Consider the following 72089-nt stretch of genomic DNA (forward strand, 5'->3'; position numbering starts at 1 on the left):
GTAGATTAATTAGTGAAATAGTTGAAGTAGGCACCTCTAGGTGCTGTCTTCTATATATCTATATTTTAGGCTCAAATGAAAAATTATAATGGACCATTTATGATATTATTCCTTCTTTTAGTTGAGAGTAAGAGTTTCTATGCTTTAGACTAAAAGTGAAATAATATCACAAATAGTCCCTCACAAATTATCAAATTTTCAATATAAATTCTTTTAGAAAAGAATAAATTAATAAAATAAATGACATATTTACTTGTTCTCACCAAATTGTTGGCTTGAAACCTATTAATATTGTATTTTAAACTGAAAAAAAAAAAGTTGAAACTAACTAGAATTAATTATTATGAAAGTTTGATAAGATATGGGGACTATTTATGATATTTGCCCTTTTTTCGTTTGAGCTCAAGAGATATACATAGAAGATGGCCCCTGAAGGTGCCTACTTTTAACCATTTCACTAATTAATCTACAACCCCATCTATTTTGCTAATTAATCTTTTTATTTCATATAAATGGGGAATATAGCCTGAGACCAAGCTACCTACGCCTCCTCTCTTCTCCGTCTACCTCAAGCCACATCTTCGCCTTCCCTCCTTCCTTCCTATTACTCCGACTGCTCTATTGGCAACTCTCCACCCTGTCCTAAACAGAGTGAACCACTCATCTCTACCATCTATCTATTCTTGTATCAACAACTAATATAAAGTCATTTAAATATTTTTTGTCTTCGAAAACTGGGCCATCAAGCCCATTTTCAATCAAATTGGTAAAAATAGATTCATAATATGATTATGTTTCTAGGATATGAACATGCTTAAAAAAAAAAAAAAAAGAAGAAGAAGAAAAGAAATCCAAAACATTATGAATTGGATAAACAAACAATCATTCATTTGCTACAATGATCTGTTTACTTTTTCCTGACATCTATATGTATGGAGTGAATTGTGTGAAGACAAGAAAGGATCATCGATACATTGGCCTTTAAACTGGGTTGTTGAGGAGCTAAAAGTACAATTTGTCCCAGTTCGAGACTTGGGTAGCACCATGGCCAGCATCATCTGTTTGAGAAAGATGATCGCTCATAGCTTGACCGTGGTCCAGCGCTGCTTCTCATAGTTCTGCCTTCAGCCAGAGATAGAGCCATAGCCAGCATCATCTGCTCCTCATAACTTTCGGGAACAATGGATTCAGAGACATTATAAAAACCGTCCCTTATTTCATCTTCTTGTGGTGGTATCATAGAGATCCCAGAAGCATCTGCCGGAACATCAGAGCTTGCATAGCTAGTCCCTGCTTTGGCTACTTCTGGTCCAAGATCTACGCCCCATTCCCCTTCATCTCTTGCTGGTGTCATCCCACCATCGGCTGACATGTCAACCGGACTTTGTGCAGAAGGATAGTTCTCAGCAACTTGGTCCAACCTATTACAACAAAACCTGCTGCTGCTGGGAAGCATATGGAATGCTGGCAAATTTACATTATAATTGGGAGAAGATTCTCCAGTCATCTGCTGCCACTCAGTTAGGCCAGCTACCGCACAAACATGACCAGCAGAAGCAGATGATGATGAACCAGCCACTGTTGTCATAGCAGGAGAGATATAACGATATCCTGAAACATGTTGGACTAAAGAAGCAGCATCTCTGCAGCTAGAATTTCTGTGTCCACAGTTCTCCTATACCAGTTCGGTTCAAAGAATCAACAGTCAGATGGGACCAAATTTATGAAAATGAAATCAAGTCTGTAATATGGTCCGGTAAAATGGACATGCTATACAAAAAACAAGATTAAACATTTTTATGAGTTATTACAAGCTTTTTTCACTTTTCTTTTCCCGTTAACTCAAATTCACATGAATTTCTCACCATTGAATGCATGCTAGTACCATAGACACTTAGGTGCTATCAAAATAACAAAGTTCTACCATTGTCTTAAACTGAAATCAGTGCCTAACTTAATAAATACAGACAATATATTATGGATGACAGAGATTTGTAACTTATTTAGAACTGCAAAATAAAAATACTGAAGAACAAAGACGGAACAGAAATTCAAAGAAGGCAATATATAAAAGCACATTTTCAATGCAATCTTTCAACCTCCTCTTCCTTTAACAACTAAAAGTAACTTTCCATGAAAGAAAAGCAATACACAAATGCACACTTTGTTTAAACTAACAAGTATGGGTTTTCTTACAGCCGCTAAATGCTTGAATTCTGCAATTAGTTTCATACATATAACTTACCAAGTTCAAAAAATATACCTGAATTGACTGCCAAATTGCTTCCGTGACCATTATGTCCTCAAGATCTATGTCAAACTCATCCCTGAAATTTTAGGATTTGACACAAGATAGTCATAAAAGATTCAATCAGATTCTTCCCGGAACATAAGTTCAACAAAGAACAAACTTTTTTAGGCCCGAGAGAGAGTGTGTGGTACTTGTGCATTGTTAAACAACATAATGTCTTATCGTTTTTGTTCAAAAGCAAATAAGACAAGTTTGCCACAATGGAATGTACCCAGCATCATATCAGTTCTTAATACCTTTCACTTTTTGCCACAAACCTTTCATAGAAACCAAGATTGTAATAACAAACTTTGAAACTACGAAAATATGAATTGTTGGCTTCATTCTTTTTACACCAACAGAAAATTTCGGTGCATTCAAAAAACAAATGAAGAGATTTACTGCTATGTACAGTAATTATTTTTGTAGATAATAGAACTTTCAGTTACCAACTAAGATGGATTTACTTCTTTGCACCAGGTTCGAGTAACAAAGTTCAGTGCATCCATTGACTACTTTGCACTGTCTAAGATAGATGAGCAGATTTCCTCCCCACAAAAGAAATAGGTACAACAGAAAAAATAAATACGTCATATTTTTCTCAGCACATAGAGTTAGTACTCTAATATGGACGAGATCCTCACTCAGTAATCTAAGTAAAATTAATTTCTTTTATAGTTTTCACCCATATCCTCTTTGAAATTCTTCTCATGACAATAATATCTTCCATTATTATCAATCACAAGTTCACATGAAGGCAATTCTAGGACTCCTCTTTATCTGTCAAAAGGTCATTTAATCTGTTCCCAACAGGTCTAACCCTCATCCTTTAAACACTCATTCATACTCTCTTCTTTCCTTGTATGCCATGCATATAATGTAATAATTTGATCTCAAAACCACTGGTGAATGGTGCGGATATTTTTCATTTGACCTAAACCATGTTTTAAACAAGAGACAGGATTGGTGAAGGACTGGAATCTACTAGAAATCATTGAAAGTTGAAACATATGTCTCATTTCAACACTAAAGATTTGACCTCCAAATCCACTTTCAGATTAGCTCCTTCAGCTCTTTTTTTACCATGGCCTTGCAACTCCAGAAAGAAAAACAGTAATAGCTGAGTAAGGAGTACAATTTTACTCTTTGAAGAAATCTAAGCAAAAACATACATTATACTCTCGCCTCAATAAAACTTGAAAGAGAAACACTAAGAACAATCTTTCTACACGAGTTCCATAATTTGATTATAAAGTAAATAAACTAATGCGGACATGAATTAACAACTATACTCTATGCCCCCCCCCCCCTTTTTCATAAGCATGAACAGTGAATTCTATGTAAGGAAGGAAAGCTATAAAAATACTCTAACTACCTGTTTGACCTAGGATTTGAAGGTTGTTTAATCATCAAGGCAGGTTGTGAATCTTGAAAAGAAACTACTTCCTCCGCACCAGATGAACGAGCTGCAAATAAGAAGAAAAATAAAGGGAAAAAATCCAAGATAGTACAATGCTAGAAGGAATGAAGAATCAATATAAGTGGAAAACAGAACCACAATATAACGATACCTGCAACCGAACTGTTTTGAACTTCTCCTGGTGCAACACCAGTTGAAGTACTCGATTCTCGTCTTTTCTGCATTCTTTCTTCTTCATCCTGAAGTTCCTGCTGCCTCATTCTAAGTTGTGCTTCTAATACACGTTGTTCTTCCTGCTCAATTCAAACAAAAAATAATAAATCCATTTTCTATCTAATGAAAACCATAGGAGGATTTTACACCTTTCTTTGTTTGTTTGGGAGAGAGAAGGTGGTCTTACAATTTGCTCCATGCCTTTTTCTTCTTTTGTTTTCACACCTCTATACTCCACAGCATAGTTTGGGGTTTTGCAGAATGGACACCTCAAAAGTCAAAGAACGCAAACATCGGTATACAAGTACATAGACAACTAATCAAATTGAAATGTTTTGTAGTCAATGTCATTAATGTGAAGGATACTGTGTAGGACGAGCTGAATTAGGATTCTTCATCTGCAGAAAACATTCTGGTTCAAACAAAATGTGTCAAAATTTCAATCAGCAGTATCACTAAGTATCGATCAGAAAAATCACCGATGGTTTACCTGTACAAATACTTTTCCTGCAACATCTTGATCTGTTGAGACTCGGATAATACTGCAATGAATGGAAAAAAAATCATATGCAGTCACTAATAAAGCAAAAGGATGAAAGATTATAAAATTTATGATATGAGAGGAACAGAAAGCCAATGACATAAATGCATACCAAAAAGCAAATTGGGCATTCTTCAAGATCAGAACAACACTCTTCATCCCCGGGATAACACGGAGCGAGCTTTGAATCAAGAATCAGCTTTCTCAGCTTCTTAATATCTACATCTATATCGATATCCAACCCTTGCGGCCGTGTATACCTCTCGTCCACCACTTGCCTCTTCCTTCCCAATTTATTGCCCATCAATAATATATATATAACTCGTGTTCCAAAAATTGTTCTCTTCCCTTGTTCTCCTTTTACTTATTATTATTAGATTTACTCTTAAAGTTCTCCTGAATCAAAGCCAACCAAATAACAGCACATTTTTGTTTTGATTATTTGGTACGCTCAAAATATCAAACACTTTATGAACAAATAATCAAAATTGATAATAGTTCACTGCTTAATATTATGCCACAAAGGATCCTGCAAATGCAGCTAAATAATGCTTAAAAATTAAACATAGAAACAAATTAATAATTTCTAAAACAAAATGATTCCAAAATGTGAATTCACTAAGGGAGAGAACCCTAGTTATTGGATTACTAAAAGAAATTAACTTAACAAGTTCAGTTCTCACAAAATGAATTAGCCACAGCGTATTCATTTCAGAAACACTGACATACTCCCCAAAATAACAACAATAATAATAAGACTAAAACTTCAAAATAAACCCATTTCGAGAGACAGATAATTTCAATAACAAAAAAAAAAAATTGTACAAAGCAAACAAAAAAAAATATCGAAGAAAAAAAGAGACAAACTTCACTAAATTAATCGAGAGATGAGCGAAACTGACCTTCAAATCCTGAAAATGGAGTCCATGAATAGAAATTAGAGACTAAAAATAAGAAAAAGGAAAGGAAGAGAGAATAACGAGAGACTCTGCAATGCTAATGAAAAATTAAATCAGGAATTTTTCTCTATATATTCTTAGTGGTCTTTTTCATAATAATTTCTTTTTAACAATAAAATGTTTTAAATAAACTACATTTATAAATAATTAAAATATTAATTAATTGTTTAAAAGAGGTGAAATTAAATTTAGAAGATAATGCAAAACGATGAAAAATAATTAATTAAAAGAAACAGAGAAGAAGAGTAGTATGGGAAGAAAGGGATTAAGAGGAAAGGGGGCGGAGTAATAAACAAGAAAAAGAATCAATCTTGTTCATATATCCTTATACTTCGCCAAGTATTCTTTTCTTGCGGGAGAGGTCCGGTCCTCTATTTCATTACATATATTATCTATAGATGTTTGAGATAGACAAGTTGAATCGTGAATTGGTGGGTTCGATTTAGACAGACACATCATATTAGTTGACTCATAAATTAGTATAGATTAATTGAATCAGGAAAAAAATTCATCGAACCATCAGTTAAATTATTTTTTTATTTTTTTATGATACTTTAATGATATATTTAATGGAATCATACAAATTAACCATTTCAACCCTTTATCGGATTTTAAACTCCTTAATATTATCCCTTCCTTTTAAGGAGTTTAAGGATTATAAATAGTATTATTCAATGATTAAGTTATTTGTCCAAACCTAAAAGTTTCTCAAATTTTGGAATGGTTTAGGGCCTTGAATAAAATATTTTATCTAAAAAATGAGTTTGGGTAAAATTAGGTTTATTGCCTCTCTTTTTCATTTTCCTTCTCATGCCAAAACCCTTAGCCGCTCCCCTTTCCTTCTTCCTCTGCCTTGTTGATGGCGACACCAACCTTCGAGCTGGCAGTTGGCTAGTGGCTACTCCCCTCCTTCCTTTCTCCTCCCTTTTTTTCTCTCACTCTCTTCCCTTTCCCTATCATTTTTTCCTCCTCCTACCATTGATACTGTCTCTTTCCCCTTGTCTCTCCACCTACACCATTCTGATGCCACTCATTGCCTTCATTGTTCCTGCCTTCCCCCCCTCACTTTTTTTAATTGGCTTATGATATTTATGGTCTCCCCCATGATGGGGCTTGTGCTAAGCTTGTTATAACTCATGTACGAGCCTTTGACGGCTCGTTTCTCTTGAGGGGTATTATTATCTTTTTCGGCCTCTAGACCACCATGTAACCATTATTTTTATTGCATTGAAATCTTCATATGAAATTATATTTTTATAATATTTATCCTAAATTCATTACCTCATTATGATAAAAATGCCCTAAGGCCATTACTCAAATATCAACACAAACCCATAGCCCATTATGCAGGTACTAAACCCATTACCCAAATATTGACTAAGAGCCTATTTAGATGAATGTTTATCATTATTGCAATGTGTTTAGCTTTCTTCCTGTCTCACATTACAATATCATAATAATATTTAAGTTTATTCTAATTTTGCTATTTTAATTTGACAATATTGTGCTCGCTTTCAACATTAGTATGATATTGTGATGTGAATTGCATTAATATAAAGTATAATAATCAACTTTTAAATAGAAAAATTCTGGGTGGCCCATGATTTGCATTAGTATGACATTGTGATGTGGTTTGCTATTGACCAGACATCAAAATAGGTATGCACACCTAAAAGAATCAATCAGATTTTGTAGAATAAAACCCAACAATTCCCAACTCATTAAACAAAACAAAGAAAGAATCAAACCCAATGAGGGGTGCCACAGCACCATAGGCTGTTTTTTGCTTCGCCCCAATTAAATGGAAGCATTTAATTATAAATGTATCGGCCACAAACTTGAAAATATATGATATATCTGATTCTGAAACCAACTGATATATCATAATTTTTAATGTTTTATATAAAATTTTATCAAAACTATTCACAAAAGGTAAGATAAAACATTTTAAAGAAATTTAGACTATTACACCCCACCATTTAGATAAAAAATTGTAAAATAAAAATAAATGAGAGTTTAATTGAATTGGTAAAATTAAATTTTTAAAAATTATGATGATTTATATTTAAATTACATCATGTGTTGATTTAAATTTATTTTTACAGTCAATAGAGTCTTAGCTTGATTTTCATCGGCATTATTTTCAGTACAGGAGGACATAGGTTTGAATGTATTAAAGCGCATTATAACAACCCGTGCGGCAAAGACTCGATATCAAGTTACTGTTTAGCATATAAGTTGGTTAAGCCGAGTAGAACTGAGTAAGTAAAGTATTTGTTTTGACTGAGTGACGCACTCTATGAGATTCGCCGTTTGGCGAACTCCAAGTTTTGGCGAACTCTGGGGTTTAGCGAACTCTTCTGTCAAGTATCCGCCCACCCCAGATGTTTTGGGTGAACTCATTAAGTTCGCGGTTTTAATCGATTTATTTCTATATTAGCGCATATTATGATGACTTAGTTAATCATGTTGAGGTTTAGTTGAGACCTAGTTAAAACTGAACTAGAATACTATAGATGATTAGACTTAAAACTTGTTAAGTGTGTTTAATCACGAGAATCAAGGGTGTTAGTGGGATTATCTAAATTTCCCACTAAACCTTGTCTTTTTTGCATGAGTATATAAGGATATTGTTAGCTATCATGAGTCACCTTTACGTCTTCTTCTTTCCAGAATTATTCTATAAGTTTCTAAAAAACCTTAGTGTAGAAAGCTTCAGCGAAGAGGGTTCTCAGTGTTTAGTGAGCACTTACATTTGCACCAACTTACTGGTAATTTATAGTAAACCTTTAGGTTTTTATCGAAGAGGTTCATGTGTTTATAGTATTGCATGCATAGACCTTAAAATTGTTCGTGAGGAAGGAAATTTCCTAATTCTAGGTTGTTTGATATTGATCCTTACATACATGTTAAATTCTGATAGTTTAATGGTTTGATAGGGATATTTATCTTTCTTTTAGCTCAAGAAGCTAACGAAGTCCCAACAATAAGGGCAAAGAACTTGCTAAGTAGATCATTGTGCTAGATTTTTTGGTGAGTTCCTTCTTACTTTTATGAGCTATATATTCCATTGTTGTATATATTGTGTAAGGTAAGTAATCTCTCTCAATAACTTATAATTAATGTTTGTATTGTTGGTAGTTATCCAACGTCATCAAAATGAGTATGGTCTGTCTACGTTACAAAGTAACTACCCTCATTACTACACGAGCCAGTACCATCGATATGTGATATGTGAATTGAGATGTTGGAGAAGGGGGTTATGTTTGTGATGCCTCTGGTAGGGCAACAATATTGCAAATCGGACTGACAGATTATGAGAAAACATATTTGGCTGATCATAAATGACATAAGGAGTTAAGGGGGTATATATATATGAATATGACTAGCTGATATGCTTCTAAATCTGAATTTTGGGTACAAGGCTAACATAAGGATGAGTTGAGTATTTGTTATGGTTAAGCTGGCGGATAATGACCGGCCCTATGTTGTACTAAGTGGATATATCGAGTCTGTCTATATACTGTGAACGCCAGTGGTCATATTATGATTTAAACCCTTCTGAAAGGTTTGATATCATCTCATGCATTAGTTATATATGATTTATATGTGCTTTCTTTTTCATTGGAATTCATTAAATTTGTTTGAACTTACTCTATTATACATTTTCCTTCTCAGGAGTGTTGATTGAAGGAAGAGAATTTTGAAGGGATTACATTAGAGCATTGTTGATTGTGAGCCTTTTGTTAATTTTTGTATCATGCATGTCGTGGGCAAGGTAACGTGTGTAAACGTTTTGAATTACCTCTTACAGTTTTTGTTAAACTTTGTTTTATGAAATCTTTTGTAAACCCCAACAGTATATATATATACACATGTGTGTGTGTGTTTGATCCAATGAGCTATGGTTTGTGAGATAATATTTTAGGCATGTACGCCAACTTGTTTTGAATGATAGTTAACTGCCAACGATGCACTTGAAACTTTTGTAAAGAGAATAACTCTATTGACTTTTATAAGGCTTTCGCTAAATGTTTTGTCTAAAATACTTTTCTTGGTGTATAATTAAATTGATTGTTTTGTCCTTGTCGTATTGAGGATTACGCCAGTATCTTAAGTTTTTATAAATTTCAAATACTTTTACTAAAATCGTATGATTTTAAGTTGTGGCATACCATACTCGAATCCAATTATCAAGTCTGGTAAGGTGTATTACACGTATTATCCTCCTATTTAAGGGTTGGAAAATGACTATAAATAATTTTAAGTGTAGTAGGCCAAATTTGCCCGACCCATATAAAAACAAAAAACAAACCAAAAATAAAAATAAATAAAATTATAACAGTCCATTAAATGTTTAAAGTCCAATTACACAACCAATACCCAATCCTCAAATTAACCCGAGACCCAAAATCACATTGGCCCAAATGGCCCAGAAATTTTAGAACCCTAGGGTTCTTTCCCATGCGCCACAACCAGCCAAGCCTCAGCGCCTCCGTACGCTCCAGTCTCCAGCAACCACGCCTACAGAGCCCCGTACGCCTCACGCCAAGGCCCAGCGCACGCCCGTACTCTACCTGCAAGAAGAACAATCCACACAGCAGTAAACACGAACAAAATAGCATAACAGCAAATGAAAATGGGATTTTTAATTTATTTTCCTTTTTTCTTTTTTCCTTCGGCTATAAAGCCATAGTTCTTAGTCTATGTAAAGGTTACGAACACATATTCAGATATCGAGAGAAAATACAAAGAATCAAGGTGTTTCCTTCTGTCTGCTTCTTTCATTTCCTTTGCAAGTCTGGTCTTGAGTATAATACACACACATATATATATATATTCAAAAAAACAAAAGGGGAGGGGAGAGGATTTTCTTACTGATTCGGTGTCGATTTATTCCACCGTTGCCTCTCCGGTCAAAGGCTCATCAGATCCTTGGGGATCCGATTATAATCGCGTCGGTGGTGGAGGCGTTTTAATCGCCGGTGAAACCCAAGAGTCGGCCAAAGGGAAGAGGTTAAGGTCGGCCATAATGATGGGGTTAAAAAGGGATTAGGGTTTTGAAAATCGCAGAATAGGTGCATGTTGATTTCGGCTGATTTTAGCTATTTAAGCGGATGAGGAACGGCGCCGTTTTGACCAAATTTGATGGTTCAAAAACGACGCCGTGTGATAGCGGAAACCCGATGACCCGACCCATGTACGATCAGACCCGCGCGTTTTGGTTATTAAGGGTTATTTCGCAAATGGTCCTTCCCCTTTTGCGCTAACATTTGATTAAGTCCTATTCACATTTCTATGTTCTTAGATTTGCCCATGTAATTTGTGTTTTGTTTCAAATAAATCCGCGTTTAAATACTGAGCTCTAGGATTTGGGACATTTTCGTTTTGAATCCTCGTTTGTTTGAGCGCGTTTTATTCTAGTCCTAAATTCTATTTTAATAATCCGATTTATTTATAATTTACCCCTCTGATATTGTTTTTATTCCAATTAAGTTTCTTAGCTTATGTTTTTTTTGTATTTTTATGAATTATTCTTCATTGATTCTTCGGCATATTATCTTAGCATTGTCTTGAATTATTTTATTGATTTTATTGTTAATCTCATTGTTTATATATTATTTTTCGTTTTGTTTTATTATACAACCAACCTATTTTTAAAATTCTTTTTATGAATATTCTTTGCTTCAAATATTATATTATTATTACATGCATTATTTATATTAAGCTATTTGTATCTTAGGAGTTTTGTTCATTCGTATATACATACATACATATATAATTATTTTGTATATCATTTATACCATTTTATATACATATACGTATAGATATATTTTAAACCTATTTGTATATAATTTATTGTTTTCAAAATTTTATTTTACTATATATATACATATCTATATTTTTTTTCACTTTCATCTATTGTTATTTTTATTTAGTTTTCATCTATATATTTCAATAAACATTTTTCCTTATGTGTACTTCTATGGTATTTTTATTAATAACCCTTTCAAAGTTTATTTATATACATATATATATATATATACGACTTACAAATCTATTATGTTTTAAAAATTATATTTTTGTTATACATATTATTAATATTTTCTATCTCATACATAATCTAAAATTTTCGTATTACGTGTAAATTGTCAATGTAAAACCAATATTCTTTAATGTTCGGTATATTGCTCGATCAAAATATTCATCTCACTTCATATATTTTAACAAACAAGTATATATCTTTAATTTTCTTATTTTATCCATTCATGTATTATACATTGCGTGTTTATTATTACTTCAAACTAGTTGTGTACCACATTTTCTTTAATATTATCTTATTTCGTATGCCTTGTATTGAGCATATCATATATATATATATTTTTTTACATTATTATGGCACACTTTCGTGTATTGTTTTACTTTGTTTCGTGCGATGCATTGTCATTATAATTGTTGTTTTGATATTGTTATGTCAATTAGTATCTCATACGTGCTTGTGATCGGATTATATGTTTTAGGTTAGATATACTTAAATTTTAGTTCGTTAATTGATTGTATCTCGCATGTACATATTACCCCATTCATTGTTTTCCTTTCGATTTTTGAAATGTGATGCTAAAACCCAAGTTTTATGATTAACTTCGCCTTAGTTCAAATCGAATTAATACGTTTTAAACTAGCTTTATAATCATTCATTCAAAAATTCTTCAAATCGAAGGCGGGATTCGATGTTTGGCAATTCGCAGAATCGTGCCCTAACGTGTTGGGTTGCAATTCCGCGTTTGCTCGAAATAATCGAATATCACTTCAAAATTTCATTCATATCTTCTAAAAATTATTTGGCGTTTGACACTTCGAGAATCATGCCCTATCGTGCTGGGTTGTGATTCCTCGTTTGCTCAAAACGATCGAACATTCCTTTATATTTTCACTCATGTTTATAAAATTTTTTCTTAAAAACGAAGACGATGTTCAATGTTTGGCGATTCGAGAATCGAGCCCTATCGTGTTGAGTTGCGCTTTTTTATTTCTCCAAAATAATCGAACATCTCTTCGGAATTTCATTCATATTTGCTAAGGTGAGGCAATGTTCGATGTTCGGAAATTCGAGGAATCGTGCCCTATCGTGCTGGGCTTCGGTTTTTCGTTAGACCAAATAGTTGGGCATCCTTTTGTAAATTTCGAATTACAGACGTCAAAAAGATTTTGGTAATCAACTCAGGTTATCCAAAGGTTATTAACAAGAACCACATTTCAAAAACATGTTTTAATTTTAGACATAAGGACCGTATTTAATCGATTTGGTACCAATTTTGGGCGTAATGAGGGTGCTAATCCTTCCTCATACGTAACCGACTCCCGAGTCCGTTTTCTCATATTTTCGTAGACCAGAATCGTTGTTTTAGTAAACCAAAATAGTTTTATTAAAATAATCAAATTCTTAGGTGATCCGATCACACCAAAACAAAAGGATCGGTGGCGACTCCATGCATTTGTTTTCAAAAGTCGATTTCCCCTTTTTCTTAAATTTAAATTTTTTTTTAAAATCGAGGGATGGTTTCGACATTAAGCATTGTATCAAAAAGAGCAGATATGATAAGAACCTACCTATAAGGAGATTAATGTTCAAAAAATTAGTTTTTATAAATTTTATATAAAAATGTAAGGAATAATATTTAGTATTTAGTGAAGTTTTTAGTTCTATAAACAATGTTAGAGGCTGACAGGCGTGTTAGTATAGTGTAATATTGAAAAAAAAAGTATTTTAAAAATGCATGACAATTTTTAAAACTATTTATAAAATAAAAAATTGTACACGGTCTATGTACCAAATTGTAAAAAATTAAAAACATAATGTTTTATTAATCCATAAAAGAAGACAATTTATTGAACTCAAATGCCCATATATACGCAAAATGCTTTACTCAGTGTCTATATACTAGCATTCCTGAACATTCGAACACTAAAAAGTTTCAGTTTTGATCCTCTTCATGCCTGAAAAATGACCGGTGAACGAGGAAAAAGACGGGAGCACCAGGGGAGGGGAGAGGTTGACGACCAGCTGCGGCTTGGTCGGAAGAGGTTCCCGACGCCGGCTTCAGAATCCAAACGGTGTGGTAAGGAAAAATCATTGTAAGGGAGGCTATGAACAAGAAACGGCAACAATCCAAACGACTGGTTATTGTCTATATCAGAGCTATACAAGTATGAAATAAAGGCGAAGGCTATGTACATTCAGACAAGCAACACGAGTGCTTAAACTAGCCCATGCACCCACTTAATCACTATCATGCTTCATGCATGGGCAAAGTACTATCGAAATTAAATTGTATAATTTTATAACAGTAAAAATATAATTTTATTATTTTAATAATATTTATCTTTATAATTTTAAATATTTAATTAAATTTTATCATTTTTAAAATTAAAATACACTTTTATCATTACTAATTAAAATTTTACTAAACTTTATATAGATTCGCGGCTCGCTTCATGTCATCTACTTGTTTATGTTTAACAGTATATGCTCAAAGGAAAGAAAATAGAATTATACTTGGGATATATATAGCATAAAAAATAATGAATGAATAATACAAGGAATAACTAAATTAATCCATAATTAGAATGGCTTGCTGCTGTCCCTGCAATTATTAGTATAAAAACACACCACTGCAGCAGCAGCAGCCATTCTAGCTATAGATCAAAATAATTTAGCCTTCCCTCCTACCTGAAAACTATGGGTTATAAAATTCGTGCAACATCAATCCATATTCCACCATAAATCATCCCCCGGAGGCATCTCTTTTAACAACCTTTCCAACTCCTTGAACGACAAATTTTTCATCAAAATCGAATCCCCCGGTCTAGAAGAAGTACTACTTCCGACCCCTGCAGCTGTCTGAACCCCGGCCTGTTCTTTCTTCTTCACTTGTTCCTCGTAAAACCGGCTTCTCGGCCTCGGCGAGTTGGTCGCAACCTTCGAATCTCTGCCGGTCAGCTCTTGTACGACGGACTTAAAGCTGGTGGCATCCGTCTTCACGTACTTGGTGTTGATGATCACGACTTTCATTGGCTGTCGACCATTTTCCATATCAAATGATAAAAAGGGTTTAAACAGGAAACGAAAATATAGGATTACTTTAAAGGGGTAGTGTTGGATCGCCGTGTGATTTTGGGGGTATATATAGAAGGTGATATTCAGAAGCAACTGAAACTTATACGGACGTAGTAGTTCGAACTTGAAATCCAATGGCTATTAAAAGGATTCCGAAGCTAAAGCACATTAAGAGAGATGAGACCATTTGACCGCTATGTCTCTAAAGCAGTCTAGAAGGACCAAAAATTAAATATAAAATAGACAAAAAGAAATTTTTGATTGGGTCAAACGTATTTATTAATAAGGTCTATTTGTGCTCCTAATCCTTATACTTTATTGTATTTGAAATTTAATCCCAAGGAACTCAGTCTGTCTAGTCTTTTGTCCAATTGAGTTCTGTTAAATTGGTTATATGGCATTTTAAAATTAAACAAATTACTCATGTGATAATTTTACACGCATAAAAATCAAATCAATAAATAAAAATGTTGAATTTGGGATTATAAATTTCTTCGATACTGTTTAAGTATTTTTTAAAGTGAGTATTTTTATTTAAAATTTTAAAATATTTAAATTAATAAAGATAAAATTGTATTTTACCTTTCTAAAATGATAAAATTTAATTTAATCTTTTAAAATTATAAATATATATATATAAAATAATGAAATTATACTTTTACTATTGTAAAATATACAATTTAATTACAACCCTAAAAAATTTCTAAATTCACTCCTGACTGATGAATAATTTTATTTATTGGATTTCAATTATTAGAGAAATTGAATTATTGGAATTAAAAAAAACTAAATTTGGAATATGTAAAGAGAATGGGACCTAGAGCTATTAATAATGGGTATAAAAATTCAACGGCACATGACAGGAAATTGCACGTTGATATGCATTGTATATGTACCGTACGTATGGATACGAAAAGTCAGTCAAAGGCCACATGCAAACCATTGTGGACCTGTTTTAGCCCATTGTTATTGTGCGATGATATAGTCTATTTGGGTTAATATATTATTTAGTACTTGAAATTGGTTTCAATGTATAATTTAGTACCTTGTGCTTTTTTTTCCAATTAGATACTTGTGCTTTTTTTGTTCCAGTACCTGAGTTTGGCTTCATCATTTAATTTGGTACCTAAACTATTTTTTACCCCAATTAAGTACTTATATTTCTTTTACTAGAGCACAGATGTCTTTAAGCCACATGATGTCATTTGGTCTTAATACCAATTTAAATATTGAAATTAAACTCAAGTACTTAAGTAGGAGCGTAGCTAGGGAGTGGCAGAGGTCCTGGTCTCCCTTAAAATTGTACTTTAGCCTCTTAAAAATAATAAAATTTGATTTAATCATTTAAAAATTATAAATATGTAAACTATTAAAATAGTGAAATTACATTTTGATTATCATAAAAATTTTCTTACTTTATTCCTGAACATAAGATACAAAAACTCATGCACGTAATTGACTGTTGAAGCGAAATTAAAACATGATGTATTAATCCCATATAATTTAACCATCAATTCTGTGGCTGATGAAGGAAGAAAGAAATTGGACGCAGTAATGGTTGATCACGTCACGTAAATATGGTTGAAATGAACTATTGCAAAAAAGATTAATCATTGTTGATGGTCTAATTAGATTTTTCTTCAATAACTTCGTAATTTTTTTGTCGTGATTAATTTTGAGGTGACAAATTTTATTTTTTGTGATTATGATTGACTATTATCAGTAAAGAAATTACGAGATTTAAAGACAAATGTAAAAGTAAAAATAAAGTCTTTCACTGTCTAAATCGAGAAGAAATCCATGCTATTGGTTTATTATTTTATTTTTTTGGTACAAGAAGGATAAAATTATATTAGACTAATCAAGGCTAAATTATTCCAACACAATTATTATATAGCTTTTGAAAAATTTTATTCAAGGTTGCATGTAAATACATCTTCTTTAAGGTCTTGAAAACGTAATTATTATTATATCATCATTAACTCGATTAGTTTCTCTAAAAATATATATAATTTGAATCATTTAAAATACTAAACAAAATTTCTAAATTTAATATCAAGTAATTCACTAAATTTAACATGCATGAAAGAGTGTATTATTATTATTATTATTATTATTATTATTATGGTGGTTGATATTCTACTTATGTGTATAAGAATATATGGTCAAAATCTTTTACTTTTTGTTTTTCATTCTTAAGAATTCAAAATTTTAGAAAATAAAGGGTCAAGAATCTTAATATATATATATATATTAAGTGTGAGATGGTTGCAACCCATTATAAAGATTTCTTTGAAAAGAAAATAATATCCAACATTGCTGTACAACCTAACCTATATTATTCGTATGATCAACATTGGAAATGGAAATATAATAAATAAATTATGTCAGTCTGACTATAAATCTTGAAAGCTGCTTATGACATCATGGGTTAGAAAACTTCGGATATGAAAAGGTCTTTTTTGGCTCTAATTAGCTTTTAAGCTTAAATTGTGTATATATGTATGGTTTTTTAACGGATTAAATAAGTCGTTTTTTTAATATTTAAGAAAATAAGTCAATTTTTTAGAGAATGTGTAAAAACGTGTTCAGCTGAACGAACTTTTGTTGACATGTTAGGAAAAACGCCTCTAACTAGATGCGTTTTCTAAAAATTCCAAAGAAATCACGTCCAGTTGGACGCGCTTTCCCTCACATGCCAGTAAGAGCTCATCCAACTGAACAAGCGCTTCTGAAAACTGTGTAGAAAGCTTGCCCAGCTGTACGAGCTTTTCTACCAACTATACAGAAAGCGCGTACAGCTGGATGCGTTTTTCATACTCTCTTTAAAATCGATCTATTTCTTTAAATCTTAAAAAAATGTCTATTTGACCCATTTAAAAAAATGACAGATATGGCTAATTTAGCCAATTTTAACCATATCTTTTATTTTCCCTTTAATTTTTATAAAATTACAAATTTATTCCATGTTCTCTTGAAGAATAATTTGCCAACAAGCTAGTGGCAATCATTAGGTTTTAAATTTGTTGGCATTTCCTTGTAAAATTTATTATTTTAATTAAAAATATGTAATTTTAACTAAAAAACCAAGATATTTTGTTTATTAATTTTTAATATGCAATTCACAATATTTTGTTTCTTAATTATTAATATGCAATTCACCCTTCTTTTATTTTTGTTAAATTAATTTTGCTTACGTCAACAAGGGCAAGGCCAGAAAAAAAATTTAAGGGGCTGAAATGAAATTTTAATTTTAATATTCTATGTCTTTATAATTTTTATAGAATTAAATTAAATTTTCAAATTTTAATGAGTCAAAGTACAATTTTATCTTTATTAATTTAAAATTTTAAAATTTTCTAAAGAACTAAAACAACAATGTTTCATTATGGGAGGACCAGGACCCCTGCCAACCCCTTTGAAATTCACCTTTGTATATCAACAACTCAACTGTCAAACCTAAAACATGAAAATTTTTTAGTAACCAATGAAGATGGGATATGGCTTCTCTCTCTCTATATATAAGATTTTACTCAAATTCTACGGGACACTAATCATTTAAGGCTAAAATATTAATAAGTTTTCAAGCATATTCTCATAAAGGAAAGCTTTAGATGGAGTTGTTCACATATAATAAAAAAAAGGTTTAGTGATAAATTTTACCTATAGCGATTACATGTTTTGTTAAAATAATCCTAATTATATTTTGTGTCTTTTTGACCATCAACTTTTATTCTTTTTTTAAATTGTTTTTTAACAAATTTAATAAAAATAATAATGAGATGTAATCTATTATCCAGTAACTCAATAAAATAATTACATGTGAAAATGATAAAATAAATAAATCGTACATGTAATTAAAAAATAACTCTTAATTTTAAAAATAAATGTAATTATCTAAAAAAGTTTCAAATGAACGCACATATTTAGTATTTTTTGGAAACCTCCGATAAACAAACATACGCATTCATTTGAAACATTTTTTAGATAATTAAGTTTATTTAATTTAATTTAAGAGTTATTTTATATTTATTTAATTTGGACTTCAATTTTTCAAAAGAATCTCCTTTTATTGGTTAGATAATTTCAATGGTATTTGGTATGGTTGGTCCCAATTCTAGAGTGAATAATTTCAATGATTTTATTTAATAAAATTATTCCTGGGATTAAAAACGATTTACAGTCAAAGGATAATTGATTTGGATTAATTTTTTAAATTTGATTCCATGACTCAAGCTCTTAAAAAAAAAAAAATTTCTTGGGGGAAGTTCAGCTTGTAATTAAAGGAAAAACAATAGATTTCCTTGAATCATTAATGGGTTTTCTACATGTAAGGGAAAAGGAAAGGAAGAAAATTGATAATTGCCAAGGTTGACCGCTGTTGGGACAACGACAACCTCTAACTTTTTGGGTTTTCGAATGGGTCATCCATCATTTTTATTACATACATTCATATAATAATATATAACAAGGATGAAGCAAAAAAAAAAAAAACCATTTTGGTTGGAGGGGCTAAGATAAAATATAATTTGGTTGAGGGTTCAACCAAAAGAATCTATGATAATAAGGCTAAATTGAATTGGTAAATTTTAAGGGGGCTAATATTGCAATATAATCATTTTAACCATGTGGCCAAGATCCCTCCTTACCTCTTTTGGATTGTTTACATTAGTTAACTTTCACATCCATCTTAGGGGTGATTTAATAAATAGTACAAGTTTAAGGGCCAAAAATATTAAATTGATGATTAAAATAATTTTCTTTTTAAAGTTAGAGGATGAAATAAATGCCTAGTATTTAATACACTAATAGAATTTTTTTTATTTTACAAGTAAAATTAAAAACAATGTAATGTGTTTCATTTAGATATATATATATATATATATATATATATATATATATATATATATAGATATATATAATTATCAATTAAAGAGATTAATTGGTAAACTTTTAATCCTAATCTTATTTGTAAAATTAAAAAAAACTGTTTAAGATTTGGTTTGGCCTATTGAATTTGAAAAAAAACACATTTTCCCATTTAAAAATATAAATTATTAAAATTATCTTTTCAGGTAAGCATCTTTTATATCTATTTTAGGAGATTAAATTTTTAGGAATTTATGGCTATTAATATTGTTGTTCTATATGTTCAAAATTTAAATTCTTTTGTTGGGAGTATTACGTATTTTACTACTACATTCAACATATATTAATTTATTAAAATATTATTTTTATATTTAGTATTTATATTTAGTATTTATATAAATTTTAATTCTACATTGTATTGATAACATATTTGAAATTTATTTTGGTAAAAAAGTTGAAGTCTAAAAAGGTTATATATATATATCTTGAGTTTTAACTTTCAACTTATTAATTTTTATTTTTTTACATTCATTATTAATGCAACTGTCATAAACACAAATGAAATTTTTTTTTTGTTTAGGTCAAAATTTTACATCTTGCATGTTAAAGTAATTTGGTTGCATGTCATTCTAGTTGAGAATTGTAGGCATTTATTTGATGGGAATCTTCATGAGTGAATAGAGCCTAATCTACACAATCCTTCTAAATCAATTATTGGCGAGATGGATTGGTCGAGTTTGTTTGGGTTGCTTGTCTGGCAAATATGGAAGAATTGAAACTTTTTCCTCTTTCAGGGGGTTTCTTAGAGTGCAAGTGAGACAATTAGAATCTCGTTCATTTGGGCAAAACAGTTCACTTCCTTGCATAGGAGGGACTTGCCTAGTCAATAGGAACCAAGGTCAACAACCCCAATGCCAGACTGATGGATCCAGTTATGTACCGATGGTGCAATTCAAGTAGACTCAAGAAATTGCAACTGGGGGTGTATTAAGGCATGGGAACGAGGAGTGGATTATGGGATACAACAGATTCTTGTGTGAATGTTTTCTTGACGGGTTGGCTCTCATCCAAGATAGGCGATATGCTGGAGTGATGATTCAAACGGACAATATAGAGGTGATCAAGGCCATACAAGACTCTTCCTCAACGATTTCAAACCCTACCTTAATTAGGCAAATTCATCAACTATTGACGAATGTAGAACTTTGGGTTCTACAACACATTCCTAAGGAGATTAATAAAATTACTGATTGTATTGCTAAAATGGTCTTTAATACAAGACAAGGTTTGAAGGTGTTTAAGGAAATCCCAAAGAAGGTGCTAATAAGCTCTTCCGATGCTAAGGCAAGTGACAATGTTGCTCAAGAAATTATTGTATAATTAGTTTGTTTCAATCTTTCGTCTTTTCAGAAAAGAAATGAAATGAAAAGAAATGTGTGTAGAAAAATTAAATTAAAGTTTTTAAGGTATTTTATTGGATTCATGCATGTGGCAATAATTCAAAATCAGAAAAGAATCATGCGTATATTATTAATCAACAATGAATGAATCATTTGGTAATAAAAAAAAAAACATTGTTATTTAAGGCAATATTTGTACCAATTGACAAAAAAATCAATCAGTCATTGAGAAATGTTATGAATGCAAAGTTACCTTATCAATCATAATAACAATTATATAAAACAATCTTTGGCTATTATTTTTTACAAATATATAAACTTAATATTGCACCAAGAATTAGCAAAAAAAAAAAAGAAAAGGAAATTATGATGAGAAATAAGGTATAAAAAAGTAACCATAAAAAGACGTTTTCAATCCCATTAATTAAGATAAAAATTTACTTCTCATATAAAAATTGGAAAGAAAATCACTGAAATTTTCAGCCAAAATCACTTAAAAAACCCTTATAAGTAATGAAAAATTTTCCAACACATTAAACACAGGCAGCAATTTTGCTGGCAATGGCTCACAAAAATATTTTTCCATGTATTTTCTTTTCAATTTTATTTTGTGTATCTTTTACCGTAGCTCAAGGTGCAAGAACTTTCAACATAAAATCTTACGGTGCTATTGCCGATGGCCGAACAGACAATCGAAAGGTATTAATACGGTAACAATATTCTATTTCTGAAATGTACATTTTTTTTTATCATTTGTATCTCTCTCAATTAATTTATATATAACATTACACATTTTAGGCTTTTCTTCGAGCATGGATGGACGCTTGTGATCAGAAGGGAGTTTCCATAGTTTATATACCTAAAGGAGTTTACATGTTGGGATCAGTTGAATTTGCAGGTCCATGTAGAGGAGTTACAATGTTTTTTATGAAGGGAGATTTAAGGGCTCCAAGAGGAGCATTTTTGAATGTTGAGACATGGTTAGGGTTTCGATATGTTGATAATTTGATAATGAAAGGTGGTGGAACATTTGATGGTCAAGGACAATCTGCTTGGCCTTTCAATCAATGTCACAAGAACAATAATTGCCAGACTCTCCCAATTGTAAGTATAATCTTTAATTTTTTTATTTGTGGGGTTTTTTCTTGCTGATTTTCTTATTTTCACTGTTTTTTTTGGTATTGATTCAAAAATTTTGAAAAATTTCCCCCATAATATTTTTAAAATTGTTTTTAAAATTGTTAAATTGTATGGCTTTATCAAAGTAATCATACATTTAGTATACTACAATATAATTTCAACCAAAATGAAAACTTTTAATCTCTTTTAGAAATAAATTACTTAAATATTTTTGTTATACTTGGATGGTATTAGAGGTGTCCATAGCTTGTGCCTTAACAAAATTTTGGGTTTGTTTAATAGGTTTGGGCCTAACTTGATTCGAAAAACAGACCTAAGATAAGGAATGTATCCATACTTACTTCGAGTTATCAATACCTTGGGGAGGGTATCAATGCTTAGGTAATTATTCTTTAATTTTCAAAATATTGAACTTTAAAATGGTATCAATATCAGGCATGATATCGATACTTTTGTGAAAGGTATCAATACTTTGTTAAGGGTATCGATACATTTGAGTCAGATCGGGCTTGGGCTAAAAAATCTTGTTTGAGGTTCGGCTTGTTTTCTAAATGGACCTTTCTTAGCTCAAACCTATTTTTTGGCCTATATATTTGGGTAACCCTCCCATTTTCTTGACTGATATTTGAGTTGAACTGGGTGACCCGACCTATGGACAGGTCTAGATAGTATTCGCAATGGATATGAATCCCTTAAATTATTTTTGGGTTAGTGTTTTTTTTTTTGTATCTAACAATATATATTTCTATTTCAGTCTGTCAAATTTGATTTTGTGACAAATTCAAGGATTAAATCCATAAGATCAATCCACAGCAAGAATGCTCATTTCTCATTTTTTGGATGCACCAATATAAATATTTCAAATGTTGAATTATTAGCACCAGATTACAGCCCCAACACAGATGGAATCAAGATGGGGAGTTCATCCAACATTCGGATTTCCTATTCTAAAATAAGCACCGGAGATGACTGCATAGCCATCCTCTCCGATACTTCCAACATCGATATCTCCAACGTTTACTGTGGCCCCGGACACGGTATTAGTATCGGAAGCCTAGGCAAGTACACAAATGAGAAGAACGTTAATGGCGTCTCCGTTAGAAAGTGTACATTGAATGGAACAGACAATGGTATTCGAATTAAATCATGGGAATCTCCCATTTCAATCACTGCTTCAAATTTTTTATTTCAAGATATTTTTATGTACAATGTTCGAAACCCGATCATTATTGACCAGACATATTGCCCTCATCCTCCATGCAATCGACAGGTAAATAAATATATATATATATATATATATTGTACCAAATTTCATTAATATTGAATGAATTAACCTTTTTTTTGTGTTTTTTTTTCAGACAGCCTCTCATGTTCAAATTCGAGATGTTACGTATAGGAATATATTTGGAACTTCGAGTTCTGAGATTGCAGTTTCCATGCAATGTAGCAAAAAATTCCCATGCAAAAACATAGTGATGACAGACATCAAATTTGGTCATCATGGAACTAAAAAGTCTTTGAAATCTTATTGTTCATATGTTAATGGTCGATTCTTTGGACGACAATATCCTCCTCCTTGCTTTTAGTTTGATTTTTTACGATCTTTGATGCAAAATTTAATTTCTGGTCCTACTCTTTGCTGCAAAATTTTAGTAAATATGGCATCTACCTTTCTTGTTCCAACTTTTTTTTTATAATAAAAGAAGTTTATTTGTGATTATCATTTGGTTTTTAGTTGATTTTTTAATCATTAAATAGATTGTTATGAATTTATTAATATAATAAAATTATATATATATATATATTTCAACAAAAATTAAAGCAAATTATACCGACCCTAAACCCACGTAAGTTTATAAAGTGGAAACTGCCTGAGGATGGTTGGATGAAGGTGAATATAAATGGTACTATGTGTTAGAATTCTAAGATTGTTGTTGCAGGTGGAGTCGAATGTGACCATGAATATTGGGTGTTGCTCAGCGACAATGACGAAGCTGTGGGGTATTTTGGATGGGCTTCAAATTGCATGAAGGAAATGATTATTGAGACAAATAGAAATTTAAGTAACTGGAAAAAAGTAGGATTGCTTGATAATGGTCTGCACCATTAAGGACCTACTTCAGCAAAATTAGACGATACAATTAACACGTGTTCAGAGAAGGCAATAAAATAGCTGATGAATCTCAAGATCGTTAGGTAAAAAAATATTCAAATAACTACCGAATGAAATCCTTGAAGTACTACATGATAATTTTCCTGATACAATGTAATTTAATATAAAATTACTTTGATTTATTCTTTCTTTGTACCGAAAAAAAGTTAAAAGAAATTAAATTATAAAACGCATACATAATAATTTTAGAATTATCATATTTGAAACAATCTAGTTAATATGGTAAACCATTAATTTCATTTATTCAATTTACAATTTTGGTACAATCTTCTCTAATATTTTATGTATATTCTAATTTGAGTATTAAAGGCATTACTTTTTTTGGTAAGAGTAAAATAGATAAAATAATTTAACTGCACAATAATACTCCGAGCAGAGCTATCACTTGCTTGGACTATAAGAGAAAATGTTAATACTTCTCTCGAAATCTCTATTAAAGGCATTATTTCAGCCACCATTAAAATCTCAAACTTATTTATATTAATCTTAAAACATAAAGAGATTTCAAAAGATATAACAAAATAAATGAGATATTATTAATTTTTTTCATTTTCATTAACGCCTACCTTTAAGCTAATCTCTTCATAATCTATGATATTTTCAAAGCAATCTTTAACTCGAATTCTCATACACCTCAAACATTTGTACTTTTTAAATTCATATGGCATACCTGATCAGTAAATAGGATTACCAAATATACAATATTTTTTTTAAAAAAGTTAAGCATATTCATGTCAGTCATTACGACGACTTGATACGTTAAGCTTAATTTTAGTTAGGTTTGAATTTGCATTTTGATTTGTTTCGGTTTGAATTCAATTTAAATAATAATAAAATATTATTTAAATTTAATTATAAAATTATATAAAATATCAATTAAAAATATTTTTAATTTTTAAATGATAAAACGAGCTTTTGAACAAACGAACTGATCTAAAAATAGGCTTGAGCTTGAAAATTTTTTTAAAACTGAACCTCAACCTGTGGCCCATAAACACCTTTAGTCACCACCCTACCCAACATTGCAATCCGGGTACAAAATCTTTGGTTCCACATCTAGTTAGAGCATACTTAAAACAAATTCCACTCAAATCCGAAAATTTATTCAAAATATAAGATGATTTGAAAAAAAAAAAACCCCTAAAAGTATGCTTAAGCAAAATTTAAAGTTTGATTTTATTTGAATTAAGCCTTGAAAAAAAAAAATTTGACCATGGCCTAACCTGAAATTTATATATTTATCGTGTATATTTAAATATAATCATTTTTTAAAAGAGAATGGGCGAAAATACCTTATTTAGGTCCAACAAGAATTTATCTCGACCCGACCCAACCCAACCAATGAATAGAAAAACTACAGCAAACTAGCTCGAGATGACGTTGTCAAAACAAAACGATGGAATAAGATTAAGTGAAAAAAATTCTCAAGGTCAAACTTCAAACCGAAGCATAATCACAATATATTCTGTCAAAAACAAAAATGCAACAGTCGCGAATGGAAAAAGATGGAAATGATAAAAGAAGGGAAAGTTTTTTTTTTTACTATCCCTAAACACAACAAAGGGAAATCATCCAGTTCCATCCATGGATCTCAAAAAAACTTGGTTAATCGATTAAACCAATGTCGGACGGGCAACTCGCGGCCTCACGGGTGTCTTCGAAGGACTTACCCTAAAAATCAAGAGTATAAACATTGTAACATTAGCTTTATAGATGACAATAATGGAATTTAGAGTAACAAGTCTGGAGACATTACCTGATAGGCTGGGTTCCTAGCACCATTCCACTACAATTCAGTGCGACTATGGCACTTTCCGCCTATTCGTAAGAGCGGAAAATTAATCAGTCTCGGATAAATCGCAAATCATAATGCCAAGAAGTTATTAATTGGGAAACAAATATTAGAACCGGGTTCCAAGCACCATATATGTAAATATGGTGGCACAAATATACCATTTCATGCTGGTTATTCTATCACATAAATATACAGATGAATGATAGTTACATATCCATTGCAAAACCAAGGTGTGATATACAGATGAATGATAGTTTGGTCATGCAACATTTTGCTATAAAATCTATAAAGATGCTGCAATATTTTAATTAATTGCAATAGAAGTCATTTAACTCTTACGACAAGCAAAAAGGAAGAAAACGCTTACTGGAATGTTATATATGTCAATCAAAGGTGTAGAGTTGTCCACAACTGCTTAGTAACTTCTATTGAGAAACTAACGACTAACATTCCAAAAACGACAAACGACATAAAACGGAAGGAAAATCAGGATAGAAACTTCTCTGTTTAGATGAGCCGGGGCAAAGCCAAAGAGTTCCAAGAAAAGAATTAATTGAATAAACCTAAAATTACATACTTCAGAAGTGAGATGGAGAATACGCGCCTAAAACCTAAATTATATATAAAGAATGCTCGGTACATAACTACATCTTCACCACTCTAATTAGTCAAAAGTGGTGCAATGCATGACATGAGTTGCTCAAAATCCACAAAAATCCTCTCTATGAAAACAGAAGTTACTGGATTTAAACCCAAAGACAAATAAAATAATTGAATTGTCAAAAGTCATATGATTCTATTCAATAAAGCAAAACAGAAACTATAAAACATCAATGTTAACTGTAATATAACTATTCCTGCTACTCTATCCAAGAATAATTTTCAATTGACTTGTTAGGAAGGACATGTCGACATGTAACAAAACTTCAAGCAAAGGCTACAGCATAACATGCTCAAACTCAGGATAATGTAGCACACTCTTTTTTGTTATCCGGTAAATAATAGATAACAGTTCCCGGAGATCAGCAACTAATTTCAGAGAATTTGATGGCTGAGGTCAAGATTATTGCTTCTTAAAGACACGGCCCAAAAACTAACACCACATTGGCAAACTCATAGGCTAAAAATGTGAAATTTTTTGAAAAGGTCATGAAAGATCATATGGTCAATAGCCTCAACATAATTAACTGGCATAATTTCAGGTAATTTGCTAATGCTATTATTAAGTGGCTGTAACAAATCTGGATATAGATAAAAGGCTTGTTCCAAGAAGAACTCATTGATTTAATCTACTAAACAATTCTATTTTAATGTAAATATCTTGAAGATATGAAGGGAAGTTTCACCCAAAGAGGCTCACAAATAGCAGTAATATTTTGCACGAGTACGCATAATATGGCGGCAGATGTTTTTATGTTTTAATAAGGGAGAGAAAGAGGAGTAAAGTTGAAAAAGGAAACTATGAAGCAAAGCAAATATATATTCAAAGTTCAGAAAGAAAGCTGATTACATATTACTTCTTTTCAAGCATATAAGGAGAAACTAGCATGGCTACATTTGCGCAAATAGTTTACGATGAGATACAGATGACATATTAGAAATAAAATTAACAACATAGGATAGCCTTCAAAGTAACATGAACTTACCATGGCAAATTCAACAAAAGCAATTCGGGTTGAATGAACATTATCACCTAAAAGCCTCAATCGAGTTACCTGAGAATTAAAAGAAAATTGGTGTCAACCTCCAAAAGTTCTCCCTTTAGTCTTCCAGTAAAAAATAGAAAGAAAAGACGCACGCATGGTATCGATTCAATACTAACCTCACCACAGGCTGATTCGAAGAAATTCTTCACTTCAGCTTGGGAAACCTTCAAACAAAGTAAGAATACTCCACGGGATTAGTTAAACTATGTTACACGAATAATGTAAATGCTTGTGATAAAGGTCCAGAACATGGGGGTTACCTTCTTGTCAATATTTGTACAATAAACCGTCCTGGTACACATTTCCCTTTCATCTTCTGACTGCAATTGTAGTTAATCAACAGTGAGTCTAGAAAGAAAACTATAGATAAACTCCAATAGCTAACAGTGATATGTTACTGGATAAATGAAGCTGTACGCAAAACTGAGATGACTAAGAGCCAGAAATTTAATCATCCATACCCTAGGTAGAAATGTGGGGTTCACGGGAAGGATGGCAGTTTTCGAAGGCAAGACCCTAACTGGATAAAACCCTAGCATTATCCCATTGAGGTTCAAAGCAGCTCGTGCACCTTCTGTGAAAACAAATTATATATAAAACATAACATGTAAATAAATGTACATTGATTTATAAAACAAAAGGTTCATATTCAGTTGATAAAAGCTACTGACCTTCATCTGCGAATTCCACAAATGCAAACCGAAGAACTGAATGTGGATCACCACAAACTCGGCAATCAACAACCTTCAATGATGATTTCCAAACCACTTCAGAAGTGTCGTCCCATAAGTTATCAAATAGAAAGTAATCCTATCAAGCATCAACCAAAGCCACAACATCTTTTTTCTTTTTTCCAAGGAGATACTCAACCCTCAAAATCAATTTTTATCGTTCTTTTGGCATTTTAATTAGGCTATAAATGAAGAACCATGCCTAAATAAGATAAAAAAAATGGGAAACACGGAATCTTGAAAATAGCACAGAGAGATCTCTATAGATCATCAAATCATCGAGATGATAAAGCAACATTATAACAAAAACTTTAAAGCCCGCATTCTAACTTACTTGTCCACAATTACTAAATAAGCCAGCAAGTTGCTCTTCAGTAACCTGAAAGAAATGAATTTCACAAGTGACTTTGCCAAATCATAATGAGACCGAGAAAAAAAAAATAAAGAGAATCACCTTTAAAACTTACATTCTGATCAATATCAGAAACATATACTGTTTGCCTAATACTATCATCTCGTTGAGCTCGAAAAGCTTTACCATTAAGCCTTCTCCTACCTTGGTTGGAGTTATTTCTCCTCTGAAAAACACAACTATAACCATTTACCAAATGTAACCAAGGGAAACTAAAGAACAAATGCAATACAATTACATGTCAATATTGAGTTTAACTTAATCCCCAGATATGACAAGCAGAGGAAGAAAAACTAACTCTAATTGCATCAAAGTTCCAACAAAGTCAATCAAATTAACAAATTAAACAATAATAAATGTTAGCAAAACAAAACAACATCAATCCAAAGGGGAAAAATAATCAAAAACCAGTTCAAAATGAAGAATTGGATAAGCAAAGACAGGAATCAGACAACAAGTTTAAACCAATTTGGATTAGCTATGCAATCAAAATCATATCAAACCCAAAACCCTGGTAGAAAAAGATGGACATTACCAAAAAACAACAAATCAAAATGAGCGAACACCCATAATTCAGAACATAGAATTAAGCAAAAAATTGCAATTCAATTGAAGGAAAAAGAATACCCTTCTGTTGGAGAAATTCTCATTTCCAACTGATTTGTTACCAACAGGCACCTGATTAAATTTGCCATCATTTTTGGTCTGATTTTGTTGATAAGAAGATGGGAAAAATTCTTTGGCCAAAGGATTCAACTTTGTGAACATATCAACCAGGTTTTGGACATTGAATTCCTTTGATTCTGATTTGGGTGTTTCCACCACCAAACTGTTCTTCTTGTCATTAGCAGCTGCGGCTACTAGCGCTGCCTCACCTGACTTGTCAGCAACTGCAGCCATAGAATGAAAACCCCAACCCCACAAGGAAAAAGAAAAAAGAAAACAATCAGAGGAAAATGGCAATTTGATTTTGTAAAATTATTCCCTTTATATCTTCCTTCTTTCTTACTACAGAGCAAAAAGAAGTTGAGAGCTTTAGAGAATAACAATTAAGATGGTTGATGCCTAATAATAGATACCCATTGGACTAGAAATGTAAATAAAGAGAGAAAATGCAGATTTTTTTTTTCTTTTTTTGTGATTTAATTAAATTGATAAATATTTCAAATTAAAAAAAATCGAGAGAAAGGGAAAAAAATTAGGGTTTTTGGTGGAAATGGTGGAAATGATATCCATGATCAAACAAAAACGGAAAACATAGAGAAAAGAACAGACCATTCTTTTTTAATATTTTTCAGTTAGTTTATATATTATCTTTATTCTTAGAACCAGATTGTTTTATTTATTTATTTATTTTAAATATAATTAATTATTTTAAAAATAGATTTTAAAATTTGAAACTATGTAAAAGTTAAAAAAATTTAAAATTTTAAATTTAATTAATTATCAACTTATTTACAAATTTTATGACGAATTTTTTATGATCATATTCAACTCCTACTTTTCTGGGTAGTTAAGATTACATATTTTTCATTTTAAAAGTTCAATATTTTAAAATATTTTAACTTTGAAAAATTTTTCCAACAAAATCAAACAAAAATCTTTTATTTTTTATTTATGTTAATTAATTAGCTTAGTTTTTACATTTGAATTAAATATTTAATATTTTTTCTCTCATTTATTCTTTTTAAATTAATTATTTGTAACTTTATGATTATCTTTACTTAAACAAACCAAAAATGTATTTGTCATGTGCACATTTTAATTTTACCAAGGTGCGGTACTAAACTCGAATAAAAACAACTCTGAAAATACTAGAGATTTTAACTTTGCCAATGTATGATATTAAACTCGAGGATTAACAACAATGAGAACGATAAAAATATATTACTAAAGCATGCAATATTATACAAATGAGCATAATTGTTACATATATTGGTGCAACTTTAGACATATGACCTTAGACTCGGGTCTTATGTTAACATATGTTTAACCTTTTTATCCAACTCGAAACCAAGAAAGCTAGTAATAACATAATAGACCTGTGCTAGAAGTGTTATTGCTCAAGTATGCATGTTGTACAAATAAGTTGTACAAATAAGAGAGAGGTGACTCCTATTTATAGGTTAAGCCCCTTCGATTCTACAATTAAGAATTATTTACAATTGGTAACCTAGATCATATCTGTAGAATGTTGTACAATTATATACATATTTATGATAACCTGGATTATTTTAAAGCTTTCGGAATGTTTTACTCGATTCCAATCATTTCCTCAGACTTCCAGACTTTTCTAAGACTTTTAAGCTCTTCCAACTCATTTTAGAATCACCAACCACATTTTGGGAACATTTGGACTCTTCTCTCTCGAGTAGGCCATGTTTCGGATTTGTCATGCTTAAGGGGGGCCTCCCTAAGCACCTAATAGCTTCCATTTGCACTTGAGAAGGCCTCTATATGCATTTGGATCGGCTTATTTTGCACTGTTATCTGCATTGCTTATAAGCTAATTGTGACGCAATTGTCATGTGTGGGTCTTTAGTCCCATCACCATACAAAATTATCATGTGTGCGCTTAATTCAATGACTAGATTTTATTTAACTTATTTCAATTATTCGTTCATCTATACGTTGCAGTGATTTGACTCTACTTCATTATTGCCCGAGCATGTAATTACACCTATGGTTATACTTATGGTTGTACTATAATTAGACCCTACTTGTATTTACATTGTAGTTGTACCCGTAAGTAATGACTAGAAAAAGCATTTCACCTACAATTTTTTTTGTTCAACCCACTTTATTAATTTTATTCAAATTTCATTTTAGTATAAATCCACAATGCATAAATCTCATCTAAATATATTTTAACTTAAATAAAAATATTATTTCAACTATTAATCCGACGATATTATTTTCTATGTTTGTATGCATTATTTTGATAGTGAAATAAATAACTTTTTCGCCATATATATATATATATATATATATATATGATATTAATGTTATTTACAAATTTATTTTCCAACATGATAAAAATATTTTCGAGTTTAATATTTGTAGCGACGTAAAAAAAATTCTCTTTCGGTCGCTAATTATGGTTATTTATTAAACATTTGAAAACTAACTTTCGATTTTATTAACAAAGGGAGTCGCCACCGATCTTTTTTCCAGGTGTGACCGGACACCTAATAAATCATCCTTTTTTAGAAAAGAAAACTTATTCTTGCACAAAAATGAAGGCCGAATTTAGGTCTACGTCAAAAGCCAAAGTAAAGTTGGGTTCGGGAGTCGGTTACGCTCGAGGAAGGTATTAGCACCCTCGCGACGCCCAAAATTGGTATCTTATTAAACAAGTATTGTCTTAATTTTCAAAATTGCAAGTTCAAAGTAACATTGAATCGTGATCCGATCAAAACACGAGAAATTTCAAGTTTCGTTTTCTTTTGAGAAGGACCTACCGTTTTAACACGAGTCGATTGATATTCACCCAACATAGCGATGAAATCGATGACTTAATATTAAATCGGCATGTTGCCTTATTTATTGAAATTAAAAATTATGAGTAAAACATTATTTAAAATAAGAATTCGTAAATAATACAAAACAACGATGCAATTAATAATGAAATGTTAAAACTGAGAATATTAAAACAACAATATTAATATTTACAAAAAAATAGAAATGATGTACTACCAATATAATAAGAAAAATATATATTCATAATGACAATAGAAAATAACAATATATACATAAAACATACATATACATATATATATATACATGACATACCAAAATGAAAATATACAACATATATTAGAAATATTAATAACAGAAAAATATATTTTATATATATATATGCTAACGACACTACATGAATATGTACTTATATGTATTAAAATATCTACATATATAATGGACATGTACTAATAATGATAATAAGAGTAATAATAAAAGACGATATATACCAAATAATACATAATAATTTAAAACAAAATAGTAAGTAACAATAGAGAAAAATGATAAGTATAATAATAAATATAACGATATATGAAAATAATACTATATAAAGAAAAGAATATATATACTCCTATAATAAAATATGTGTACTAATATTAATAATAAATATAATAGGATAAAATAAATATAATAATATATACATGATATGGTATTAAAAATACGTATATATATAATAGTATTTGAGTATGTACATGAGACAATATAAAGTATATACATGGAAATATACAAGAAGTATACAACTAATAACATTAAGAATATATATAATATAAATATAATATATAAAATATACACATATGATAAAAACTATTAATATGTACATGTATATCTACATACACATTAAGTAAAAGTACTAATGCTAACAATATTAATAATAAATATAATAATAGATATATATGCATATAATAGTAAGAAACGGAACATAAAGAAAATATATATATATATATAGCTAAATATAATATAATAATAACAATATATAAAAATAATAGTGATAACAATATTACATATATAACATGATTAATATTTAAAGCTAAATTAAATAACAAAATAATATGAAATCTATGGTAAATACGAAAAATAAATGAAAAAAGAAGAGAGAGGGAAGAGAGAAGGGAGGGAATCGGCGGGGGCAGTCAATGGCCGACAAATCGTCGTCAAATCAGTATATATATTATGATGTATATATATAAATTAATAGATTCAAAAAAGGAAAAAATAAAAATAAAAATAAGAGTAAAATAATAAAGAAGATAAAATCACCTTTAGGTATTTTTGAAGATAAATTCTTTGTATTGATCAAAATTCCTCCTCTTTTTACATGATTTTTGAATGGCTTTTATAGCCATCTTTTACATGATTTTTCTATTATTTTTTCTATTTTGTAGGTGGTGGTGGTAGACAATGGGAGGAAAAATGGGGCAAGTGGGAAAGTGGTTAGGTGGCTAGGTTTTTTTTTTTTGGGGTTAGGTTTTTTTTCTTCTTTTTTTTGGGTTAGGTTTTTCTTTTTCTTTTTCTTTTTTTGGGGGTTAGGTTTTTTGGGGGCTTAATGGGCTTTTGAATTGGGTTTAATGTTTAGGTTTTGTAATGGGTTTGGGTAGATGTAAATGGGTCATGAGTTAAGGGTTTTAGTGGGTTTAGAGGTTTGGTTGGGTTTTGATGAAATCGGGCCCGGGCAATTTGGGCTTCTACAGCTGCCCCTCTTTGCTCATTGTCATGCAACAGGAATAGAGCAAAGACTTTCAAGGAAGACCAAATTTGCCCAGTCTTGCTAGGTCTTGACTTGCTTTAGAACTCTTCTTGTTTAGTTAGTCCCTTTTCAGTCCACCGCATCTTGTATCTTTGGTTCACTCCACTGCATCTTATGATATACGCCTTGTAGCTTCAATCTATTCCAATGTAACTTCAAGGATATGAAATTTATGGCTTTGATCTACTTCACTGTAACTTCAGAAAGGTGAGATCTACAACTTCAATCTTCTCTTCTATCGCTTCAGTGAGATAAGGTTTGTGGTCTTTTCTTCTGCGACTTCAGAAAGGCAAGATCTTATATCCTCGATCAGCTTCACTGCAACTTCAGGGAGACCAGACTTGCAGCTTTGACCTGCTTCACTGCACTTCAGGGTATCTAAATCTGGTGTCTTCCATCAGCTCCAATCTTTATTCTTTGCTTGGCATGTGCTCCTGAGCTCAACTCATTTTCGCAATATGAATTGACTCTCTAAAAATAGACATTGAAAATAGCTCAGTGCGTGAGCCAAGGCTCAACTCACCTCTCGCAATATGAGTTGATTTTTGAAACTTAACTTGAAAAGCAAATTTTGAAAATACCTCAATATGTGACTCAAGGCTCAACTCACCTCTCGCAATATGAGTTGATTTTTGAAAAATATAAATTGAAAAAAAAACACCTCAGTGTGTGATCTGAAGTTCAACTCATTTTCGCAATATGAATTGACTCTCTAAAAATAGACATTAAAAACAGAAATTGAAAATAGCTCAGCGCGTAAGCCAATGCTCAACTCACCTCTCGCAATAAGAGTTGATTTTTGAAACTTAACTTGAAAAACAGATTTTGAAAATACCTCGATATGTAACTCAAGGCTCAACTTACCTCTCGCAATATGAGTTGAAATTAAAACACAAAAATTGAAAATACCTCAGCGTGACCTGAGGCTCGACTCACCTCTAGCAATATGAGTTAATTTTAAAAAACAAAAATAAAAAGGCTTAACTCACCTCTCGCAATATGAGTCAATTTAAAACTAAAAATACGTCAGCGTGCCCCGAGGCTCAACTCACTTCTCGCAATATGAGTTGATTTTGAAAAAGTAGAAATTAAAAGGTTCAACCCACCTCTCGCAATATGAGTTGATTCTTGACTTTCTCTTCAGGCCCTGTACCCGTCCTCTAGCTTCACGAGTAATCTGCGTTTCTCAGTTATCGCTCTCTTGCCCCTGGTTGAACTTTGTCCTTGCGTTGAGGCTCTTGTACTTATCAAATTCTCATCCGGGTAATGCTCAACATTTCTTTTGTTTGGAACATGTCATTTCAAAATACTCTAGATCTTCAACGCATGAACTCTTCCACATTTCTTAATCAAGAATCTTTTTGAGTATGTCTTTTTGCGTATAAATTTTTGAGCTGCTGAAAATCTTTCAAATACTGTAGTCTTGATGCTTGACTCACTTCTTGAATCTTTTTACTCATTGGGCCCAAACCTGCTTCATTAGGACGCCCTTTCGGGTTTTCATCCTAATTTTTGTTTATCAAGATGCCCTTTTCAGGTTTTCATCTCAATCTTCTTCTTTTTTTAAGGCGTCATCACTCATTGCCCATCGTGGCTCTATTCTCGACGTAATCGCTGCCCTAATGCTCGGTTGGTATTTTGACCCAAAATCCGAAGAAATAATCGCGTTTTGCTCAACCAGTTTGCCCCACCGTAACTTCAGGGTCCATTCCACTGTAATTTAGGGACACAAGGTTGGCACTATCCTTAAACCATTTCACTGCAATTCCTGGCTATAAGATCTGTATCCTACTGTAACTCAAGGGTGTATGATCTGTAACTTGTTCCATCGACTGATTTTTTTTGACAGAAAATCTGAGGAGATAAACTCAATTTGAGCTCAAATATTTCCAACCCTTACACTTGGTAAGCTCTTGAACAACCGACTGGTTTCAGGTTCCTGTACTATTTAGAAGCTTTCAGAGTAATATGCAAAATTCTTTTTATAAAAGTATGATTAGTCCATTAATCATTATTTCAATGCGAATGATTAGTCTATTAATCATTATTTCAATGCGAAATGCTTGAAAAGGATCGAACTGATGGACAAGAAAAAAATCGGTTAAGAGCATAGCTCGAAACAAACAAGTTGAACAATGAGAGTAAATGCAAGTTTATTGGAAACTTATTTTGAAAAGAATAAGATAATCAAAGATAAATTTAGAAATGGGTAAAATGGAAAGCTAAGTGCCCCAAATATCGCCGCCTGAGCTTCTCTGTACAAACTCCTTTTGAGACAATTTTGAGTTCAACATGTGTTTAGGGGATTCAGATTACTTTGTCAATGCCCCAAGACGTAGCATACTTCTCCACTGTCAATTCAAGTATAGCAAGACTACCATATGCCCCACCTTTGAACAAGATTTGAGCTGCCTTTTCGGGTTTTCAACTCAAAACCCTTTGGTCTCAAGGTGCCCTTTGGGTTTTCACCTTGACCTCTCCATTTTCTTTTCTTTTTCTTTTTTGCTTTTGAATGAATGAAGGTCACAAGGCGCCCTTTGCGGGTTTTCACCTTGGCCAATCCTTTTCAAGTATTTCTGGACTGAATCCGAATTTAGGATTAGATCAGTATTCTTTCGGGGAAAGCCTCCTTTACCTCATAAAGTTCTTAAGCATCCATTTCCTTTGAAATCCTTTCCGATAGAAAGGATCTTCTGCAATACCAAGTTCCTACTATGAAATTCCTTTGGGTGAACCATTTCCGTCATAACTCAAGGATCATACGCGTTTGACCTTCAAACCCTTTTCTGCAGTCAAGTTTAATGAAGACATTTTACTTCATCCAATTCTTGATTCAATCAAAGTTTGGAGAAAAAGAATCTTAATTTCCATGCAAAGAACCACCTCTAATACCCCAGTGAAGGTCCTGGTCAACTTTAATAAGCACAAAGAGTAAAAGGTAGCTTCTTATGCCAATATTTACAAGTCTCGGTCACCTTCTATAACTTTTCTTGATTTTTGTATCTTTCTTTTGGCAGCCTTTGTTGCATTGTGATATGACATTGTACAGTTACGCATTAAAACATGATTCTTTCTGGCATTTGATTTCTTTTTTTTTTCTTGTCCTTTTTTTTCTTTTTGTTTTTTTTTGTTTTTTTTTTCTTTTCATGACTGTCAACTTTATAATATTGGCATATGAAGCTACATTCATCTTCTTAGTGAAGCAATTGACGGCCACGACGATGATGTCGACTGGAAGCTTTTGACGAGATCATCCCCAGAACATCTATGCCCCACATATTGAAAAGTTTGTGAAGAGATGAAAGAAGCACGTGAGTCTGGACGTCATAACTGATGCTATTCCCTTCCCATGGTGGACCAACAACATCCGATCCTCATTGATTAGCTTGGCTATTGCAGAACCATTGTCATGTGTTCTCTAGACACCCTTATGGACCTCTTTCCAAATGTTCCTAAATGCGTCTTAATATGATCGTGCAAAAACATCCTTAAATTCTTAGAAATAACTCAATAGTCTTGCCTTATTTTTGCGGTGAGCTAGGTTTCGATCTTCATCACTTTCCCAAGCTCACAATGTCAGCTGACCCTTTGTAAGTTAGGGTCTGTTTTTCATCTCATTCCGTTATCCTTCACGAATCAGAAGATGGACATAGTCTCTGTTATCTTCGAAGTCCTGAGATTCCTCTAGACACACATCTTGCTCCAAAGGGAGTTAGTAACAGCGTCGCTCGTGACATTGATATCTGGGGACCTACTGTGGGTATGAAGGAAAATTCTAAAGAATAAATGATTCTAAGGATGATTATTTGTATAGGATGATCATGAATGTAAAATAAAAGAATGAAAGTCCAAATAATAAAAGAATCTATAGAAGAAAATTTACTCAGAAAGATGCATTTCATTGAAATAAAAATCTTGGACCGAAACCTATTTCTCAAAAGAAATCTTATCACCTCTAGGTATTAAGGCAATAAGTATGTTTTGAATATTACTCTAGATTAGCTTTAAAAGTACACGGATCTCTTCCACTGTCCCATTGTTCAAAACAATCCCAAGTATGTGAAATTCGGAGGTAGGTGATATCGAGGTCATGGTTGAGTTGGGTACGAATTAGAAGCGTAGTGGCTTCCTATTCCCACCACATGGGTTTCTGGCTCTTTTTTCTTCATGGGTGCTGCCCTTTTGAGCTCTCAGGGCATTCCATCCTTCCATTTTTTATGGCATTCTCTATAAGTTCCCCGGATATCACAATGTTCGCAAAGTCTTTCGTAGCACTTCCTACCAACTTGTCATAGAATGGTGCTCTCAGAGTATTGATGAAAAGGACTGTTATCTCAGTCTTAGTCAATGGTGGTTCCACTTGAGCCAAGATATCTCTCCACCTTTGAGCATATTGCCTAAAGGTTTCTGCTGGTTTCTTTTCCATCCTTTGTAGAGTGAATCGATCAGGCACCATGTCAGACACATGCTTGTACTGTTCACAAAATGCTGATGCTAAGTCTTTCCATGATCGGATCCTTTCTCTACTAAGTTGATTATACCATCGAAGAGCCGATCCGACCAAGCTGTCTTGGAAATAGTGTATTAGCAACTTATCTTTATTCACGTGACTCGTCATTTTTCGGCAAAACATGATAAGATGCGTTCTTGGACATCTCGTTCCGTCGTATTTTTCAAAATCTGGTGCTTTAAACTTGGAGGCGAACCGGATCGGGCACCGATCGAGCTCCTTGGCACTTAATGCAGAGAAGACTTCAGCGCCTTCGATTGGCTTGAGCCTTTCTTCAAAACTCTTATACTTGCCCCAAACATCATGATGGTCTAATTTCAACTTGGCTATTTCCGCTGGATCGTCTAAATCTGGAACAATTGGATTGGCAGGATTAGCCCCAGAATTTGATATGAATATTCCTTGCCCTAAATGAGTACGTGGTACCGGCCGTTGCTCTGGGTCTGTGGGTTCTCCTTGGGTGTACCCTCTTTGTGTTGCGCTAGCGTGTGGTGAAGTGAATCTAGGGGGATAGAGTGGATCTTGATTGTGATTAGCTCTTGATCGAGATTCCTCGATGTCAGGGCTCTGCATGGGTCCCTTTCCTTTAACTAAAGCTGACATCATCTCCATCATCTTGGCCATTTGATCCTTCTGTTCGAGCGATTCTTCTCGTGATTTCACTATTAAGTCTCTCGTCTCTTGCTGTGACCTAGCCAATTGTTCTTGCAATTCTCTTTGGGCCTTTTCCATTCTTTCAATTCTCTCATTGAATTCGGCTTCCATCGTTCTAGCTCTTATCCGCGTCTTATACGAATGGCGTGATTCCAGACTCGTAGCGTCACAACTGTAGATCATACGGTTTCAGCCTCAGTGAATGATTAAGGGACATGTACATGCAATGAATGGATGAATGAATAAATGGCAGATGAATGTCAGTCATGAATGAATATGCAAAAATTTGGTGTTAATTTCAAGATAGCCCCTATTTAGGCATTTCCTTAATCAAAAGAGTCTATTACACAACATTTCAGTCACTCGTATAATTGACTCCTCCATCAGAAACCCGTTTTTTGGCAACCAATCTCTAATCAACACCTTCCTAACAAGATGCCTATAATGCATGATGTAAAATAAGAATAGAAACAAACAAACTTAGTTAGCACAACACATATGAACAGAGAAAAATTGTAGAGAATCTAACAAATTAAGCTACTTGGTCTAATGGACTCGATTCCCTTGCATAAAAAGTGTAAATGTAAAAGAAATAGAAGGTAAGATGTGTTTTTCCCATGTACTTATTTCGGTGACCAGTAAACGGACGGAGCTTCGGCACGACTCTAGTTGGATGGCTCGTATGGTTTACTATATGCGGTTTTGGTTCTAGATGGGTACTCGAATTATCTGTACTGTCATCTACTAAGATTAGTACAGAGCCTCGGTCATGGCCCATCATAGGCTTACGAGATCAATTCGAGGGATTACATTTACTTATGCCTATGCGGAGGGACGAGTTAACTCACGAAAGCAGAAGTCATATGTAACCCGAAAGTATTCACTAGCCTGTGCGGAGGAGCGAGTTAACTCACGAAGGCGTAGCGTTTACTTTCACTTAACAGGGACGGAGCCCGGGTATAGAGCTCATGTTATGCAACAAAAATGCATGTGCACGATGAGTGGGGGGAAACTTGCAAACCTTTTCTCTTTATTTAAAACTAAAAACTAGAATCGCAAAAACTTAAAGCTGAAAAACAAATGATAAAAAAGTTAGGAAAATATTTACAACACGATACAAATGATTCTTCGAAATTTAAAATTTTAAGGATCACGACTAAATATGTTTTTGAACAAGGAATTTTTGCAAATTTTAACAACACATGCTTAACTCGACTCGACTCTCAAAAAGGGTCCCCAGCGGAGTCGCCAGCTGTAGCGACGTAAAAAAAATTCTCTTTCGGTCGCTAATTGTGGTTATTTATTAAACATTTGAAAACTAACTTTCGATTTTATTAACAAAGGGAGTCGCCACCGATCTTTTTTCCAGGTGTGACCGGACACCTAATAAATCATCCTTTTTTAGAAAAGAAAACTTATTCTTGCACAAAAATGAAGGCGAATTTAGGTCTACGTCAAAAGCCAAAGTAAAGTTGGGTTCGAGAATCGATTCACGCTCGAGGAAGGTATTAGCACCTCATGACGCCCAAAATTGGTATCTTATTAAACAAGTATTGTCTTAATTTTCAAAATTGCAAGTTCAAAGTAACATTGAATCGTGATCCGATCAAAACACGAGAAATTTCAAGTTTCGTTTTCTTTTGAGAAGGACCTACCGTTTTAACACGAGTCGATTGATATTCACCCAACATAGCGATGAAATCGATGACTTAATATTAAATCGGCATGTTGCCTTATTTATTGAAATTAAAATTATGAGTAAAACATTATTTAAAATAAGAATTAGTAAATAATACAAAACAACGATGCAATTAATAATGAAATGTTAAAAGCGAGAATATTAAAACAACAATATTAATATTTACAAAAAATAGAAATGATGTACTACCAATATAATAAGAAAAATATATATTCATAATGACAATAGAAAATAACAATATATACATAAAACATACATATACATATATATATATACATGACATACCAAAATGAAAATATACAACATATATTAGAAATATTAATAATGAAAAATATATTTTATATATATATATGCTAACGACACTACATGAATATGTACTTATATGTATTAAAATATCTACATATATAATGGACATGTACTAATAATGATAATAAGAGTAATAATAAAAGACATATATACCAAATAATACATAATAATTTAAAACAAAATAGTAAGTAACAATAGAGAAAAATGATAAGTATAATAATAAATATAACGATATATGAAAATAATACTATATAAAGAAAAGAATATATATACTCCTATAATAAAATATGTGTACTAATATTAATAATAAATATAATAGGATAAAATAAATATAATAATATATACATGATATGGTATTAAAAATACGTATATATATAATAGTATTTGAGTATGTACATGAGACAATATAAAGTATATACATGGAAATATACAAGAAGTATACAACTAATAACATTAAGAATATATATAATATAAATATAATATATAAAATATACACATATGATAAAAACTATTAATATGTACATGTATATCTACATACACATTAAGTAAAAGTACTAATGCTAACAATATTAATAATAAATATAATAATAGATATATATGCATATAATAGTAAGAAACGGAACATAAAGAAAATATATATATATATATAGCTAAATATAATATAATAATAACAATATATAAAAATAATAGTGATAACAATATTACATATATAACATGATTAATATTTAAAGCTAAATTAAATAACAAAATAATATGAAATCTATGGTAAATCTGAAAAATAAATGAAAAAGAAGAGAGAGGGAAGAGAGAAGGGAGGGAAGGGAATCGGCCGGGGGGCGTCAATGGTCGAATCAAATCAATGCCATCATATATATATTATGATGTATATATATAAATTAATAGATTCGAAAAAAGGAAAAAAATAAAAAATAAAAATAAGAGTAAAATAATAAAGAAGATAAAATCACCTTTAGGTATTTTTTGAAGATAAATTCTTTGTATTGATCAAAATTCCCTCCTCTTTTTACATGATTTTTGAATGGCTTTTTATAGCCATCTTTTACATGATTTTTCTATTATTTTTTTTCTATTTTGTAGGTGGTGGTGGTAGACAATGGGAGGAAAAATAGGGCAAGTGGGAAAGTGGTTAGGTGGCTAGGTTTTTTTTTTTTTTGGGTTAGGTTTTTTTTTTCTTCTTTTTTTTTGGGTTAGGTTTTTCTTTTTCTTTTTTCTTTTTTTTGGGGGGGGTTAGGTTTTTTTGGGAGGGTTTAATGGGCTTTTGAATTGGGTTTAATGTTTAAGTTTTGTAATGGGTTTGGGTAGATGTAAATGGGTCATGAGTTAAGGGTTTTAGTGGGTTTAGAGGTTTAGTTGGGTTTTGATGAAATCGGTCCGGACAATTTGGGCTTCTACAATATTTTCTCTAGATGGTTCCAAATACATACTTTTTCACATCAAAATGGTGCATTTAAAATTTTATTTTCAAAAAAAAATTGGTGTGATTGTTTTTTTTTAATGTTATAAATTTAATAAATTAAAAAAATATAGGTTGTAATTATTGTGATGTATTTAGTGCTTGGTCTAATGTGGGGGCATGTGGAGAAGATATTATTTATTGTAATTTTGGTGTTTTTGACAATTTGGTTACCTTAAAGTAATGGTGATGTTTGTCTTGAAATTCCAATGCTCCAATAAAGGTCTATTTTAATTTTTTTTTTACAAAAACAATGTTATTCCACTTTTTATCGTTGACAGTAAAGTGTAACTAAAAGGTGACGCATTTATCTTATTTATTTAAATTATCCGAATATTTAAAGATATATATATACATCACTAAATATATAGTAAACCATTATTGATTAAAATGCTTAATATAATAATTTAAAATTAAAAAGACAAATCATTAATAATATTATTAAATTAGTACTATTTTACTGATATTATTACCCGTATTCGAAATCTTGGGTTATTCATAGTATTACTATACATTTCCTATTCATCGCGAGTTGATTATTCGTTAGCACAGATTTAATTTATAATATGTTTGGAAGTCCTCGTCTAAATGAGTATTTTACAGAGAGCTGACAAGGAATTCCATTAATAAGTTTTTTTTTTGGGGGTTAAATCAACGATGCAATTCATCCAACGATAAACCTAATTCAAATTAATTATAGAGCCATGATACAATCAACCTGAACGAACAAAATGTTGAATTGAATCGTGCCAGTCTCTACTAGGGGTTATTACTCATTTTTATACTTGCTGTTTAATTTTCCAATTATTACTTCAATTAAGAAAAAAAATAGAGTAGTAGAATACTAAATAATAGTAGGAATCCTCTTATCCCATTAGGAAGGATAGTATCTCACAATTATCTATGACTATTTATGTCTTTAGCATGACCACTTGATGAAATGCGGAGGGAAGCGGCCGATGATATATTACATGCACAAACAATTACATTAATTTAATATGAAAATAAATATATGTATTTATTTCTTTAAATGTGTATAATTAAATAGAAATTAAAGTTTTATATATGCATATGGATTATAATTCAAGTATTATGTATATACTGATATTATATATATAATTATAACAAATTAAAATTTATATATGAAATTATGGTAGTTAGAATTGGGATTTTGGGGTATGTACCTTTCAATTATTCTATTATTATATGTTATTTAATTAAAACCTAGTGTATATGTATATTCATATATTATATTATAGTTTGCATGTCCCAAGGATGTTAGTTAGAAATATTATATATAATTCTTTTATTATTTATTTTTGCCTTCAGAAATGTGTTTTTCTGGTTATGTTCACAAAATGACAAGCATCGTTCATTGAACTTAATTATCTTCCAATAAAGTCATTTATAATGGTATAATAACCTATTTCATCCTTTAATTTTATAAAAAAACTATTTAATTTTTAGTCATTGAACTTGTATGATTAGTCAAGTCATCTCAAAATAGATGAAAAATTAATATTTGTTAATTTTATTATTATGGTATACATGTGGATTCCTCAAAAAAAAATTAAAAATTCTGAAATCAATTTTTAAAATTAAAATATCTAACTAATAATGTTATTTAATTGAATTTGTATAATAATATTCTGATATGACTTCAAAATTTTAAGTAAATTTAAGGATTTACATTCAAATAATTCAAAAATGTAAATATTAGATCCATTTTCATTTTTAAGAAAAAATTCAAAGTCAAATTCAAATAATTATAAATTTCTTCCATTTTAAATTTAAAAAAAAGAATATTTGAATGGTTTTGAATTAATTTTGAGTTGAATTAATCTCAAATAAATTATAGAGATTGTTTGTTTCAGATTTAAGAGATCTAATATTTGAGTTGTTGCACATGTTAGACAATTTTATATAATTTCAATTTTGAATTGCTTTCGTTTTACATTACTAAAATTGGTATTTTTATTATTTGAATTAAAATTACATTAAATGTCAATTCAATTTTATATTTTCTTATTTATCTTTACCCATAATATAATATGACATAGTCCATAAATTAAAATATATAGTAATCATTTGTTAAATTAGGTACAGAACATGTGGTTCACAATTTTAATTAAAATATATATTTGATAAATTAAAATTAAAATATATAGATCCTATGAGGTAGGTTGAAAACATTAGCATATAATTAAATATATAAAATGAGAGCGTTAATTGGACCAAGTTTCCTTCTTTTACTTTTAAAACTTTATGAAGGAAAATTTATGTATGAATATGGACTTTAATATAGGGAAAAAGAAAAAGAAAAAGAAATTATTTTTCCTTCATTTGTACTTTTCATTGGACTAAATAGAAATTACATTGAATTTTTTAATTTTTTAGAATTAGCTTTCTTTTGTAATTTCCAATTCTTTGAAAACGACTTTTGGTACTCATATTTTGTGTCACCTTCGCACAATTTACCTCCTAATAATAACATTAGAAAATTCAATTTCAGGATCGAATTGCGGGTTGAATTATTAAATAAAATTAAATTAGAAACAATTAGTATTTATAGGGTAGGGATTAAATTGTAAAAGTATTATTATTATTATTATTATTAAGTTTTAATTTAGTAAATGAAAAAAGGATCTAGTTAGATATTAAACTAGGGACTATAAAATAATTAGACCAAAATAAAATTAAGATAGTGGAATGATATGATTAAATCCACTCATCATTTTTAATGTGGTTTAAATAATATAATGGTTTTATGTTAATTAATTAATTAAGGTTAATTAAATTTAAACCTATCACTAATCTAGGTATATAAGCAAAGTTAGTGGGAAAGAGAAAGTAAAAATAAAATCAAAACTTCATTCTTTCTTCTTCCTCGCCGTCCACTAAGAAAGAAAAAAAAAAAATTCATGTTCTTCTTCTCTCCATTGCCGTGACCTTCCATGGCTAAGGTGGTAAGAATTTTTTTCAAATTTTAGTTGAATTTCTAATGAATAATGTTAGGCAATGAAAGCCCATGTAGTAAATTTAAGAATTAATAAATTTTTAATTTGGGTTTCATAGTTAAATAGCTTTAAAACCATTGATGTAGTTAGCTTAAGGTTCATGCATGAGTGGAATTAATTAAATTGTGTAAGATCATGTTATAAAATGTTATAGATAGTAGTGAATAAAGCTTATATCAAATTTGGATTATTTGAATAATTATGTAATATTAGGGACCAAATCAAATAAATTGAAAGTTGTTAAAAATTATATCATGAATTGAAAGTTAGAACTTCTTGGTTTAGAAATATGAAATCAATTTTCAATTTGATAAAGAAAACCGAAAGTTATGGTCATTTCTTATATTAGATCTTATAGGGACTCAAATGAATAAAATTCACTTATGTCTATACGTGTTGAGTTGTGTGATTAATGAATTTTTCTATTCGAATTTAATTTCGTAGCTAAAGACAATGTAGGACCATCTCAAGACAAAAGGAACTTCAAAGTTGTCAATGAACAGATACTCTGTTTTGTGCTATCATAAATTGACTTCGTTAAATATCTAAATGTATATGTTTGACTTGTTAGATGATTAAAAATAGTAAAATATTTATAGGATTATGTTTGAAAGGTGCGTATTTACCTAACAATGTGATAATGATAATTGGTTTGTGATTGTATATGTATATGCTTGCTTGGTATTGAATGATAATTAATAATTGTATTTATCTTATTAATGTTGTTGGATAGAGTCACTAGTATAGTTGACATGCCATAGGGTCCGTTTTGATAGGTGGGATTTGGTTGATGGCATTTTCTTAATGATAGGTTGATGCCATAGGTTCGTTTTCTTAATGATAGGTCAACGGTAAATTTGGTCGTAGCATATCCGATGCTCTCTATTTATGAACATTAAGTGACCTCAGAATCGGTTCTCTAGAGGTATTATGAATGTGCAGCCTTAACGGTTCTGTTCGTGGCAAGTAGGGGGAATTTGATAATACTCTAAAATGACGTGTTTTTATATATTAATCATGTGTTTATTTTGAGCTTGAGCCTACTAATTTGAGCTATTTATGTCTTTTTATCTTTTAGGGACAAAATTGGAGGCGAAAAGTAAATTCAAGGGAAAAAGCGTCAATTTGGAGATTAAATGGGCCAATATGCAACGTGGGACAAATATGGTGCCAAAAGTGCGAACATGGAAGGCACAAGGACTTAAAAGCAAATAGAAGAGATTTTATTTTGGAAGACTCTATTTTATTTTATTCTATTAGGATAATTAATATTAAGATAATTATTAGGATTATTCAAAATTAGGATTTTATTTTAATTATTTTTGTTTATCTTTAATTAAATGTATTTATCTTTTTAGAATTTAAGTTCAATTAGACTATCTCCTAGCACTATAAATAGGGGTGAAGTGACTCTATTTGGGGCATCTTTTTGTAAACACTCTCCCCAAAAGTCTTTTGTTCTTTCATATTTCTTTTCAATAAAATTTCTTTTCCATATTTTTATTTATTTGCTTTCCCTCCATTATCATGAGCCACTAAAAAACCTTCTAGCCAAGTTGTCAATATTTCCCCAAAAAGGGTTATTGAGGCCTAGAATCCGTACTTAGCCTTCTCGCCAAGTATTCATCGTTTCTCCGTACTACGAGCTGACGCTTCCGTCCATGGCCCTTAAGAAGTAAGCTTTTCAGCATATGCAAAGGCGGCCGCTTTGTATGTTTTGGAAGGACTGCATAGTCGGTTCTTTAACTTATCGTCGAGGTTGGCGAGCCAAAGAGACAAAATGGCGTGGGATTCGCCATTGAGAAGCGTTGATCTAGCATAGATTCTTGGCTGAGTCGGGTTCCTAAAATCGTAAATCTAATCTTTGGAGCTGGTGGTCGTGGCGTTCTCTTCCACTATAAGCTGGCTTACTTGAGTCGAGAAGGATCATCCAAAAGCCAAGGATTGAGCCTGTGGTAGAATGAGACAACCGAGAGGTGGAACTTTCCATAAAATTTCTTTTCTCTTAAAACTCTCTTTATTGTTTTTATTATTTTCATAATCATAATTTCATAAACTTTAAATTCTGTTTTATTTTATTTTCGCTTCCAAAATCAATTCTTAAATTCATTTTTTATTTTTTTTCCAGAACGCAGTTTTCTTAGGCACGATTCGCCTGAGATTTGAGAGACAAGCATTTGTATAATTCGGTCCACGAGGATTCGACCCTACTTCCCCTTTACTATTTCTTTTTCATTATTTTACAGGGAATAGGATATTTTTTTGTGCTCTTAACGACCGCATCAAATTTTGGCGCCGTTGCCGAGGACCGGCAACATACTAATATTGTTTTTCTTTGTTTTCTATGACCAAATCTACTCCAGGTACTCTTGCGTTCGACTTAGAAATCGAAAAGACTGCGAAAGCTAATCAAAAGGAAACAAAACTAAAGAAAAAGTAGTCAGTGGTGGTTGGAACTCAAAGTAATCCACCGCCAAAAATTAGAATCGACGACGAAGTAGAGTCTAGGGTTAACGAAAACCCTACTCAAACGTTAGAAAGTAAAGAAGAAGAAGTCGATTCCCCTGAAGAAGTGCTGAACACTAGGGTTGACGAAAACCCTAATTTAACACATCAACTTATGGCTTCGGCAACTGGCCGAAGCGCCAACAAAACAACCGCCACTATGCATCGCGTATCCTACTATGGATACTGATTTTGAATTAAAGTCAGGCTTGATTCAGCTACTGCCAACTTTCCGTGGGTTACAAAATGAAAACCCCCACAAGCATTTAAAAGAATTTCATATGGTTTGTTTGAGTATGAAACCTCAGGGGGTAACTGAGGATCAAATTAAATTGCGCGCTTTCCCTTTTTCCCTAGCAGATTCAGCTAGGGAATGGTTATTTTATTTACCTCCTGGATCCATTACAACTTGGGCTAATCTATTTCGTTTATTCCTTAACAGGTTTTTCCCTGCATCACGAGCGGCCAAGTTAAGAAGAGAAATCGTGGGCATAAGGCAAAAAGACGCAGAGACTCTATACGACTATTGGGAACGATTTAAGAAGTTGTGTGCAAGTTGCCCATAACACGGTATAACGAAACAATCTTTGCTCCAGTACTTTTATGAAGGCTTGAAACCCATGGAGATGAATATGGTAGATGTCGCGAGTGGAGAAGCGTTAGTCAACATGACTCCACAACAAGCAAGAGACTTAATCTCCACAATGGCTGCGAATTCCCAGCAATTTCAAGCCAATCCTGAACCCCCTAGAAGGGTTCACCAGCTAAGTAATTCTACCATTGAAGATAGACTTGATAGACTTACTAATATTGTGAATTCCCTTGTTACAGAAAAATCAAAACCAGTTTGAGTATGTAGAATATGTGCTACACCTGAACATACGACTGATGCGTGCCCTAGTCTGTGTGACGATTTTATGGCCCATTTAGATGCTATGGGAAATTTTCCTAGGCCACCACAAAGACGATACGACCCTTATGCCAATACCTACAACCCAGGATGGAGGGACCACCCTAATTTTAGTTATGGGGTTAATCCACGATATAACCAGCCATACCAAAATCGAGCCCCACAACAGTCGCAAGATTCAGGTAATTCTTTAGAAACTTTGGTCAATAAATTAGCAAATAATGTCCTTGATTTTCAACAGCAAACTCTCAATTTCCAAAGAGAAATGAAAGGTTTTCAGCAGAAAACTGAAGCATCCATAAGGGAGTTGACCACATCAATTGAGAAATTAAACTCTCAAGGGAAACTGCCATCACAAACAGAACCAAACCCGAGGTAGAATGCAAATGCAGTAATGTTACGAAGCGGAAAGATCCTGGAACCAGTTCCTAGCAAGAATCTTGGTCAAGAAATCACCCAGAAAACTCCAGAAAACGACGAACAGATTCAAGCGAAACCCCCACTGCCAAAAATCCAACCTCCATTCCCAGGACGATTAAATCAGTGTCGAAAAAGTAAGGAAGACAAGGAGATCCTCGAAATATTCAGGAATGTTGAGATCAACTTACCACTGTTAGATGCCATTAGACAAATTTCGCGGTATGCCAAGTTCCTCAAAGAACTTTGCACCAACAGACGAAAACTAACAGGTAATGAAAAGGTAAGTGTTGGTGAGAATGTTTCCGCAATTCTACAGCGGAAAATGCCGGTTAAATGCAAAGATAGGGGTATGTTCGCTATTCCATGCAAAATTGGCCATTTGAGAATTAAGAAGGCTATGTGTGATCTAGGGGCCTCCATAAATGTAATGCGTCATTCTATTTATGAAATCACTTAATGCGAGTTTTTTGACAAAGACAGGTGTTACCATTCAGTTGGCAGACAGGTCTATTATGCATCCCGAAGGGGTCTTCAAGGACGTATTAGTCAAAGTCAATGGGCTTATCTTCCCTGCAGATTTTTATGTGATAAAAATGGAGGAGGATAACACTCCTGAGTCTTCAAACATCTTGTTGGGGCGACCTTTCCTTAGTACTGCGAATACTAAGATTGATGTACGAAGCGGAACCCTCACGATGGAGTTTGACGGGGAGATTGTGAAGTTTAACATTTATGGCACTATTAGTCACCCAAGTGAAGTCTTGGGCGTGGCAGTGTCGACATAATTGACTCATCAAGAAAAAACTTTTGAGTCATCTTATGGAGATAAACCTAAAATGATGTTTGATGATTTTGAATCATTAATAAATTATTGGCTCCCATGAATACTAAACTTCTACCTCTGTTGTACACACGGATCTGAAATTAAATCCACTTCTGAACATCTCAAATGCACATTTTGGAGAATGATGAGACCATTACCGACTTAAAAGGGATCAGCCCCTTGGAGGAAAATACGGAACGAAAGAAAGATGCGCAAGGACAATTAAACCCAAATATGGTGGACGTGTTAAAAAATGAGAATTTCCAAGCTCATAAGAACAAAAGAATTCAGCTGGAACAGCCCCAATTCTAGTTGAGGCGTCAAGCTAGCGACGTTAAACAAGCGCTTGTTGGGAGGCAACCCAATCTTTATTTTTATTTTTATTTTTATTTTTATTTATTATTTTTCTTTCTTTTCTTTTATTATTTATTATTTATTATTTATTATTTTATTTTATTTTAGTTAAATATTAATAAATTTCTCTTCTTCCATCTAGGTGAAATGGAGCGAAAATACAAAGAAAAAAAAAGACAGTAAGTGTGCAGCAAAATGCCATATCCTTGCTGCCAAGCAGTCCTATTCCAGTCGTAGAATCCCCAAAACCTGCAGCCAAACACCCCTTTTTAGCAAATAAAACCGCCAAACCTTACATTTTTTTTTCTTTTCCTAAATTTCTCCATAACCGCCAACTCTTTTCTCCTCCACCACCCACCGCCGATTTCTCAGCCACCATGGTGAGAACCTGAAGGTGAACCGCCGTTGCCACGTCACCCACCCCATCTCCACCTTTTGCCATTTCGCCATCTTTTTTCCACCGTGTGCGCCTACTGACGGTAACTATATTGGGAGTTTTTCTAAACTTTTTTTTCTCCACCTATTTGTTTTCCTTTTACTTTCACATCGAGGACTATGTGTTTTAAGTGGGGGGAGACATTCTTCGTTGTTATTATCTACTATTTTTGCTGTCATATTGTTGTTGCTGCTGTTTTGTGCTCGTTTCTGCCCATTTATTTTAAGAATATCCTGCCACTTTTCATGCCTAAGATTTTACCAAGAATTGCCTACTGTTTGACCTACAAGCATGATTCTTACCTTCTAAGGAAATTATGATTTTTCCCATAATTGATGCCATCTCCACTGTTTTATTTTTATTAGGCTAAAAATAATTGTGATTAATAGGGTTAATTCTATCTTGCTTTTCGTAAAATTGATCAAGTTTAATATAAAGTGAACACTTAAAATGATTGCATGCTTAATTAATGTTCATGGCTATTAGGTGATTATTGAAACTTATTTTGACACTTAAATTTTTTCTTTCCGAGTTCTCAAGAATTTTAAATATCGTTTAATTTTTAATAAATGTTTTCCATGGTTATGAGTACAACTTAAATCGTGGTGATCGAGTAACCGGGGGGTAGGGTGCTTGGGTTGTCATTCTACTTGGCGTCAAAAGGTTTGTGACGTGTTGGGTAAAACTCCGCTAATCGAAATAAATAATTTTAGGAGTATGTTAATGAAAACCTTAGGTGGGGTGCTTGGGTTGTCATCTCTTTAGCGTCAAAAGGTTTAATATATTCCTAAGTAAATAAATAATAATAAAATTTAAAAAATGAAAAAAATGAAAAAAAGAAGAAAAAATAAGTACTAATAAAGTTGCACTTGAGGGACTAAAGGAGGAAATAATTAAGGTGTCTTAGTAGGTTTGGTAATTTACCGAAATGGCATAACTCAAGTCGATTTTAATTTTTGTGTGAAATAATTGGAATACTTTTTCTGTTTTACTTAAAGCAAGCTTAGAGGTCTCTTTATTTTACATATGCATTTTAACTAATTTTATGAAACTTTGGAGTGGTATTTCTTTTATGGCGAAATCTAGCTTTCACGATCGATAGGAACCATACTTGAGGGCAAGCATGGGCTAAGTAGGGGGAATTTGATAATACTCTAAAATGACGTGTTTTTATATATTAATCATGTGTTTATTTTGAGCTTGAGCCTACTAATTTGAGCTATTTATGTCTTTTTATCTTTTAGGGACAAAATTGGAGGCGAAAAGTAAATTCAAGGGAAAAAGCGTCAATTTGGAGATTAAATGGGCCAATATGCAACGTGGGACAAATATGGTGCCAAAAGTGCGAACATGGAAGGCACAAGGACTTAAAAGCAAATAGAAGAGATTTTATTTTGGAAGACTCTATTTTATTTTATTCTATTAGGATAATTAATATTAAGATAATTATTAGGATTATTCAAATTTAGGATTTTATTTTAATTATCTTTGTTTATCTTTAATTAAATGTATTTATCTTTTTAGAATTTAAGTTCAATTAGACTATCTCCCTAGCACTATAAATAGGGGGTGAAGTGACTCTATTTGGGGCATCTTTTTTGTAAACACTCTCCCAAAAGTTTTTGTTCTTTCATATTTCTTTTCAATAAAATTTCTTTTCCATATTTTTATTTATTTACTTTCCTCCATTATCATGAGCCACTAAAAACCTTCTAGCCAAAAGTTGTCAATATTTCCCCAAAAGGGTTCTTGAGGCCTAGAATCCATACTTAGCCTTCTCGCCAAGTATTCATCGTTTCTCCGCACTTCTGGTGGACGCTTCATCCATGGCCCTTAAGTAAGCTTTTCAAAGATATGCAAAGGCGGCCGTTTTGTATGTTTTGGAAGGACTGCATAGTCGGTTCGTTAACTTACTGCGTCAGAGGTTGGCGAGCCAAAGAGACAAATGGCGTGGGATTCGCCATTGAGAAGCGTTGATCTAGCATAGATTACTGGCTAAAGTCGGGTTCCCTAAAAATCGTAAATCTAATCTATGGAGCTGGTGGTCGTAGGCATCCTCTTCCACTATAACTGGCTTACTTGAGTCGAGAAGGATCATCCAAAAGCCAAGGATTGAGTCCAAGGTGGAATGAGACAACCGGAGGCTGGAACTTTCCCATAAGAATTTCTTTTCTCTTAAAACTCTCTTTATTATTTTTATTATTTTCGTAATCATAATTTCAGTAAACTTTAAATTCTATTTTTATTTTATTTTCGCTTCCAAAATCAATTCTTAAATTCTGTTTTTTTATTTTTTTTCCAGGAACGCAGGTTTTCTTGGGCACGATTCTGCCCAAGATTTCGAGAGACAATCATTCGTATAATCCGGTCCCTGAGAATTCGACCCTACTTCCCCTTTACTATTTCTTTTTCATTATTTTACAAGGAATAGGATATTTTTGGTGCTCTCAACGACCTCATCAGTGGTTGAAAATACGGTTCATGGTCGTTGGTTACTGGGCTCGGCAGATCAATGGCCTTAGTATTGTCGTGTGTAGATTGCACCGATTCTGGATTCAACGAGCGTGGCAGTTGTTACTATTTGCACAACCATGTAGTGGTTGAACATGTTGCTTGTTCATGCTTCTGTGTGTTGGGTAGCTCGCAAGTGCTAGATGGGGCCGCGCCATGCGTTTTTGTAAGGTCGACTTGGTCAGATGGTTTGACATTGAACATAAGGCGAAGTGGTGAGGGTGGCATATCTGGTGTGGAATACCCATTGTCATCCGAGTCAATTGGGTTGACAAAAGGTGGAATGACACTAAATGGTGTCAAACTTCTATCTTAGGATGGTGAGTGACGGTGTCAATGAGGTTCGATTTGTTGGTGGTAGGTTGTAGGGGGTTTGAGGTGGCGGTGTCAGGTTGTCATCATCGATGTTAATGATTAGAGGTGCCAAAAAGTGGTGGCGACAATGGTTGATAGCGGACGACGATTCCTAAATGACTCGATTACAGGTTCTAATCATGGTGGTGGTGTAGTTTCTGTTTCGATCGACAAACGTCGATATGGAGGTGGTTTCGTTCGACGAGAGTCGATATGAAAGAGTTTTGTTCGACTTCAGTTAAGGGTTGGATTGGTATAGACGAGGTTTAGTTTAATGTCAGTTGAGGGTACGGTCGATTTAAAGGTGTTTTTCAGGTTGGGGGAAAGTATGGTAAATGAGGTTGTGTTAAGGGATAGAGGTAGCTGTGGTGTGTGTGTTCAACGGACGGTTTATGACTTGAGAAATGGAGGGGCAAGGAAGGTTACAGCAATGTTGAGTGGTTTTGGAAGATGCGACGGTTATGTGAAAAGGTTGTTAGTGGTGTCGAATAAGCGAGAGCAGGGTCGACTAAGGGTGGCATATGGTGGTGTCGGTGACCTTTATCACTATTGTATTTTCATCTCTGATTTTATCATTTGACATTTTAGACCCTTCTAGTTGTTTACCGCATCTTTTTACTTCTCTTCGTAACATTCAGGAAGTTTTGTTGATTTCGAGATCAAATTCTAGTGGTTCTCTTAATCTTGACCTGATCATTAAGGAAAAAAAAAAATAGATTATTGTTAGTCCTCAACAACGGCGCCAAAATTTGATGAATGTCAAATCCATCAAAAATAATAATTTCTTACGCCTAAACAATAAATAAATAGTAGTATATGAAGTAGGGTCGATCCCACAGGAACTGAGATATCTAAAATTGTTGTTTGGTCTAACCAAATTACACGTCTAGGCAGCTATATGCCCACGACGTGTGACGGCCTGTGCAAAAATTAAAAGGAAATTTAAATTTGATAAAATTAAAAATAATTAAAATCAAAATAATTGTAAAAGTAAGCAAAAAAAAAATAAATTAAATAAACCCATATGATGAAATTCTAGCTTTAGGCTTGATTTTACTTTGGTTTGAACCTATATCTGATAACAAATTATCTCTTTCAATCGATAAGTTAGTTATAGTGATTGAGGACGCCTCAGACCACCAACCTTTCCGCATGTAAATTAATTGTGGGAATGCCCAACAACTAATCCTTACTGAACGAACAACCATGAAACACGTGTTAACAATTTAGCTATTTGGTAGCTTTGTGAACTAAAAGGATCCAACTCGAACCAACAACCTCAATCGCGCGGGTCATTTAGATCTAATTGCTATTTCCCTTAACGGATCTAACCAACTACTTAATTGGACATGCTAATGTGTTCTACGGTAGACTGAAAACGATAGACAATTGATTCGGTACTTCCAATTGTATAACTATCAACATCGAATCAACAAGCTCTTTTTGACTTTGTTCCAATATAACTTTCTAAGACAACGATGCCTATCTCTTAAACTAGAGAAATAAGAATACCAGAATGAAGGTTTTTAAGTATAGGTTTAGATCTTACGATTCCATATCGACCATAGTCCTTCAATTGGTTCTCTAGCTCAAACTTTTACGACAACCCGAATCAACGACTTTTCTTAACTTTCCAATCTTACTTTTGCACCTAATAAAAAAATGATATAATAAACTTAAAATTAATTACATCTCATTCAAGAAATTATCAAAATTAAGTATAATACATGTATAATTTGGGCCTATTATCAATAAATTATAATATATATATTCTTATATAAAGAAAAGGTTTTTTTTAGGGTTTGTTGGGTTGAATACTAGTTTTATGGGTTAGATTTGCTAGGTCAATGGGCCTCTCCTCTCCTATTTACTAAATATTTTATTATTTAATTTTTGAAAGCTATTATTTTGTTTTAATTCAAAAGCATATAGCAATCAATTTTCAATTTATAATTAAAATTACGAATTTTTACGTATATACCATATAATTTTTCATCATTAACCATATATATATATTATAAATCTCTCTAAATAAAATATTCAATTCTATTAAATTACAAAAAAGAGTTCCCAAAATATTAAGAGAAATTGAATTTCTATTTTTATTTTAATAAGTATTAAAGTTTAAGTCTCATCGATAATTATTTTTCAGTAAATTATTTAAAGATATTAATTTTAATCTTTTATGGACCGATAATATATCTAACTAAGAAGGAAGATAACCTTCTTTTCCTTAAATTTTTTGAATAAAGGAAAATAATGTAAGGAGAGAAATACCAATTATTGCTCGAAAAATACAAAAAAAAAATACAAGTTGTTCGATTAATTAATTAATAGCAAAAATAGAAATTCAAAAAAGGAAAACCAAGGAAACACAAGTTGTCATCCAAACTGGGTCACCATTTCCATTTTTAGGGGGAAGATTACAACAGTCTATCCTCACCCATCTGTGAAACTCAAACATAATCTCAGCCATACATCATGACCTCATAGGGTCCCACATCATTAATGAACCAAGTAATAACTCAAAAGGTCGAAGCGGACTTGATTAGTTCGTCTGTTACCAAACCCAATCTCACGGGTAAGTGAGACCATCATAAGCCGCCTACTTTCTTTTCTGCTGTGTCTACATTCGAGTTTCCCACTCCCCCTTGTAAGAACAAAGACAAAGCCCTCCCCTTTATAGATCGTTAAAAATGTTGTCTTGAAGGAAAATATTTGCAATTAAGCTGCTAAAAAGACAAAATTCAACAAGGTAGTTTTGCTCTCTCCTATCATTTTCAAATTGTTTTTGATTTTTTTTGGATATAGCTTGTTTTTTTTTGGGGGGGGGGGGAATTTTCTTTGATTTTTCAGCTAGAAAAATTTACTAGCTTGATTGGTTTTTTGGGTAAATTTCAATTATTGGAAACTTGGGTATTTATGTTTACCTTCTTCTCTTCCAAACCCACCATTTCTTTCTTTCTGATTCCAGGTCAAGCTTTTGCTTTCAGCTGTGAACAAAATATTCTATTTTTTCTTTTAATGATTTGGGGATTGGATAATATGAGTGATTTAATTGGTCTCACGAGTGTAATTTTGTTTTGATTGTTTGATTTACTGTGGAAGATATTTATGTATTACTTGACTACAAACTGCTTTATCGTTTTCATGGTCTACTTTTCATTTTACTTCGATTTTACAAGTTCTAGAACTTGGGTATGTCTTTTCAAGTGTCACTGTTATCACATATTTGTGTGAAGTGTTGGATTGAACCTCTTTTGTTCTTCTATGGTTTTGCTATCATAGTATGAGAAATTGTTTTTCTTTTTCTGTTGAATTTGTTGCCGACTTTCATTGATTAAACTGATAACTTAGTGTATGTAATTGTTAGGTATTACAGAATCTAAGTGTCTTTCTCAATGTTGTCAATCATGCATATTGTTCTTTGCATGTTATGATCTACCTTTCTCCTTTAGGTATATGAAGAAGGAGTGAGAGCCTAGGTGATTCAATCAGAATGGATTCTTGCAATTGTATTGAGCCGCAATGGCCACCAGATGATCTGTTAATGAAATATCAATATATTTCCGACTTCTTCATTGCACTTGCTTATTTCTCAATTCCTTTAGAGCTTATATACTTTGTGAAGAAATCTGCCGTGTTTCCATATAGATGGGTACTTGTGCAATTTGGTGCCTTTATAGTACTTTGTGGTGCAACGCATCTTATTAACCTGTGGACTTTTACAATGCATACGAGAACTGTGGCTATGGTAATGACAACTGCTAAGGTTTTTACTGCTGTGGTATCCTGTGCAACTGCCTTGATGCTGGTGCATATTATTCCTGATTTATTGAGTGTTAAAACCCGAGAATTATTTTTGAAAAATAAGGCCGCCGAGCTAGATAGAGAAATGGGTCTAATTCGTACACAAGAGGAAACAGGTCGACATGTCAGGATGCTTACACATGAGATCAGAAGCACTTTGGATAGACATACAATATTAAAAACCACTCTTGTTGAATTGGGTCGAACTTTGGCACTAGAAGAATGTGCCCTGTGGATGCCAACCCGTACTGGACTTGAGCTCCAACTTTCATACACTCTTCGTCAACAGAATCCAGTTGGGTATACTGTACCAATCCATCTTCCTGTGATCAATCAGGTATTTAGTAGCAGTCATGCAGTAAAAATATCCCCAAATTGTCCCGTGGCACGAATACGCCCTGCAGGGAAGTACATGCCTGGGGAGGTGGTTGCTGTTCGTGTCCCACTCCTGCATCTCTCTAACTTCCAAATTAATGATTGGCCGGAGCTTTCAACAAAACGATATGCTTTGATGGTTTTGATGCTCCCTTCAGATAGTGCAAGGCAATGGCATGTCCACGAACTGGAGCTTGTTGAAGTAGTTGCTGATCAGGTAACTAAGTTTGTCGCTCTTAGATTGTTGCATATGGTCCAGATATCAATGTTGCTAAAAGCACTTGGTTTGTACATTTGTATAATGAATCAGGTGGCCGTTGCTCTTTCGCATGCTGCAATTTTAGAAGAGTCAATGAGGGCTAGGGATCTTCTTATGGAGCAGAATGTGGCACTTGACCTTGCCAGAAGAGAAGCAGAGACGGCAATCCGTGCTCGAAATGATTTCTTGGCTGTTATGAATCACGAGATGAGAACCCCAATGCATGCTATTATTGCTCTATCTTCTTTACTGCAGGAAACTGAATTAACACCTGAACAACGTCTGATGGTTGAAACGATTCTCAAGAGTAGTAACCTTCTTTCAACTCTAATAAATGATGTATTGGATCTTTCGAGGCTGGAAGATGGCAGCCTTCAACTAGACCTTGGAACTTTTAACCTTTTTGCCGTATTCAGAGAGGTAGAATTTCATTTTTTGGCTTCTGGAAAATTTTTAAAATTGCTGCTCAGTGTTTTTTCATTATAGTAACATGCTTTTATTGTGTTGTAGGTCCTTAACTTGATCAAGCCCATTGCATCTGTTAAAAAGCTTCATGTTTCATTAAATTTGGCTCCGGACTTGCCTGAATATGCCATTGGTGATGAGAAGCGCCTGATGCAAACAATTTTAAATGTCGTTGGTAATGCTGTGAAGTTTTCAAAGGAGGGCAGCATTTCAATCACTGCTATTGTCGCAAAATCAGAATTACTGAGAGATTCTCGGACCCCTGAATTTTTCCCTGTGCCTAGCGATAATCACTTTTATTTGCGTGTACAGGTTGGTTCTGTTGTTGCCAGTTGTATTATGCTTTATCTTTAGTGCTTGATTAATGTTTATGCTTCTTCGCTTCTGGTGTAGGTGAAAGATTCAGGTGTAGGGATTAGCCCCCAAGATATTCCAAAGTTATTTACCAAATTTGCACAAACTCAATCAACGGCAACACGAAACTCTGGTGGCAGTGGTCTAGGTCTTGCCATTTGTAAGAGGTACACTTTTTCCGTGCACTTAGTTAGCATCTCGGTTATTGTTGTAGTGCGTAGGCTTCAGACCAACCTCTATACTGGTGTTTTTGATTTTTGAGCTATCTGCCTGATGTTTTACCTTCTTTATTATGTGATCAGATTCGTAAATCTAATGGAGGGACATATTTGGATCGAGAGTGACGGTCTTGGTAAGGGATGTACTGCTATCTTCATGGTAAAACTCGGCATCCCGGAACGGTTGAACGAACCTAAACTTCCTTTCATGCCTAAAGTACCAACAAATCATGGTCCAACAGCTTTTCCCGGGCTTAAAGTTCTGGTTATGGATGAGAATGGGTCAGTTTCATCGTGTTCATGTTAAATCCTATTTATTTGATTATGTTTTTTTTATCATATTTCGTAGTTACAGATGATAAGATATATCTGTTACTCCTTGCTTGTTTAGTTACATATTATTTTCATGTATGTTTCTTCCATATGCATTAATGGTAAATTCACACTGCTATCATTATGATTTGCATATGATAAAAACATGCTTTTCACCGAGCTGATAAATTGTTACATTAAATGGGATGGGGTGTTTTCGATTGATGGACTGATGTAGGAATAATTCGATTATGAGTACTGTTTTTTTCCTCCATGCCAAGTGAATGAACATGGAGTTGTTATGCCATCATTGCAGGGTTAGCCGGATGGTGACTAAGGGGCTTCTTGTGCATCTTGGGTGTGATGTAACGATGGTAAGCTCGAGTGAAGAGTGTTTGCATGTAGTTTCTCATGAGCACAAGGTTGTTTTCATGGATGTTTGTGTTCCTGGTATGGATGGTTATGAAGTCGCAATCCGCATAAACGAGAAATTCACAAAACGCCATGAAAGGCCGATAATAGTAGCGCTCACCGGAAATACAGACAAGGTGACGAAAGAGAACTGCATGAGAGTCGGTATGGATGGTGTTATATTGAAACCTGTTTCACTTGATAAAATGAGAAGTGTTTTAACGGAGCTTTTGGAGCATCGAGTTCTTTTCGAGGCAATATAAGCACAAAGACAGTGTCTCGTTACCAACCAATTACAGGGAAACATAAACCCCCCCAAAAAAGGGGGAAGACCATGAAAGAATCACTACATTGCAGGCAAAGCCGGAGGATATAAAAGAAACATAGAGGAGTAAGTGCAAAATAATTTTCTTTTTGAGTTTCTTGTGCAACAAGCAAAAGGAAACAACAAATTTATGGAAAGGGGTTTTCTAATAGGTTGTTGTGAGGAACAAAACTTGTAGTTTAGTTTACAAATGATACAGAACTCTAATGATTTTTATTTATCATAACCTACACATTTTCTTTTCTTATTTTTCATGGATGCCTTTACTCTTTTTTTTTTTAATTGAAATAGTGGTTACCCGAATTATGGTGGATCATAAAATTACTCTTTAATAATAATAAAAATGATTGCATAACTTTTAAAAGTAAGTAACAAGAAAAGAGTAAAACTGAAAAAAAAGAAGTAAATAATAAAGCTTCCATAAAAACTTTGAAAACCTCAAAATTATTTTTAAAATATTTAAAAATATATTTTAAATTATATCACATAAGATTTGACATGTTAAACAATTTTAGTTTTAGAAGAATCTAATTGATATGATGTCGATTGTTTGAAGATGTAATAAGTATGATTTGAAGCTTAAGGATCAACTTATAATCAACATCATGATTCGGAGATATTAGTGCAATTACCTTTATGAAGTTATTTGGAAACCCCTCAAGATCGTAAGATTGAGAAAGTTTGGTAGCTAAATTCTAACATCATTAATCAACATATGCAATAGACTTTGGAGTCTTTCTCGCCCACCTTCGTTCGATTAATTTGTGTACTTTGTTTTATAAATTAATTACTAAGATAATTGTTAATAGATTGATATGGATTATACTGCAGCTAGTGGAACCAAATCAAGTTAATTCTATTCCGAGTAGAGGCATCAGGGATGATATTCTTATTGCCTAAGAAGTTATTCAAAGGTTGGGTGGATGACTATCAAGGTAGATTTGGAGAAAACTTATGATAAAGTGCAATGGGATTTCTTAGAGGATAATTTGAACTAAGCACGATTCCTAGGACTGCTTGTTCAGTTAATTATGCGATGCATCTCATCTTCTCATCTTCTTCAATGCAAGTGCTGTGGAATGGGGGATTAGGCAATTAGCTGAAGAGTTCAAACCGACAAGTGGAATTACAAAAGACGATCCTTATTGTCCTATCTATTTGTCCTTGGGATGGAGTGCCTACGACATGGTATTAAACATGCTGTTGATAAAAATGAGTGGCATTCAATTCGTCTGGCAAGGCAGGGTTCGCAAATCTCCCATTTGTTCTTTGCTACGATTTAGTCTTGGTTTGTGAGGCTGATATGGTGCAAGCCAGGGTGGTTCGATTCATTCTTGAATAGTTTAGTACGTTCTTAGGCCATTGGATAAATGCCGATAGATATATACACATATATACTTTTGAAAAATAATTCTCATGTTTCCTCTTGTGTACGAATTAGACCCATTTCTCTATCGAGCTCGGCGGCCTTAATTTTCAAAAATAATTCTCGGGTTTTGACACTCAATACATCAGGAATAATATGTACCAGCATCAAGGCAGTTGCACGTGATACCACAGCAGTCGTCATTGCCATTGCCACGGTTCTCGTATGCATTGTAAAAGTCCACAAGTTAATAAGCTCTGGAGGAGTTGAGAAATAAGCAAGCGCAATGAAGAAGTCGGAAATATATTGATATTTCATTAACAGATCATCTGGCGGCCATTGCGGCTCAATGCAATTGCAAGCATCCATTCTGATTGAACCACCTAAGCTCTCACTCCTTCATATACCTGAAGGAGAAAGGTAGATCATAACATTCAAACACCAATATGCATGATTCACAACATTGAGAAAGACGCTTAGATTCTGCAATATCTAGCAGTTACAAACACTAAGTTATCAGGTTAATTAATGAAAGTCGGCAAGAAATTCAACAAAAGAGGAAAAAGATTCTCATATTATGATAGCAAAAACCATAAAAGAACAAAAGAGGTTCAATCCAACAAACTAGCAGAAGCCACTAGAATTATGCACTTCACACAAATCTGTGATAACGGTGACACTTGAAAAGACATACCCAACTTTGTAGAACTTGTAAAATCAAAGTAAAATGAAAAGTAGACCATGAAAACGATAAAGCAGTTTGTAGTCAAGTAATACATAAATATCTTGTACAGTAAATCAAACAATCAAAACAAAATTACACTCGTGAGACCAATTAAATCACTCGTATTATCCAATCCCCAAATCATTAAAAGAAAAAATAGAATCTTTTGTTCACAGCTGAAAGCAAAAGCTTGACCTGGAATTAGAAAGAAAGAAATGGTGGGTTTGGAAGAGAAGAAGGTAAACATAAATACCCAAGTTTCCAATAATTGAAATTTACCCAAAAAACCAATCAAGCTAGTACATTTTTCTAGCTGAAAAATCAAAGAAAATCCCCCCCCCCCAAACAAGCTATATCCAAAAAAACCAATAACAATTTGAAAAGGATAGGAGAGAGCAAAACTACCTTGTTGAATTTTGTCTTTTTAGCAGCTTAATTGCAAATATTTTCCATCAAGACAACATTTTTAATGATCCATAAACGGGGCGGCTTTGTCTTTATTCTTACAGGTACAAGGGGGAGTGGGAAACTCGAATGCAGACACAGCAGAAAAGAAAGTAGGCGGCTTATGATGGTCTCACCTATCCGTGAGTTTGGGTTTGGTAACACACCGAGTAATTTTTCCCTTAAAATGGAAAATAATGACCAAATTTGGATGATCACTTGGGTTTCTTTGGTTTTTTATTTAATTAATTTTATTTTTAAATTTATTAAAATAAAATAGGAATTCAATCAATTAAATCAATTCATGTTGATTTTCTATGAATATTTTGAGAACTCTGTTTTTTTTCAATTTAAAAGAATTAGATTTTTATTTGAAGAGATTTATAAATATATATAATTAATAATGAAAAATTATATGGTATGATGTATTCAATACATGTAAAACTTCGTAATTTTAATTATTAATAAAATGAAAATTGATTGCTCTATTCTCTACTTTTGATCTAAAAATAAATATTTAATAAATAGGAGAAGACAAGCCCTTTTCACCTACCAAAGCTAACCCTTAAAATTAAAATTCAACCAAACAAGCCCATCAAGCCCTAAAATAATTCTTTTCTTCCCAAACTTAAGCCTAGTTTATATAAGAAAAATAATTTTTGAGATAAATCTCAAAACTATATATAAATTTTAATTTAAAGTTTGGATCGTTAAAATATTAAACATACAAATAGATACGAAAGCGTGTAAGATGTAAGTAGATCCCTTCCCATATACATAGTCAATAGCATAGATCCCTTCCCATATACATAGTCAATAGCATAAAGGAGCAGTTGTTAAAGCCTCTTGTTGACATTTCAATAACCCAAGTTTAGATCGTATTGATGTAATTTTTTCTCTTGTTTGTAACTTAATTTTATAATATATATATATATATATATATATATATATATATATATATATATATATATATGGGAGGACTTAAATGAGTTTGGGTTATCAATTTACAAATATGAGCAGATTTCAATAAAATTTAAAGCTTATATTTGAACTACACCAAACTCAGACAAGTAATATTAATGCAATGCAATGACTTCATCTAATTTAGTCTATGAAAACTTTTACTTCCAAAGTATTGCAATGAATATGCTTTTAGTATATTTGATATATATCAATTTTGATATAAAATCATTTTGGTACCAACTAATAATGGATCGTTATAGTAAAAGTAAAGTTAATAAAATTGTATTAGAATGCAAGTAAAATAATTTGAATTAAAATCAGTAGTCTATTTCAAAAGGCAAAACCCAACCTTTTTAAGCCTTGCAATCTTGGGTTAGCTTACCCAATTGCCATACAAGGCCTTAAATGTTAATAATTAAAAGGAAAACCCAAAACACTATGGGCATTTCTCTTTTCGGTTTGCAATATGATTATTTTGTGTGTGTGTGTGTTTTTATAATTACTATAAATTTTTTTCTTCCAATTTTCAAACTTTCCATGCATTTGTTAATTTAAATTTACAATAAAATGAGAAAAAAGAAGAAGTGATAATGCTACCAATAAGACCATGTGGCTTGACCAAACATGTGATATGACCATATGATCAATTGATTGTGTGACAAAGTTGGGTAGAAAAAATTGAATGGAAGTTTGTATTATTAGACGTAATATTTTTATCTCATAAATGAAAATAATATATTTACAAATGATGATGAATTATTTATAATTTCCTACAAGAATTTCATTTTTCAAACCATTGGAATGTAAATCTCAAAAATTGTAAGCATTAATGATGGGTGAAAACAAAATTTTAAAAGAAAAAGGAAAAAAAAAACTCATTTTCTAGTTAAATGTATTGGTTCGAATCATCAACCACATAATTTGGCATGTGTTAAATTCATCCACATAATCCCAAACCGACCTATTTGCAATTTGGTTCTTGGATTCATTGAATTATAAAAGACAAGAAGAAAAACAAACGATGGAGAAAAAACCTTAAATATGCCACAAAATTACTTTTGTCTATAGTAGTTTAGTGAAATTGTGGCTATTACATCAAGTTTTGCGTCAGAAATGAAAGATTCGTATTTGACATATGTAGAGAACTCTTAATAGTGTTGTTAATCACATGACTAAATGTGCTAAATATATTGATACAAGTAGTTCTTTGATACGTTTATTTGATCATGAACTTGTTAAGAAGAGATCATAATATATCTATTTCCTTTTAATTATGGTTTTATCTAATGAATTGCATAATACTATCATTTTCTTAAAAAAATTAAAAAAGAATTTATATATTATTATGGCTAATATTTTTGGTTAACTAGCTATTAGTCAACTTGATTTATTTTTAATTAATTCTATGAAAACTTATACATGACTTTAGGTTCAAAATATAATTCTCTCGATATTATTATAAAAGCAATTATCTCATTTATATTTAATCACTAGTGAGATTAGCAAGATCTCAAACATTTTAGGATATATATATATATATATATATATGAGATAGTTAGAAAATTTTATGGAGGCCAAAATTGAGTTTTAAATATTTTAAGAGATAAAATATAATTTTATAATGTATTAATTTATAATTCTATTATTTTTAAAGGTTTAAATATTTTTTTAGATTAGAGAGTCAAAGTATAATTTTATCATTGATTAAATTGTAATATTATTGTTTTTAGAGTGATAGCTAAAATTTTTTATTTTTAGAAGGAACCAAGGCCCCTGCTAGTTAGAAGTGCTCATGGGCCGAGTTGTGCCAACCTGAAAAATGAGTCTAAAATTTTGTTAAAGCCTTAAAACAACAATTTTTAAATGGGTCTTATTTTGTCCTTTTGTGAATAACAATTTTTTTGTCTTTTTGTGAATTCAGGTCTGGTCGAGCCAGAGCAAAAAATGCCTTACTCAAGGCTCGGTCTATTTTTTAAATGGGCCTTATTTTTTTACTCAAGTCCATCTTTTGGGCCTATATATTTACTAAAACTCATTTTTGAATCTATATTTTTGTCCATTTTTTGAGCTGGGTGACTTGGTCCATCAGTAGGTCTACTGCTAGCCTCTTACAGTTGCCTTTGTGTATATAAATACACACTTTTGGTAAAATCCTCAATTGCCGTATAAACCATATTCAAATGATCGTATAAACCCCCTCACCTATAAATCGAAAGATAAAATACACTTCAACACATTTATACTTACATCCCCTTTATTATTACAATAACAACGATATCAGCTAAGACAACATTTAATTCACTATACTAAACTTATATGTTAAAGAAATTTCACCCGTTTTAAAGTGGGCCTTAGACCAAAAATGAAGGGTTTTATAAATTTTTCTTTTTGGATTGAAATGTCTATTTTTAAGGTTAGAACTCACAAATATCTTTCATTACGAGTGTTAGGACCATTAATTTTAATGTTTTTCTACATGTACTTGTAAAGTGTGAATCAAATACAAATTGTTGATTGGCCAAATCCATAACAAAAACAAATAAATAAAAGAAAGTGGAGAAGACGACAAGTCGACAGACAACTCGTGTTTAGTTACCCAATCAAATGCTCCGAAATTTGAAGTATCTTCCAACAGAAAAAAAAAAAGAAAAAAAAGCTAAACAATAATTCAACATTACCAAAATCCCCGTATGTTATTTCTTAGAAATTTCCACAAGTTTCAAACAAAAGATCAAGCAAGAAAAAAAAAAGATTAGAAATTGACTACTCTTTTAACAAGGTAATGCCATGGAGGATTCTTACAAAGAATCTAAACATTAATATTACATCTCAATGGTACACATGTTATTTTATTTTATATATTGTCTTTGTCATAATCAATGTCGTATGCAACCAAAAAATAAAATAAAAATGGAAAGCAAAACACGAATTTGTAGTGCGGTTGGTTTATGTAATGAATAAAGGTAGTGGTGTGTTGAGTTGACTGAGGAGGATGAGTTGGCTATACCGAGTCAAAACACGGTGGATTGGACACGTGTCCCCATCAATATTTGGTTATGATGGAGGAGCCGACACATGTCAAGTGAAAGGTCTTGTCGGAAAATCATATATAGTAATTACATGGCATTTGATTAACGGCATTGTATGCTTGGCGGCAGCTTTTTCTTTTGGGAGGATGTTGAAATTGTTGCTTTGAAACCAAGACATGGTTTTTGTCTTTTTTATTTTACATTAAAACGTGACAATTGATGGCATAATGTTGTGGATATTGACGGGGCATTGATTTTGTTATTGAACTTAACGTAGAAGTAAATGGAAAACGATTGATTCTTTAGAATTATAAATATCGAGTTTGCTCTTTTAAAAAAATTTGAACGGTTGAGTATAATTTATTTTTGTGTTAAAGTTTTGTTTTTAATTTTATAAAAATTATATATGATTTATAAATAGATAGTCTATTTGAAAAATTCAAGAAATATGTCAGAATATATAACTCGAATCACCAATTAAAGCATTAAAAGTAGCATGGTTACATATATGGAATTACCTGAGCTAAGAGTGGACTCCCTGTCAACAAATATAAATAATATACGACTAAATAATTATAACTAACAATAGAATTTAAACATTAACGAGATCTTAGTATCATTAACAAAAGCTGAGATTTTGAACATTTAAATTGAGTTTCATCATATGTGAACTAAATAATTTAGTTCATTATAACTCGAACTTAAACTATTAATATTCTCAAATTTTTAATTTTATCATAAATCAAGACTACATTAAAATAAAATAACTAAACTTAAAGGTAAATTGATGAAATTATATTTAAAGAAAATGTTGAAATGGAAAATAAAAACCTCATTGTTGAAGATTTTTTTTTTTTTTAAACATTGACTTAAAAGTATAACCATTCCATTTGAGTAAAGTAAAGAAAAAATGAATGCAAAAAATTGAAGGTATTTTGGAAAAGGTCAGTAATGGATCCATCTGTCCCAAATACAATGAACCTCTTTCTTATGGTGTTTTGAGTTTATTTTTATATATTTTTATACAAAATAAGATAATAATTTGGTCTTAAATATGGGGAAATGGAGATATCTTGAAAATGGGTATTTCATTTGCAGAAGAAACCTCAATGAATTGCCAAGTTTTATAATTAAATATTTAACCAAAAGTGGTTATTGACTAATGAGTACATTAGAAGTTCTTAACTTGAACGGCTTGTTTTAGCTTTATCACTTAGGTCTTCATCTTCTAATTATACAATATTTGTTCATTAATTCTAACAGTAAAGTGGATAAGTTTATCGAATCTCTCAAGTCCGTATTATATATCTTTGAGTATTAATTATAAAGGGATTAGTTAATTTTGAAAGGATGATATTTAAACTACGACATGGTCTTCCCTCACCAATTATTTTTTCTTCAAAAGAGATGATAAAAACAATAAGGGTAAATTACACCCAAGGTCATTAAGTTATTTATAAATTTACGTTTTAATCATTCAATTTAAAAAAAGTTACAAAATGGTTATAAGACTATTTGAAAGTTTTTATTTAAGTCACCATGCTGTTAAAATCATTGTTGTATGGTCTTCTTTATTTGCACTGTTTGTACCAATCAAAAGCTCTCATTCCCTTTCTCTTTTATACTTCATTTTTTTATGAAACAACTTTGAATATCACGAATCTAGAAATCAAATTCCAAACAACTTTTTTCTCCGATATTGAACATTGACCATCAGATCGACTTGGACCTAAAGTATGTTTAGGGGCGAAGCCAAAATAATTTTTTAGGGGGTCGAATGAAATTTTAATTTTTTATAGTTTATATCTTTATAATTTTTAAATGATTAAATTAAATTTTTATAATTTTAATGGGCCAAAGTGTATTTTTACTTTTACTAATTTAAAATTTTAAAAAAATTTAAGGGTCTAAATAATAATTTTACATTTTAGGGAGCCCCAGCCTCCTAGATTCGCCATTGTGAATGTTCTTTCACAATATTAATCATCAAATTATTGTTTAGAGCTCGTTAGCTAAACTTAAAAAAAAAAAAACTTAACAGTGACCAAAATGTAAACATATTAATAGTTTAATAAATTTAGTTACAATTTACCCAAATAATAATTTAGAAAAAGCTAAACAAAAAAAAATAAATTGGGTTATGGTTAGTTACATGATCGCCTATCCCCAATTATTTTTAATTAAGCATCGTCTTAATTAATTCAATCCTATTAGAATAATAACAATTAACACGCCACCTGAATGGAGTTTCAACTTCCATTGTGGAAAACCCATCACTCGTACGGATCAACAATTTCCCACCACAAATTTTTTAGTTTAGACGAATTAAGAACAAAATTTTAATATTATTTATTTTGTATAATAATTAAATAATTACCCCATTAAATCACAAATTTATTTATTTATTTCGATAATTTAAGGTTTCGGGCAACATTTCACGCGTTTTCCGACATGTAAATATGTAATATTCTTTTGAGGGGTTCAATGAACTCTGATCTTACATGCCGACCAAATCTAACTTGCAGTCATCCATGTACATAAGTTTATATATAAATTTTTATTTCTTACAGATAGAAAATGGCCAAAATAAAGTTGAAAATTTGTAGTGACCATTCAACCATGACCATAATTATGGTCGTACGATGTATTTGAACTAGCATCATTGAGGATGTTAAGCAATTCTGTCGGTGTTTTCCAACCAAATTATTCTTATCCCACTGATTAAGGGCTTTTTTTCGATCTAGTATTTATGAATATTAGTGGCATAAATTTCCATGAAAATTATTTTTATTACTGTCGTACATGGTAAAGTTGTTTTGTAGTTACTTTAAAAATATTGAATTTATAAGTTTGATATGTGGTTAAATTACACTTTGATCTTTCAAAATGATAGAATTTCAATTTATTTCTTTTAAAAAATGAAACAATATGTTAATATATGGATAATATTATATTTTAACCCTTTAAAATTATAATTTTATCTTGGCCCTAAAATAAATTTGTCTCCGTTTCTGCCGTTAAAATTATTTAATTAAATTCATTGATGAGGCATTATTAAATAATATTATAATAAATATGGATCTAATAAAAGAATTTTTATAATATTGACAATTTAACTTATATTTTAAAATCTAAAAATTGAATTTATAAAAATTAAAAGATTAAATTTCTAAAAGAGAAAGATAAAATGAGGAACTTAACGTGGTCAAATTTCATTATCGAAGTTTCTATCATTAACGATAATTTTTGTTCCCAAAATAAATAATAATAGTCACATTTCTTTCTTCGAAATTTCTAAGTATGTTTTTTTCTAAAGAATCTCAGTTCTGATAATATCTTTTATTTTTTTACATAATATCTAAACTTACTTATAGTTCCTTCCAACTTATAAATAGGAGGATAATACGTTTTAGCAGACTCGAACCTACGTCCTTCTGCATTGAGAACAATGCCCATTCAGTAAAAAATAACACTCTCAAAGTAATTTTTATAGAAAATTAATAAGGGGGCTAAAACTTAAATTATTTAAAATTATTTTTCGTCAATTATTAATATTTTTCAAGAAATATTAAAAAACATGGTTATAAAATTAGTATAAAAATCAATATTTTAAAAACAATCGACATAAATTTTATGCACAAATGTTATCTATTTTTTCCTCTCGAGTAGTAAATGTGTGTTTGGCTGGGTGAAAAAATAGAGGGATAGAAGAAATGAAAGGAAAAGTGAAAAGAAAATAAATTTGAGCGTCCTAGAGAAGAAAAGTGAGAGAAAAGAAAATATGGGAAAAGATCATTCTCTATCCTAATATATGAAAATTAATCCTTCCAAATTGAAATGACGAGAGGAAATAAAATGAAAGAAATATGTTTGTTATTTCAAAATTATGTTGTTTTTAAATGTTTTGTTTTCTTTTCTTCTAATTTTCACATATTTCCCATTTTTCATCTCTCCTACCAACCATTCCTATAAAAAAATAAATTGTGTTTTCTATCCTTCCAATTTTTTTCCCTTTTCAATTAAGCAAATCCTAAATGAATATGAAATTGTTTTTTATGTTTTGAGAAAAAGAAACCAAAATGTCAATCAAGCAATCTTCATGCGATAAAACTCGTAATCATGCGATAAAAATATATTATTATAGTGGATCTAAATTTAACAAAAAATTTAATCGTATCAATAATTCGTAAAATTCACATTATAGTTTTAATTAAAATAAAATACTTTTACTAACTAATAACATTTATAATGTCAACTATATCAAATTATGTTAAAAATGAAATATTTTGAATATTTCATACAAACTAAAAAATAGGAGAATCAAAATAGAAATTTAATTATTATAAAGGAAAAAAATCCTCCATTTTACATAGAAGTATTTTAATAATTCGAACATAAATTGATGTAATGTAAACCTAACCTAACCTATCAAATCAAACAAATAATCCATCGTTCCAACGTTATAATAGCTATAGGGTTTATATCCCTCCATAGAAGGTTTCGACTTCATGCAGTCTTTTTACACGTGGCAAGCGGCGTGTTTGGCAAAATGAATAAAAGTGGACCACATAAATGAATCTGCTATGCATTTCCATATAGCCGCGATTTGGCTTATTCTCCACTGATTTGACACTTCCAAACATGTCCCAATTGTCAGCTGCTTATAGTCCAATAGTGAAATTCTGCAGAAGGTTCCTTTATTATGATTTTTTTTAATGGTTAAATAAATATTGTACCATACTTTATTTCCTTTATATGTCTTTCTTCTAATGTTTAATTCTTTTTATAATATTTAAAATTAGACATAATTTCTCTTCAATTCTTAAATAAAAAGTATTTAAATATGTCTAAACTCATATTTTATTACATTAATAACAATACTAATATTAATTAAGTTAAGATTGTAAAAAAGAGGACAAGGAATATAAGTTACATTTTCCTGCTGATATTTGCTTTCTACCTAACTCTTGGCAGGATGGTTTCCAATCCAAAGAAAGCGGGTCAACAGTTTGTGGTGGGACAAAAAATTTT

The 72089-nt window shown here is 31.8% G+C and overlaps 5 protein-coding genes and 1 long non-coding RNA gene across 12 annotated transcripts; 2 read left to right on the forward strand and 4 right to left on the reverse strand.

Annotated features, from left to right (window-relative positions):
* Positions 1 to 842: 842 nt before the first annotated feature.
* On the reverse strand, positions 843 to 5891 carry LOC108482851 (E3 ubiquitin-protein ligase DA2L-like). Of its 3 annotated transcripts, none has more exons than XM_053031361.1 (9): positions 5367 to 5891; positions 4577 to 4993; positions 4414 to 4465; positions 4290 to 4335; positions 4111 to 4150; positions 3862 to 4003; positions 3666 to 3756; positions 2264 to 2327; positions 843 to 1675 (listed from the first exon to the last, which is right to left on the reverse strand). In XM_053031361.1, the coding sequence occupies exons 2-9, from the start codon at positions 4766 to 4768 to the stop codon at positions 1055 to 1057; spliced, it is 1248 nt and encodes a 415-aa protein (XP_052887321.1). In that variant the 5' UTR covers positions 4769 to 4993; positions 5367 to 5891; the 3' UTR covers positions 843 to 1054. The 3 variants fall into 3 exon arrangements, with proteins under 3 accessions (XP_052887321.1, XP_017641425.1, XP_052887316.1); XM_017785936.2 differs by having other exon boundaries at positions 4111 to 4192; positions 4577 to 4860; positions 5367 to 5889; XM_053031356.1 differs by having other exon boundaries at positions 4111 to 4192; positions 5367 to 5889.
* Positions 5892 to 13974: 8083 nt separating this feature from the next.
* LOC108466173 (VQ motif-containing protein 1-like) lies at positions 13975 to 14748 on the reverse strand. Its single transcript, XM_017766530.2, has one exon. It carries the CDS (start codon positions 14515 to 14517, stop codon positions 14188 to 14190), a length of 330 nt encoding a protein of 109 aa, XP_017622019.1. The 5' UTR covers positions 14518 to 14748; the 3' UTR covers positions 13975 to 14187.
* Positions 14749 to 21612: 6864 nt separating this feature from the next.
* Positions 21613 to 23536, forward strand: LOC108481671 (polygalacturonase-like). Its single transcript, XM_017784771.2, has 3 exons — positions 21613 to 21914; positions 22705 to 23220; positions 23309 to 23536. Exons 1-3 carry the CDS (start codon positions 21627 to 21629, stop codon positions 23534 to 23536), a joined length of 1032 nt encoding a protein of 343 aa, XP_017640260.1. The 5' UTR covers positions 21613 to 21626.
* Positions 23537 to 25503: 1967 nt separating this feature from the next.
* Positions 25504 to 30066, reverse strand: LOC108482855 (polyadenylate-binding protein-interacting protein 9-like). 3 transcript variants are annotated; one of them, XM_017785940.2, is made up of 10 exons: positions 29395 to 30063; positions 28823 to 28933; positions 28690 to 28734; positions 28296 to 28368; positions 28086 to 28198; positions 27885 to 27944; positions 27741 to 27788; positions 27565 to 27633; positions 25880 to 25941; positions 25504 to 25794 (listed from the first exon to the last, which is right to left on the reverse strand). In XM_017785940.2, exons 1-10 carry the CDS (start codon positions 29665 to 29667, stop codon positions 25737 to 25739), a joined length of 912 nt encoding a protein of 303 aa, XP_017641429.1. In that variant the 5' UTR covers positions 29668 to 30063; the 3' UTR covers positions 25504 to 25736. The 3 variants fall into 3 exon arrangements, with proteins under 3 accessions (XP_017641429.1, XP_052887322.1, XP_017641430.1); XM_053031362.1 differs by lacking the exon at positions 27565 to 27633 and having other exon boundaries at positions 29395 to 30064; XM_017785941.2 differs by lacking the exon at positions 25504 to 25794 and having other exon boundaries at positions 25876 to 25941; positions 29395 to 30066.
* A 26459-nt stretch (positions 30067 to 56525) lies between these two features.
* On the forward strand, positions 56526 to 60779 carry LOC108483169 (ethylene receptor). Of its 3 annotated transcripts, none has more exons than XM_017786408.2 (7): positions 56526 to 56758; positions 57462 to 58405; positions 58499 to 58867; positions 58958 to 59224; positions 59306 to 59433; positions 59569 to 59766; positions 60113 to 60779. In XM_017786408.2, the coding sequence occupies exons 2-7, from the start codon at positions 57503 to 57505 to the stop codon at positions 60468 to 60470; spliced, it is 2223 nt and encodes a 740-aa protein (XP_017641897.1). In that variant the 5' UTR covers positions 56526 to 56758; positions 57462 to 57502; the 3' UTR covers positions 60471 to 60779. The 3 variants fall into 3 exon arrangements, with proteins under 3 accessions (XP_017641897.1, XP_052887323.1, XP_052887324.1); XM_053031363.1 differs by lacking the exon at positions 56526 to 56758 and adding an exon at positions 56786 to 57201; XM_053031364.1 differs by lacking the exon at positions 56526 to 56758 and adding an exon at positions 56786 to 56977.
* A 1151-nt stretch (positions 60780 to 61930) lies between these two features.
* LOC128295723 (uncharacterized) lies at positions 61931 to 63273 on the reverse strand. Its single transcript, XR_008286286.1, has 2 exons — positions 63028 to 63273; positions 61931 to 62305 (listed from the first exon to the last, which is right to left on the reverse strand). It is a non-coding gene; the product is annotated as an uncharacterized LOC128295723 (long non-coding RNA).
* Positions 63274 to 72089: the final 8816 nt, after the last annotated feature.

Source organism: Gossypium arboreum, chromosome 1 (genome assembly GCF_025698485.1).
Source record: "Gossypium arboreum isolate Shixiya-1 chromosome 1, ASM2569848v2, whole genome shotgun sequence".
NCBI lineage: Eukaryota > Viridiplantae > Streptophyta > Magnoliopsida > Malvales > Malvaceae > Gossypium > Gossypium arboreum.

Bases quoted from the DNA above. Each gene is read 5' to 3' on its own strand.
- LOC108482851 (XM_017785936.2), bottom strand. From the start codon at position 4,768: ATGGGCAATAAATTGGGAAGGAAGAGGCAAGTGGTGGACGAGAGGTAT. The intron at 4,004-4,110 runs GTAAGACCACCT...TGAATTGAGCAG, and splicing joins AAAAAGGCATGGAGCAAATT to GAAGAACAACGTGTATTAGA. The intron at 3,757-3,861 runs GTATCGTTATAT...TCTTATTTGCAG, and splicing joins TCAAAACAGTTCGGTTGCAG to CTCGTTCATCTGGTGCGGAG.
- LOC108483169 (XM_017786408.2), top strand. From the start codon at position 57,503: ATGGATTCTTGCAATTGTATTGAGCCGCAATGGCCACCAGATGATCTG. The intron at 58,868-58,957 runs GTAGAATTTCAT...ATTGTGTTGTAG, and splicing joins TTTTTGCCGTATTCAGAGAG to GTCCTTAACTTGATCAAGCC. The intron at 59,225-59,305 runs GTTGGTTCTGTT...CTTCTGGTGTAG, and splicing joins ACTTTTATTTGCGTGTACAG to GTGAAAGATTCAGGTGTAGG.
- LOC108482855 (XM_017785940.2), bottom strand. From the start codon at position 29,667: ATGGCTGCAGTTGCTGACAAGTCAGGTGAGGCAGCGCTAGTAGCCGCA. The intron at 28,735-28,822 runs GTAAGTTTTAAA...CATTTCTTTCAG, and splicing joins TTTCTGATATTGATCAGAAT to GTTACTGAAGAGCAACTTGC. The intron at 25,942-27,564 runs GTAAGTTCATGT...TCTTACGAATAG, and splicing joins CTTTTGTTGAATTTGCCATG to GCGGAAAGTGCCATAGTCGC.
- LOC108481671 (XM_017784771.2), top strand. From the start codon at position 21,627: ATGGACGCTTGTGATCAGAAGGGAGTTTCCATAGTTTATATACCTAAA. The intron at 21,915-22,704 runs GTAAGTATAATC...TTTCTATTTCAG, and splicing joins ATTGCCAGACTCTCCCAATT to TCTGTCAAATTTGATTTTGT. The intron at 23,221-23,308 runs GTAAATAAATAT...TTTTTTTTTCAG, and splicing joins ATCCTCCATGCAATCGACAG to ACAGCCTCTCATGTTCAAAT.
- LOC108466173 (XM_017766530.2), bottom strand. From the start codon at position 14,517: ATGGAAAATGGTCGACAGCCAATGAAAGTCGTGATCATCAACACCAAG.